Genomic DNA, 72,089 nt, shown 5'->3' with positions numbered 1-72,089 from the left:
GCCAGTCTGCCACTCTGTCACTGTCTGTCTGTCTGCCAGTCTGCCAGTCTGCCAGTCTGCCACTCTGTCACAGTCTGTCTGTTTGTCTGTCTGCCACTCTGTCACAGTCTGCCAGTCTGCCAGTCTGTCACAGTCTGCCAGTCTGCCACTCTGCCACTCTGTCACTGTCTGTCTGTCTGTCTGTCTGCCAGTCTGCCAGTCTGCCACAGTCTGTCTGTCTGCCAGTCTGCCAGTCTGCCACAGTCTGTCACAGTCTGCCAGTCTGCCAGTCTGCCACTCTGTCACAGTCTGCCAGTCTGCCACTCTGTCAAAGTCTGCCAGTCTGCCACTCTGTCACAGTCTGCCAGTCTGCCATTATTCTCGAAACCGCTCATTGCTGCTTGCAGCTATATTTAATACTTTGCATTTGTTCATTCTTTTTAAAACCCCCACACAGATGTAAAGGGTGTTCAAAAGCACTGATTTATTAAAACAAAGAGTTGAAAAATGGAGATACAGTAGCTGTTTTCTGCCCGACGGCGACGCTATGCAGTATGTGCAATGTGCAGTTGTTTTAGTACTGCAGTGTTTATTTATACGCTTCTCTGTCGCTCAATGTCTGTGTGTGTGTGTGTGTGTGTGTGTGTGTGTGTGTGTGTGTGTGTGTGTGTGTGTGTGTGTATGTGTGTGTGTGTGTGTGTGTGTGTGTGTGTGTGTGTGTGTGTGTGTGTGTGTGTGTGTGTGTGTGTGTGTGTGTGTGTGTGTGTGTGTGTGTGCATCTCAATGGCAGCAGGAATGTGCCACACGCACGCACGCACGCACGCACGCACGCACGCACGCACGCACGCACGCACGCACGCACGCACGCACGCACGCACGCACGCACGCACGCACGCACGCACGCTGTTTCTATATATGCCATCACTGTACATACTTCATCATTTCAGTGTAATTGTTACAAAAAATAAGTAGTGAAAGGGACCCAATAACACTATGCAACCAGACAAACATACAAAAGGCTTATGAATCTATCTCATATTGACACTACTTGCTTTTTTCGCTCTGTGATAGGAAACTGATAACAAAAAGATAAAAAGAGAGAAGTATGTTACAAAAGATACAGAAGCGGTCAGTTTGTACAGCAAGAGCGATGTCAATCACATGAACGTTCTGGAGATCTGTGAAAGACAGTTATGCATAAATACATTCCTAGAATTTGTACATAGCACTTTTTTTTTGCAAAAATCGGCCTCCTGGTGGTGAACCAAACATGATCAGTAAGCTGACCCAAAGAGATGATCAACTTTTGGGTGTCAAAGTTCAAAGTGATAAGGTCAAAGTCAAAACTAAGTTCAAGTGTGTATTTTCATGAAGCTTTGTGGGAATGACCAGTAATATGTCTGAATATATGATGATGCACTGTTGTTTTAAAATTACATTTACATTTAAAATGTTGTTTTATATGTAAATACATTATGTCATATCTAAGGACAAATGTTATTAGTTAGTTAGTTAGTTAGTTAGTTAGTTAGTTAGTTAGTTACCTAGTTACCTAGTTACTTAGTTACTTAGTTACTTAGTTATACGTTATACGACGAGCTCATCACAAAAGTGTAAAATGCGTCTTTCTCAACGGCTCTCTCTCTCTCTCTCTCTCTCTCTCTCTCTCTCTCTCTCTCTCTCTCTCTCTCTCTCAGCAGTATCTATAAGTTCAGTGTAAAGAGGAATTAGAAGGTTTATTCAGAGTAGTTCATCTCAGGACAGGATGAGTCTCACCCTGCCCTGCGTTCTCCTCTGTAAGTATAAAACTATTATTATAGCTCTGATATATCAGTATTATTATTATAGCTCTGATATATCAATATTATTACTACTAGCTCTGATATATCAATATTATTACTACTAGCTCTGATATATCAATATTATTATTATTATAGCTCTGATATATCAATATTATTACTACTAGCTCTGATATATCAATATTATTACTACTAACTCTGATATATCAATATTATTACTAATTTAGCTCTGATATATCAATATTATTACTACTAGCTCTGATATATCAATATTATTACTAATTTAGCTCTGATATATCAATATTATTATGACTAGCTCTGATATATCAATATTATTATGACTAGCTCTGATATATCAATATTATAATATTATCATATGTCTAACATTACTAATAGCTATATTGAAGCAGTTTTAATATTTGAACATTTAAATGTAGAAAGACCTGGGTTCTATGTTCCCTATGGGTTCTATGTTCCCCGCTTCCAACCCTAAACTTAACACTAACCCTAACCCCTTTGGTAAGCGGGGAACATAGAATCCGAGGAACATTGAACTCGGGGAACATAGGGATGATCTCCTTAAACAACAACATTTTGTTATTGTTATATCTTTCAGTGCTGAGTGTCATCTCCTGTGGACACTGTCAAGGTGAAGCTTTATTTAATATTTAATATGATGTATTCACCCAGTGAAGCTCATATCTACAACTGTGTCATACTTACATACAAAACATAAGTAGTTAAAGCGACCCAATAACAATATGCAACCAGACAAACATACAAAAGGCTTATGAATCTATCTCATATTGACACTACTTGCTTTTTTCGCTCTGTGATAGGAAACTGATAACAAAAAGATAAAAAGAGAGAAGTATGTTACAAAAGATACAGAAGCGGTCAGTTTGTACAGCAGGTGTGATGTCAATCACATGAACGTTTTGGAGATCTGTGAAAGACAGTTGCATAAATACATTCCTAGAATGTATACATAGCACTGTCATACATTATGACATTATTTACACCTGTCATATACATTGTATACTGTACTTCATCGTCTCAGTTATTACGTATTTCTTTATGTCAGTTTTTTTTAATGATATATTAAAGGAGCACTTCACCCATTTTCAACCTCATCTTCGTGTACTTTGGTACATCCCCCAGAAGGCGTTCAGAGAACTTTGGGGAGCACTGGAGGCAATATAGTCTTAAAGGGGAGCGCTGAGATTTTTTTTTGATTGATTGTTTGATTTTATTTGGTGATAAACATACTTTTGTGAAGGAGGCCGATGCACACCTCAAAGGTTGGCGACAGGTGCGTAAGTCAAAAAATGCACACTTCATACAATAATACATTAAAAAAATCACAGACACTTTCCAGACATACAGTCATAGCAACATCGAGGATAAAAACACATGAAGCCCAAGGGCTCATTTCCATAGTGGTCCTCTTCACATAAAAACACTTACGACATAATACACAATAACATAATTAACAGTACATGAAAATAATCTAAGAACATAGTCAATAAAATGTAAACAATATTAAATGAAGTGCAGTGTACTATGAGGTGCTCTTGGGATTCACCAGTATAATACATGTGATGTCAGAGGCACTTAGGGCCGGACTGGAAACAAAAATCTGCCTGGGGATTTAAATTACAGAGGCCCCCATTTGCGTTATTGTTATGTATATAAAACATGATAAAGTAGTGAAAACGCACCAATCAGCAGATCAGACAGTCTATCAAATAAATTCAAACTAAAGGGAACCAGCATTGATTGATTGATTCATTGATTGAATACTTTATTAACAGTTTGCAAAAACTACAGAGGTACGGTTATACAATAATGCTGAAAGGATAACACAAAAAGCCCTGACTTGTTCCCATTGTGGTCCTATGTATTCAATTCATCATCTCATATCATACAGTATTGTACTGCACAGGTTCATGATCTCATATTCTGGAAGTGATGACACAAAGAAATGAGCAGACAGAATTGGAACTGGAACACTATAAAAAGGAAGCTGATAAATTGGGAATTCTCTCCTGATTGGCTGAAATGTTGTCACCTGAACATGTATTTTCTGTTTGGTAAAGTGCTGGAGAGACAGGGAGGCCCCTGTTACTGAACAAACACTCTATAGCAATGATTACTATCACAATATATAGAGCTTTAACCTTTTATCAAAACATTTTTGGGTTTGACCGAAAAATATCACTTAAATAATACAGCGTGTGAAATCACATGGAATTTACACATAGCATTGCCGTACATTAAAGACACATTTAGACACAATGAAAAACATGTATTTAATCTTGAAACTCAGTGTAAAATGCTTCTGATGGTTTTATCTGATTTTACATTATCTGATTTCACAATGCGTCGCGATGCGACGCGTTGTGAGCTTGTAGATCTGCTATTTTCAAATAGCCTAGGTTTAAAATAGGTTTAAAGTGGTTAGTGTATGTTTCATTATATCGTAATTTATATCTGAAAAGTAACTAGTAACTAAAGTTTTCAAGGACATGTAGTGGAGTAGAAGTACAATATTTGCCTCTGAGATGTAGTGGAGTAGAACTGAAAGTATTGGGAATTGGAAATACTCAAGTAAAGTACAAATACCTCAAAATTGTACTTAAGTACAGTACTTAAGTAAATGTACAGTTACTTTCCACCATTGCGTATGTACAGGACAGGATGAGGAGGTTATCATATTTAGGCTCATGAAACTACCTCATATTGACAATAAGCTACTTGGATGTTATCACTCTATGGGAGGAAACTGATTACGAAATGATTAAAAAAAGAGAGAAGAATCAAGTTACAGAAGTGGTCAATTTGTCCACTTCTGTAAGTTTGAACACGTGACATGGGTGGTCCAGTAGATTATATCTGGCACACAAAACAAATGGTGCTAAATAGCACTAAAAGTTGTTGTTTGGTTGTAATCATAGGCGGACCTCTTTTGGTGCTATTATAGAGCAGTGGTTCTCAAACTTTTTAGCTCAAGAGCAAAAAGAAAAAAATTAAATGAATTAGACGTTTGCCCGGGAGTGACCCAAAACTAGCTCACAACCCGTCGCTTTGTCGAAAAGGTGCCCTTTTTCCATTGACATGGCACCACACCACACCACCCCACCAAGCCCCCAGAACCCAGTGCTTGCATTGAAGCGAAATGGACATGCTGGCCATTCGTAGGTACTGCAGCTTAAAACAGACGGGGCCACTGCAAATGTACGAGCGAAAACGGTTTCGACCAATGGGCTTGACTCACGAGCTTGCGCACACGCTTGCGCACAGGGACGAGCACCTCTGTGACGTAAAACGCGTCACTTCTGTGACGCAGAACGGATCACAGTGGCCCCAAATAGGCTACGCCCATCACACTTTACAACCCGGAAGAAGGGGTGAATTCGCTTCATGCGCTGGGTGAGCAACTCAATGCAAGTGGACGGGAGGCGATATCCGGTGCCCTCTCTATTATTTTTAACTCTATGCACCCCACCCACTTGTGCCTCCGTTTCCATTACAGGGACCTGGGCTTAGTGGTGTCAAAGGGGTCTGAAATGGGTGCCTATTTTGGCACCACTCCAGAGTAGGTCTGAGCTAGGCCAAACGAGGCCAAACACTTCATAATGACTGATCACTCACTGAGTTTGTATTTAGACCAGGATTATAGTTGTAATACATTATAATAGATCATATTGTCTTATAATCACTGCTATGATCTATTGTAGTGTATTATAATTATCATGGTCGTAATACATTATAATACTTTATATTGTATTATAAATCACGGTTATGGTCTATTGCAGGGGTCTTCAACGTTTCCAGGCCAAGGACCCCCTAGCTGAGAGAGAGATGAGCAGGGACCCCCTCTATATTGTATAAAATTGTGTTTCAGATTCAACTTTTTTTGTTTACTTGGACTGCTCTTTTTTCCCTCAACACCTATACCTCTTTGCCAAAAAATAGCCGATCTACAAGCTCACAACGCCTCGCAGCGCGTTGTGAGCTTGTAGATCGGCTATTTTTTGCCTTAAGTTCTCTTCAGAAAAAGGGATGCTAGGGTTCAAGTGGTTAAGGTAAAAAAAAACAATCATATCACACAAAGATTTGGCAGACCCCCTGTAGTAACTCTGAGGACCCCCTAGGGGTCCCGGACCCCCTGTTGAAGACCCCTGGTCTATTGTAATGTATTGTAATTATCATAGTTTCTTTTTTCATATCGCCAAAGCGCGGCTTACGGTAGAAGGCCAAAGTAAACATCACACCTCTCCAGAAAAAGAAAAAAGAAAAAGGTATTGAAATACGCGATTTAAAGCAAGGACCATAGGCGCGGGTTTTTAACTGTGGTGGATCCATTATGGAGTTATGGAATTTCTGTACTGTACCACTCGTCCTATAGGATATCATAACGTCATAATAAAGGTAAAAATAACGTCGGGCGAAATTCTCCTTTAACGGTCAGGAATAATGAGCGGACCCAGAAACATCAATATCAATATCTTCAACAGACAGATTTCATGTTCAATGATAAACAATGAGAAATGTGCTTTCCAAACAGGTCGACCCAAGGCTGTTCTGAATGTGTCTCCTACATGGTTGAGTCCTGGAGCTTCAGTGACTCTGAGATGTGAAGTTAAAGAAGCATCTGCAGACTGGAGGTTCTACTGGTACAGGGCTGATCTTGGACCAGAAGGCTTCATCAACAACACAGAGCTCTTACCTGGTAGCCAAGGGACTGCAGAAGGTTCCTACATCATTCCTGGTCCTACAGGCACAGGAGGATATGCGTGTAGAGCTGGGAGAGGAGACCCAGTTTATTACACTGACTTCAGTGACAATCAGTTTGTGTTTTCGGGTGGTGAGTGTGACTCATAATTCATCATTTATAATTCCATTGTATTTCTTTAACATTTTCGGATCTTTTTTTAAAATTTCTCGGGTAAGAAAGGCAAATGTATTGACTCATTTCTAGGAAAGGCCCTATTTCAAATATCATGAAACTACCAGATCAACATCTAAATAGAACATATTTTTTTTCTAAATTGCAATACAGCAATATATTGACATTAAAATGAAAATGTACTTTGTATTTTTTATTTTTGAATACTTAAGTAGTTTTAGTTTTTATATATGTACTTCTGAATACTTTTGAGCACTCCAGTACTTGCTTGAGTACAAAAATGACAGAACTCCTGTCATATTTGTACTCAAGTACAAATATATGACAACTTTTGCAGTTGAATAATATTTGACCAGGAGCATCTATGCTCTGACTCAAGTACTGGAGTTGAGTACTTTGTCCGCCACTCTGTCATTGTAAAAGTGCTCTTTGTTTGACCTCTGACCCTGTGTTCTCTTTTAGATCGTCATTCTTCAGCTTCTCTCACAGTGAGTCCAGACAGCACTCAACACTTCATCAATGAGTCTGTCTCACTGATCTGTGAGGGAAACTCTACCGGATGGACAGTGAATTATTTCACTGAGGAAGGAGGCTGGCCCATACAGTGTTCATATCCCACACCGTCAATGACCAGATGCAAAGTCAGCAGCACCTATACCATCAGCAGTGTGTTCTGGTGTCAGTCTAACTCTGGACTGAGAGAGTACAGCAATGCTGTCAACATCACAGTACGCAGTGAGTCCAGTTCCTTCATTCACTACCTTACAATACTGCAGAATTCCATCAACTCATTAAAAGACGCAGTTTTATGGTAGGGTAAGTGATTTTCTTTGGTTATAATAAGTGTTAAATACCTCTATATATTCTGATAGTACTCGTTGCTGTATGGTGTTTGTTCAGTAACAGGAGTCTCCATGTATATCCAGCTCTTTATTAAACAGAAAATGTATCGAATCAAGATAGGGAACTCAAACAGGACGCAGATTAAACAAGTGAAATTGGAAGTGATGATAAAAAGAAATGAGCAGACACAACTAGAAATGGAACACTATTAAAAAAAATAAGCTGATGCATTGGTACTCTTTACTGATTGTCTGACATTTTGCAACCCACCTGAAAATATATTTTCTCTTTATTGAAGAGCTGGAGAGATGGAGAGACTCCTGTTACTGAACAACCACTATATTAATGATTACTGACAGAATATAGAGCTTTAACCTTTAAACAAAAAACGCTTTGTTTTAACCGAAAAATATCACTTTATCTTACCTTTAATGTTATCCCTGTGACAGCTATAATATCAATATATGAGCTTTGATGTTATCCCTGTCACAGCTACTGTAGTATCAATATACTAGAGGTTCTGGCCACTACGAGGCCCTCGCACCTACGTTGCACTGCCAATCCGACCATTATGTCTGAGTCATAATGCACCGTCTACTCACTCTGTGTCTCAGAGGAGGGCTTTAGACAGTTCAGATACCAACCTACCAGTGACATCATCGATGGGGAAACCGAAGCTAATAGAAACAGCAGGCTTTCTATTCCTGGAAAGTTAGCATGCTATAATAGAAGCCATTGTTCTTGCATTAATACAAAATAAAATAAACAATTTGAAATCTTATTTGAAATGACCAAACCTGCCTACCAATGATGTTAGTGGTAGACGCTGACATCTGAGACACAGACCCAGTAGACAAAATGGTACCATATTATAATGATTAAATCATTAGTGAGGACCATTTATATGAAGATATGTTGAAAATGGGTGAAGTGGTCCTTTACATTGACTGTGTCACGTAAGTCAGAATACGGAATCACATTTAAATCAAAGAATATCAAGGATATACTGTAGTGTGAATTGGAGTCCCGTTGGTCCGACTGGCCCCTTTATAACTAACCCTAACCTCACACTAACTTAACGGTCGGAATAATGAGCGGACCCAGAAACATCGATATCAATATCTTCAACAGACAGATTTCATGTTCAACGATAAACGATGAGAAATGTGCTTTCCAAACAGGTCGACCCAAGGCTGTTCTGAGTGTGTCTCCTACATGGTTGAGTCCTGGAGCTTCAGTGACTCTGAGATGTGAAGTGAAAGAAGCATCTGCAGACTGGAGGTTCTACTGGTACAGGGCTGTTCTTGGACCAGAAGGCTTCATCAACAACACAGAGCTCTTACCTGGTAGCCAAGGGACAGTAGAAGGTTCCTACATCATTCCTGGTCCTACAGGCACAGGAGGATATGTGTGTAGAGCTGGGACCCCTCAGGACCCAGTTTATTACACTGACTTCAGTGACAATCAGTTTGTGTTTTCGGCTGGTGAGTGTGACTCATAATTCATCATTCATGACTCCATTGTATTTATTTAACATTTTCTGATCTTTTTTCCCCCATTTTTATCGGGTAAGAAAGGCAAATGTGCTGGAAGGGAAAAAGTACATTAACCACTTAAGCCCTTTTTCAAATATTGTGAAAATATCAGATCAACATCTCACTAGATTAAATACAATAGTTCTAGTTTTTATATATGTACTTTTGAATACGTTTGAGCACTCCAGTACTTGCTTGAGTAAAAACATGACAGTACTCCTGTCATAATATTGACAGGTACCCAAGTACAAATATATCACAACTTTCACTTGCAGTTGAATAATATTTGACCAGGAGCATCTATGCTCTGACTCAAGTACTGGAGTTGAGTACTTTGTCCGCCACTGTGTCATTGTAACAGTGCCCTTTGTTTGACCTCTGACCCTATGTTGTGTTTTAGATCGTCATTCTTCAGCTTCTCTCACAGTGAGTCCAGACAGAACTCAACACTTCATCAATGAGTCTGTCTCACTGATCTGTGAGGGAAACTCTACCGGATGGACAGTGAATTATTTCACTGAGACAGGAGGCTGGCCCATACAGTGTTCATATCCCACACCGTCAATGACCAGATGCAAAGTCAGCAGCACCTATACCATCAGCAGTGTGTTCTGGTGTCAGTCTAACTCTGGACTGAGAGAGTACAGCAATGCTGTCAACATCACAGTACGCAGTGAGTCCAGTTCCTTCATTCACTACCTTACAATACTGCAGCATTCCATCAACTCATTAAAAGACGCAGTTTTATGGTAGGGTAAGTGATTTTCTTTGGTTATAATAAGTGTTAAATACCTCTATATATTCTGATAGTACTCGTTGCTGTATGGTGTTTGTTCAGTAACAGGAGTCTCCATGTATATCCAGCTCTTTATTAAACAGAAAATGTATCGAATCAAGATAGGGAACTCAAACATGACGCAGATTAAACAAGTGAAATTGGAAGTGATGATAAAAAGAAATGAGCAGACACAACTAGAAATGGAACACTATAAAAAAAAATAAGCTGATACATTGGTACTCTCTACTGATTGTCTGACATTTTGCAACCCACCTGAAAATATATTTTCTCTTTATTGAAGAGCTGGAGAGATGGGGAGACTCCTGTTACTGAACAAACACTATATTAATGATTACTGACAGAATGTAGAGCTTTAACCTTTAAACAAAAAACGCTTTGTTTTAACCGAAAAATGTCACTTTATCTTACCTTTAATGTTATCCCTGTGACAGCTATAGTATCAATATATGAGCTTTGATGTTATCCCTGTCACAGCTACTGTAGTATCAATATACTAGAGGTTCTGGCCACTACGAGGCCCTCGCACCTACGTTGCACTGCCAATCCGACCATTATGTCTGAGTCATAATGCACCGTCTACTCACTCTGTGCCTCAGAGGAGGGCTGTGGACAGTTCAGATACCAACCTACCGCTGACATCATCAATGGGGAAACCGAAGCTAATAGAAACAGCAGGCTTTCTATTCCTGGAAAGTTAGCATGCTATAATAGAAGCCATTGTTCTTGCATTAATACAAAATAAAATAAACAATTTAAAATCTTATTTGAAATGACAAAACCTGCCTACCAATGATGTTAGTGGTAGACGCTGACATCTGAGACACAGACCCAGTAGACAAAATGGTACCATATTATAATGATTAAATCATTAGTGAGGACCATTTATATGAAGATATGTTGAAAATGGGTGAAGTGGTCCTTTACATTGACTGTGTCACGTAAGTCAGAATACGGAATCACATTTAAATCAAAGAATATCAAGGATATACTGTAGTGTGAATTGGAGTCCCGTTGGTCCGACTGGCCCCTTTATAACTAACCCTAACCTCACACTAACTTAACGGTCGGAATAATGAGCGGACCCAGAAACATCGATATCAATATCTTCAACAGACAGATTTCATGTTCAACGATAAATGATGAGAAATGTGCTTTCCAAACAGGTCGACCCAAGGCTGTTCTGAGTGTGTCTCCTACATGGTTGAGTCCTGGAGCTTCAGTGACTCTGAGATGTGAAGTGAAAGAAGCATCTGCAGACTGGAGGTTCTACTGGTACAGGGCTGATCTTGGACCAGAAGGCTTCATCAACAACACAGAGCTCTTACCTGGTAGCCAAGGGACTGTAGAAGGTTCCTACATCATTCCTGGTCATACAGGCACAGGAGGATATGCGTGTAGAGCTGGGAGAGGAAACCCAGTTTATTACACTGACTTCAGTGACAATCAGTTTGTGTTTTCGGGTGGTGAGTGTGACTCATAATTCATCATTTATAATTCCATTGTATTTATTTAAAAATGTCTGATCTTTTTTTTTTTTTTTCTCGGGTAAGAAAGGCAAATGTATTGACTCATTTCTAGGAAGGGCCCTATTTCAAATATCATGAAAATACCGGATCACTAGAACATCTTTTTTTTCTAAATTTCAATACAGCAATATATTGACATTAAAATGACAATGCACTTTGTAATTTGTAATTTTGAATACTTAAATAGTTTTAGTTTTTATATATGTACTTCTGAATACTTTTGAGCACTCCAGTACTTGCTTGAGTACAAAAATGACAGTACTCCTGTCATATTTGTACTCAAGTACAAATATATGACAACTTTCACTTGCAGTTGAATAATATTTGACCAGGAGCATCTATGCTCTGACTCAAGTACTGGAGTTGAGTACTTTGTCCGCCACTCTGTCATTGTAACAGTGCTCTTTGTTTGACCTCTGACCCTGTGTTCTGTTTTAGATCGTCATTCTTCAGCTTCTCTCACAGTGAGTCCAGACAGAACTCAACACTTCATCAATGAGTCTGTCTCACTGATCTGTGAGGGAAACTCTACCGGATGGACAGTGAATTATTTCACTGAGACAGGAGGCTGGCCCATACAGTGTTCATATCCCACACCGTCAATGACCAGATGCAAAGTCAGCAGCACCTATACCATCAGCAGTGTGTTCTGGTGTCAGTCTAACTCTGGACTGAGAGAGTACAGCAATGCTGTCAACATCACAGTACGCAGTGAGTCCAGTTCCTTCATTCACTACCTTACAATACTGCAGCATTCCATCAACTCATTAAAAGACGCAGTTTTATGGTAGGGTAAGTGATTTTCTTTGGTTATAATAAGTGTTAAATACCTCTATATATTCTGATAGTACTCGTTGCTGTATGGTGTTTGTTCAGTAACAGGAGTCTCCATGTCTATCCAGCTCTTTATTAAACAGAAAATGTATCGAATCCAGATAGGGAACTCAAACAGGACGCAGATTAAACAAGTGAAATTGGAAGTGATGATAAAAAGAAATGAGCAGACACAACTAGAAATGGAACACTATTAAAAAAATAAGCTGATACATTGGTACTCTTTACTGATTGTCTGACATTTTGCAACCCACCTGAAAATATATTTTCTCTTTATTGAAGAGCTGGAGAGATGGGGAGACTCCTGTTACTGAACAACCACTATATTAATGATTACTGACAGAATATAGAGCTTTAACCTTTAAACAAAAAACGCTTTGTTTTAACCGAAAAATATCACTTTATCTTACCTTTAATGTTATCCCTGTGACAGCTATAGTATCAATAATTGAGCTTTGATGTTATCCCTGTCACAGCTAGTATCAATATATGAGCTTTGATGTTATCCCTGTCACAGCTAGTATCAATATATGAGCTTTGATGTTATCCCTGTCACAGCTAGTATCAATATACTAGAGGTTCTGGCCACTACGAGGCCCTCGCACCTACGTTGCGCTGCCAATCCGACCATTATGTCTGAGTCATAATGCACCGTCTACTCACTCTGTGCCTCAGAGGAGGGCTTTAGACAGTTCAGATACCAACCTATCAGTGACATCGTCGATGGGGAAACCGAAGCTAATAGAAACAGCAGGCTTTCTATTCCTGGAAAGTTAGCATGCTATAATAGAAGCCATTGTTCTTGCATTAATACAAAATAAAATAAACAATTTAAAATCTTATTTGAAATGACCAAACCTGCCTACCAATGATGTTAGTGGTAGACGGTGACATCTGAGACACAGACCCAGTAGACAAAATGGTACCATATTATAATGATTAAATCATTAGTGAGGACCATTTATATGAAGAGATGTTGAAAATGGGTGAAGCGGTCCTTTACATTGACTGTGTCACATAAGTCAGAATACTGAATCACATTTAAATCAAAGAATATCAAGGATATACTGTAGTGTGAATTGGAGTCCCGTTGGTCCGACTGGCCCCTTTAAAACTAACCCTAACCTCACACTAACTGAACGGTCTGAATAATGAGCGGACCCGAAACATCGATATCAATATCTTCAACAGACAGATTTCATGTTCAATGATAAACAATGAGAAATGTGCTTTCCAAACAGGTCGACCCAAGGCTGTTCTGAGTGTGTCTCCTACATGGTTGAGTCCTGGAGCTTCAGTGACTCTGAGATGTGAAGTTAAAGAAGCATCTGCAGACTGGAGGTTCTACTGGTACAGGGCTGTTCTTGGACCAGAAGGCTTCATCAACAACACAGAGCTCTTACCTGGTAGCCAAGGGACTGTAGAAGGTTCCTACATCATTCCTGGTCCTACAGGCACAGGAGGATATGTGTGTAGAGCTGGGACCGCTCAGGACCCAGTTTATTACACTGACTTCAGTGACAATCAGTTTGTGTTTTCTGGTGGTGAGTGTGACTCATAATTCATCATTCATGATTCCATTGTATTTATTTAACATTTTCGGATCTTTTTTCCCCCACTTTTATCGGGTAAGAAAGGCAAATGTGCTGGAAGGGAAAAAGTACTTAAGCCCTATTTCAAATATTGTGAAAATATCAGATCAACATCTCTCTAGATTAAATACAGCAGTTCTAGTTTTTATATATGTTCTTTTGAATACGTTTGAGCACTCCAGTACTTGCTTGAGTAAAAAAATGACAGTACTCCTGTCATAATATTGACAGGTACCCAAGTACAAATATACGACAACTTTCACTTGCAGTTGAATAATATTTGACCAGGAGCATCTATGCTCTGACTCAAGTACTGGAGTTGAGTACTTTGTCCGCCACTGTGTCATTGTAACAGTGCCCTTTGTTTGACCTCTGACCCTATGTTGTGTTTTAGATCGTCATTCTTCAGCTTCTCTCACAGTGAGTCCAGACAGAACTCAACACTTCATCAATGAGTCTGTCTCACTGATCTGTGAGGGAAACTCTACTGGATGGACAGTGAATTATTTCACTGAGGAAGGAGGCTGGGAGATACAGTGTTCATCCACGCCGTCAATGACCAGATGCAATGTCAGCAGCACCTATAACATCAGCAGTGTGTTCTGGTGTCAGTCTAACTCTGGACTGAGAGAGTACAGCAATGCTGTCAACATCACAGTACGCAGTGAGTCCAGTTCCTTCATTCACTACCTTACAATACTGCAGCATTCCATCAACTCATTAAAAACACGTTGTTTAAAGGTAGGGTAGTGATTTGCTTTGGTTATAATAAGTGTTAAATAGCTTTATATATTCTGATAGTACTCATTGCTGAGTGTTTGTTCAGTAACAGGAGTCTCCATGTCTCTCCAGCTCTTTATTAAACAGAAAATGTATCGAATCAAGATAGAGAACTCAAACAGGACGCAGATTAAAAAAGTGAAAAGTGATGATACAAAGAAATGAGCAGACACAATTGGAAGTGGAACACTATAAAAAATGAATCTGATGAATGGGTACTCTCTCCTGATTGGCTGACATTTTGCAACCCACCTGAAAATATATTATTTGTTTAAGAGCTGGAGAGATGGGGAGACTCCTGTTACTGAACACACATTGTATCAATCATTACTGCCATAATATTGTGCCTTAACCTTTTAACAAAACATTTTTTTTGTTTACCTAAAACATATAATTTACCCTACCTTTAAATTAGGTCCGTGTGTGTGGGTCAAATCTATAGATCCTGAATCTACGGTTCCTGAAAACGGTTCTCCACGTAAAGTGGGTCTGATTGTAGGACTTCTGGCTGTGATACTACTGACCATTGTGCTGCTCCTGCTGTGTAGATACACATCTAAAGGTGAGTACTATCAAACTACATTAGATGGATTACATCTAGATTAAAGATGCAATAAGTGATATTTTATTTTATCTATGATCTATTTTAGATAGTGTTGATTTGTGTAATAATTTAATTAACTCTCTAACAATAAACTTTTAGTTTTAACCAACAAAAAAAAAATACTTACACTACATGTTAAAACCGAACAGCAACTCTCAATAAAATAATAATACATATTATAGTACTTTAAAGGTGCAAAGCTTTATGGTACTACTTTTTTTTCTTTCTTTTTTTTGCAGATCCATGTTGTGTCAGGTAAGTGTTACTAAATATTAGTCGTCACCATGACAGCAGTAGATCACATCTTGTTTATAATTTCTGATCAATGTTTAGCTTTTAATAATATTGTTTTTCTTTTTTAAAGATATTTTTGGGGGCTTTTTCTGCCTTTATTGATAGGAAGGTAGGCTGGCAGGAAATGGAGAGAGAGATGGGGGGAGATAACAAAGGTCATTGGGAACAAGAGTTGAACCTGCGACACACTGTCAAGCTAGATTACCAGCATATGGTATACGCCTGGACTGCTAGGCCAGCAGGCACCCCTCAATGTTTGTCTTTTAACTACAGACCCAGTGATTCTGAGGGAACCAATCAGGGCTCAGCTGCAGACCAGAGGACCAATCCAGGCTCAGCTGCAGACCAGAGGACCAATCCGGGATCAGCTGCAGACCAGAGGACCAATCTGGCATCAGCTGCAGACCAGAGGACCAATCAAAGTGGGGGTACTGATCATGTGTACTACCCACTGCAGCATGGTCAGTCTTTAAACCAATCACGTTGGTTAAGGACACTTCTGACAACTGGTTCTAATGTTAATATAAATTAATGTAATCAACTAAATTGAAAGCATTATTGAAATGACAATTACAATTATTTGCATTATTTACCTTTAGGTAACACAAGTGTCTATGAAGTAATTGACCCCCCTGACTATGTAAATGGTACAGTATATACTTTTTAAACATCCAATTAAATGATTTTAATCTGATTTCATGAACAAGGAAAACATACAATTTCTAAAATGTGTCTGTGAATATATCAAACTATTAATCGCCAGACTTACTCTCTCTTCCCTATCTCTATCCCTCACTGCTTAGTAATGTCATCTTCAGTAACATATATCACTAGAGTTACAGCATCCATTCAACAAAACAACAGACATGATGAAAATGTTTTAATTCGGTCATTTATTTCCAGAAGCAAATCGTTTATCTGAAACAGTTTAATTGTCTCCGCCAGGCCGAAAGGCACGGCCGAGACAATGTTTTGCACCTTGTCCGCGTGTCCATCCGTTTGTCTGCGAGCAGCTAATCTCTGGCACTGTTGGACCGGTCGCTGCAAAACTGTGCACACACACTCCCTGGATGCCAAAGCCGAACCTCTTTCCTGCATTTTTTTCACATCAGCCTTTTAGAGCACTACCAGGAGGCCAGATTTTTGCAAAACACATTTTTTTATATTACTCCTACAGATTTTGTCCAAACATTACGCAAATCGGTACACAGTATCTCTATAGCTATGTGATCAACCAGGAGGCCACAATAACCTACCTGACCTGGCGGAGACCTGTGCTCCAAGGAGCACTTTTTCTAGTTAAATGTTTGCAGACAAGAAAACACATATCTATAACGTGTCACATTCATGTAGAATGTAGATGGAACAGCATGGATTCCGATGCACTCATAGTGTAAAATGACTGAATTTGAGGTTAAATGTGAACACTACAAGTAGCAATTACCATCCCCTGAAACCCCAAATGTCCCCTGTTTACAACTACTGTAGGAGAGAAATTTGTCATATTTTCACAATAACCTTGTTGGAAAGCTTCACATTAACAAACTTGTGTAATTTAAAATTGTAAAAATTACAAAAAAATAGATTAGAAAACATTTTTCAGTATTCTCATTCCATACTGTTTGTACAAAATACACCACTGATTAGTAGCATCAGAGTGCACAATCAATTATGTTTTGAGTGTTTGTTGAGAGAATTACAACTGAACAGAGATATTTGTGATGTGTTAAGATGGAATGAAAATGTAACTTAATGAATGATACAAACTGAATGAGTGTTCACATTCCACACTTAGGAAATATACTACATTTTATATTGCATGTTTAATGACACAGTATGCTATCCGGTTTTGAATATTTACTGTAACTGTGTTTCACTTCTTTAGGTACGGGCGTGTAGGAATACCCAACACCATGTGGATAAAGACAGATGGAAATTTTATGAATGTAACCATACAAATGGATCATCACCAATGAATGTACACTTTACAGTTTACTGTTTAGGCATTTAGCAGACGCTCTTTATCCAGAGCGACTTACAGTAAGCAAGGACACAATGTAGGGTAACATATATGTGTGTAACCGTACAAGAACCATGTAACACACACACACGCACGCACGCACGCACGCACACACACACACACACACACACACACACACAGTTATTACTGCAGTTGGTGTCAAGTCAATAAAAGTCACTCAGTAAGAATATTGAGTGTGTGTTTGTTTTTGATTGATTGATTGATTGATTGATTGATTGATTGATTGATTGATTGATTGATTGATTGATTGATTGATTGATTGATTGATTGATTGATTGATTGATCGATTGAATACTGTATTAGTCAGAAATGTAAACAACACGTGGGTTCAGTGGTGGATGCAAGGGCTTTAAGTGCTGCAGCACTGGGCACCAACCTCAGGGGGGCGCCATCCTCCAGGCAGGTTTTTTTCCTTTCCGTTCCCCAGTTTGACTTGGTTGATTGTTACACCTGTGTGTGTGTGTGTGTGTGTGTGTGTGTGTGTGTGTGTGTGTGTGTGTGTGTGTGTGTGTGTGTGTGTGTGTGTGTGTGTGTGTGTGTGTGTGTGTGTGTGTGTGTGTGTGTGTGTGTGTGTGTGTGTGTGCCATTAGGCAGACTTGGCAACTGCCTGGGGCACCACTACTAGGGGCCTAACCTGTGAGCCGTCTATATTTTTGATGTATTGCCTGAACATGTCAGCTGACCCAAGAATCAACCTTTTGAAGGATTATTCTGAAGTGGCCAGTTTTTTGTGCTGCTACTTTTTCATTGTTTGTTATTCTGAAGAAAATGTGTTCTCATAAACTGATGATGCATCAGCATTATTGAGAAATCATTACGCACGCAGCACGCTCACAAAATGTGCAAATAGGCTCTATTCACAGCAGCCATATTGTGAAGACGTTCACAGGTGTTGCCAATGATACTAATGAAGGCTCTGTTCCATTCTGGTCAAACAGAGTCAGGGTGCTGATATTGTTGCATGTTGGCCCACTGGAAACACTCTGCTAGACCAGTGGGTCTACAGTTGGGGTCCAGGGACCCTCATGGGCTTCCAAATGGCCCCTTACGGGTGTGCAACTCTGAGAGTTATGGGGGTCGTGGAAACCACTGTGCTACACTAAATGGAACAGAGCCTTCATTAGTATCATTAGTAACACCTGTGAAGGAAGTGATAATATGGCTGCTGTGCATAGAGCCTATTGCAGCCTAACGTAGCAATAATCTATTTGTGCAAGAAGCTGTTTATATTCAATTTGTTCAAATAGTTTTCAATCCAAAATACAATCACTGTCCAGCTACATTTACACACCTAATGCATTAAACATGTATGACCGTTATTTCTTTTTATCAGATATCCGGGCAAACTGTAATAATTGCGGATATTGTGAGGCAGTTTAAAATCCTAGCATGACCTCTGCTTCATAGCTGCTCTGTCTATCCACTGTAGTGGTGGAGAAAGTACTCAAATGTTTTACTTAAGTAAAAGTATCAATACTGCAATGCAGAAATACTCTGTTACAAGTAAAAGTCCGATGTTCAAAATGTACTTGAGTAAAAGTACAAACGTATTGGCATCAAAATGTACTTAAAGTACCAAAAGTAAAAGTACTAATAATGCAGAATGTCCCATTTCACGGGTTTCAAATGTATAAAATATTTTGAAAATAGCAGATCTAGTCGCATCGCAACGCGCTGTGAGCTTGTAAAGTATAATATTTGACTGAGATATAGTGGAGTAAAAGTAAAAGTATAAAAAATTGGAAATACTCCAGTAAAGTCAAAGTACCTCAAAATTGTACTTAAGTACAGTACTAAGTAAATGTACTTAGTTACTTTACACCACTGATCCACTGCTGTCTGACTGTCAATCAATTGACCCAAAGAAGATGACAACAAGAAGATATTAAACCAAGTGTCAGTACTAGTCAGAGAGCACTGGTGTTAAACAAAGGTATCCTGTTGGCAACAAGTAGCCTATCCACCCTGACAAGCATTCCAAGTGCTTGTTCAGGGTGGGGGTCGCCAGTTAGAATGTGATTATTTTGGGGGGTCATGGCCTGAGGTTGAGAACCACCGGTCTAGAGGGAGGGTGAGTCGAGCGTGGACTGCGGACATCACAAACACAGGAACTTGCGAGGCGCACCGTTGCAATAAATATAGACACACACACACACACACACACACACACACACACACACACACACACACACACACACACACACACACACAAGCCTTTATCACACTTGCATTATCAATACTGTGGATCAAAGAGACATACGTTGGTGGCTCTGCCAAGTCAACTGTCATATAACCCATTAAGACTTCTACAAATGCCTTCTAAATCAGGAGTTTTCAAACTTTTTTCAAGAAAAGAGTTTTCAAAAATGTTCAAAATTAGCAGATGTACAAGCTCGCGGCACAGAGTGACGCGCTGTGAGCTTGTAGATCTGCTATTTTTGAATAGCCAACGCTAAAATCGAATATGACACAGATGACTTTCCCGGTTTTAATTGGATAACTTGGAATAAAAGATGTACCAGGTACTCTGACCTCTAATGACACTTTAGGGCAGTTTTCATGTCAAGGACCTCCAAATTAATGTGTATTCGGCTTCGGACCCCCATCTAAAAATGTTTTGTGCCAGGGACCCCCAGAATTATTTTCAAAATGATTCAAACTTGAACATCACCACATTCTGTCCACCAAACATTTCCGATATTAAAATAAATTTTAAAAAAAATAGCAGATGTACACGCTCACAGCACGGCAAGAAGTGATGTGCTGTGAGTTTTTTGAATAGCTAATAGATAAATGGATAAAGTGGTTAAAATGATTGTGATGCTATTTGTTAACTACTTTTGCTTGGGACCCCCTGGAACCCCCCCAAGGACCCTGGGGGTCCTCGGACCCCCACTGACAACCACTGCTTTAGGGTATGGTTATTGTGCTGACTGCACTGTGGACACTGTCTCTGTTCTTTGCATTGCACTGATTGTACTGATTGCATGGATTGACATCAAGTCTTTATTTGTTTTGGGGCAGGATACTGTGAGAACACTGTAACCTCTTGTTGTTTTTCTGCATAGTGCAGGATAGTTGTATAGGTGTATACTTTTGTATACTGTTGCTCTTTATTGATGGTGCTTCTCTTTGTTATTTCTTGTCTTAAGTATTGCTGTTTCTGTAACTTGGTAACTGTAACTGCTGTCTGTCTGACCCTCTCCATGTACTATACCTTGCCTGAGTAAGACTTACTGCCGCCAGGTAGGAGATGTAGGGTCCCTGCATGGAGCTATAATAGGTTCAAGTACTCCTTTGTCCCTCTGTCCATCTCACTCCTCAATGGACTCCTTGTGGAGGCAGACAGCAGGGTAGAAGGTTCTGAGGTGGTGCTATAGGTGTTGCTCTTGTTGCACTGGGTGATAAATTATGCTGGAGGGTGATGTATGACTGTTAGGGTTGTCTCTGTGTGACTTATTATTTTGTACTGATTTTTTTTTTCTTTCTTTTTTTTTACTTTCTCAGAATTTTTATCCCGCGATTTTGTAACCCTTATTTTTTTCCCGGTGCCAGTTGCCAGTTTTCTAAGTGATCCTGGGCGCTACACTCCCCTCACCAGCCTAGAGAGGCCAGGGCCGAGCTCATGCCTCCTTCAATGCATGAGAGCCAACTGACCTTCTTGTCACCTGACAGGGGGGAGTTTCCCTGGTTGGACATAGTGCGTGGAAGGAACACGTTATTCCAACCAGTTCCCTTCCCCTCCATCAGGCGCCCCGGCTGTCATGGGGGGGTATAGCGACCAGGATTACTACATGTTTTTGTGAGGGTTTTAACTACCCTGAGAGACATGGGGAGAACATGCAAACTCCACACAGAGTAGGCCCTTTCGCCAACCCCACCTAAGGTATGGGCGCTGATGACGATGAGGAGAAGACACGCCCCCAGCGCCCACAGCGTCCGCCAGCGGGAATTGAACCCAGGACCTTCTAGCTGTGAGGCGACAGGGCTACCGACTGCGCCAACGTGCCTCCTTGTACAGTATTGTATTGTATTGTAATGTATTGCATTGTGTATGTATGCTGCTGGTCCGTGTTTACAAAGGGAGACAAAATAAGTAACCTTGAACCTTGATTTCTCCGGGTCAACTGAGTCCATCCTGTCGTCTAGTCTTTTGACATTTCCTGTGATGTTGTAAGCACATGTAAGGCCAAAGGTACAGAATGCACGCCTGCACTGTACTTTCCCAAAGGCTTACACCATTACTTACAACCACTTCTGCTTTTTTTGACTTATTTGGTCAAACAGCTGTTTGATTCAGAAATCTCTTTCTCTTGCCTCACACCTTGGCATTTAAGCAATACATAGCATTCAGCGTTAAGCAGCAAAAAGGGGCTTTACAGGGAAAGATCAGGAAGGGTGAAGAGGTCAGAGGTCACATCTGTACATACTGATATTTATCTTTACCTTTTACTTACTGTTGTTGATATTCTTATTTATCAATGTCTGTGTTTTTTTCATGAATTAACGCCTATACTTGATCATACTACAGCGTCACACAAAAGCATCAAAAATAACAGATCCGCAAGCTCAAAACACGACGCAAAGCGACTCGTTGCAAGCTCGTCGTGCGGAGCAGCATCTCAATGGCAGCACTGCTCTGCTGTTCAAAGAATGTGACATTTCTTGAACAAGGAGCCGTGAGGTGAAACACCCCCCTGACACACACATACACACACACACACACACACACACACACACACACACACACACACACACACACACACACACACACACACACACACACACACACACACACACGGATTTCCCTGAAATAAAGGTTTCAATCAATCAATCACACACACACACACACACACACACACACACACACACACACACACACACACACACACACACACACACACACACACACACACACACACACACACACACACACACACACATATAATATATACCATCACTCCTGAAATACAGTATGACTGTGACGGCACCTCTTCCTCTCTGGTCACTCACATCCGCTCTCGGGGTCAAACAAGTGTTGATGGCTCGTTCGGTCACCTGTTGTCCCCGTCGTCAAGATACAGGGGCCGTCAATCGATGTGTGGTTGGCATCGTGATCCTCAGTCCATGGAGCGGTTTCAGTTCGCTCTGCTCCTCTCTCTCTCTGATTGCCTATTCGTTTGTCTCTCATTGACACCATGTCGCAGGTTAAGGAACCTGTGACCTGGCTGTGTTCCGGGCATGGACGAGGTCCCACAGCAGGTGGTCTACAGGTGGCTATAAACTGGCCCTTCACCGGCCGGATGTCCCTCTGCCCCCCCCCGGACCCTCGCCCGTGGTAGCTGCCCTGATTCTGGCTAGGCCGAAGTGCATGTTACCCTTCTCCTTTATTTTATTTATTTCACCTTTATTTTACCAGGAATAGTCCCATTGTGATTAAAAGTCCTGGCCACAACAGCAGCACACAAGGTTTCACATAAAAAATAGAAAACATGCTCATTGGAGCGCAGGTCTCCGCCAGGTCAGGTAGGTTATTGTGGGCCAGCAATGTTCGGAATTCGCCAATCAGGATGGAATATAAAAATCAAGAGATCAAGATCCGTCTTGATCACTTATAGAGACTATAGAGATAATGTGTACCGATTTGCGTGATGTTTGGACAAAAATAGTCCTCCTAGTGGTGAACCAAACATGATCAGTAAGCTGACCCAAAGAGATGATCAACTTCTAATAATAATAATAACTTGGATTTACATAGCGCCTTTCAGAAACCCAAGGACGCTTTACAGTACACACAATAAACACATTAATTGCCAAGAGCTTGAGTAAATAAGTGTCTCGTCAGTGCGGACTTGAGTCCAGTGTTTGCATCTGGCGAATCTCCATTGGGAGAGAGTTCCAGAGGTCAGGGGCTGCCACGCTGAAAGCTCTATCGCCAAGGGTCCGCTTGTTGCTACGAGGGGTGGTGAGAAGCCCCAAGTCGGAAGACCTCAGGTCCCGCTCTGGGATGTAATCGTCCAGGAGGTCCGAGAGGTACCCTTCTGGGTGTCCAAAGGTCAAAAGGTCAAAGTGACACGGTCACGGTCAAAACCAAGTACAAAAGTGTGGATTTTCATGAAGCTGACCAGTAATCTGTCCTGAATATGTGATGATGCACTGTTGTTTTAAAATTACATTTACATTTAAAATATTGTTTTATATGTAAATACATTACATAGTATGTCATATGTAAGGACAAAATCTATTTACGGTAGATCTGCACCAAATGTATGCAAATCTCTCTTCCAAAAAAAAGGGAAGTTCGAACAGATCTGAATGTAATGAAGAAGTTATATGACGAGCTCATCACAAGAACTGTAACATCTTTCTCAACCCCCCCCCCCACCTCTCTCTCTCTCTCTCTCTCTCTCTCTCTCTCTCTCTCTCTCTCTCTCTCTCTCTCTCTCTCTCTCAGCAGTATCTATAAGTTCAGTGTAAAGAGCTATTAGATTTGAAGGTTTATTCAGAGTAGTTCATCTCAGGACAGGATGAGTCTCACCCTGCCCTGCGTTCTCCTCTGTGAGTATAAAACTATTATTATAGCTCTGATATACAGTATCAATATTATTAGTATACTATTATATCTCTAATATTACTAATAGCTATATTGAAGTAATATTTGAACATTTAAATGTAGAAGCGTATCTATGTTACCTAGGGGTTCTATGTTCCCCGCTTACAACCCTAAACCTAACACTAACACAAACCCCTTTGGTAAGCGGGGAACATAATAATCCGGGGAACAAAAAACTCGGGGAACATTTAAACAACAACATTTTGTTATTGTTATATCTTTCAGTGCTGAGTGTCATCTCCTGTGGACACGGTCAAGGTGAAGATGTATTTAATATTTAATATGTTTTATTCACTCAGTAAAGATCATATTTACACCTGTCACACACTTCATAATTTCAGTTATTACATATGTTTATGTCAGTTTATTATTAAGTATTAAAGGAGCACTTCACCCATTTTCAACCTCATCTTTGTATAGTGTAGTGTTTCTCAACGGGGGTGGTACCGCCCCCCAGGGGGGGCTCAGAGAACTTTGGGAGCGCTGGAAGCAATAGGCTATAATAGGCTATAATATATTTATTAATGGGGGGTGCTGACGCGCTCTTGGGGGGCGCCAGTTTAACATATCCACATGCACATTTGCTTCATTTCATTCTAGGCTTCCTTCCTTTCATTAACATTGCAGTCACATGAGGCTTGGTTTGTGAATTGTGTATTAGTTGTACGTTTTCTATTGGGGATGATGATGATGGTAGATTGGCATATATAGCTGTATGGTACATTTCTAAGTGTTGAAGGGGGTTTGTACAGGTGGAAGGATGCATGGGAAGGATACTAAAGACTAAGGCTAAAGCCCAATTTATACTTGATGCCAAACTGTGACAAATGCACAACGATTGATCAAGTCCTGCTGTGTACTGGTTTTACTACCATTGCGTGCGTGCCTGTGTGCCTGCATGTCTGCGTGCGTGTGTGCATGTGCGCGTGCCGTGCGTGCGTGCGTGCGTGCGTGCGTGCGTGCGTGCGTGCGTGCGTGCGTGCGTGCGTGCGTGCGTGCGTGCGTGCGTGCGCGCGTGCGTGTGTGACCGAGAGAGAGGCAGCAACGTTCCTTGTCTACCATGATCATTGTTTATTGTGTTCATGTAACAGCCCCTCATATACGTTCTGTGTGTTGTGTATTATTTTTGTCAACTCAACTGGCAATGTAAGATACATTTTCTGTAGCTGCATGTCTGGGAGAGAGAGAGAGAGAGAGAGAGAGAGAGAGAGAGAGAGAGAGAGAGAGAGATGAGGTACATGGCTGTGGCTGTGACATGGATTCATCATCCAGAGATTGATTGATCAGATTGATAGGTATCCCCAAGGTAATAGAAACTACAGCCTTTCTCTTCCTGGGAAGTTAGCATGCTGAAAAAGAAGCCATTGTTCCTGCATTGATCAAAAAACACTTACGTTTGAAATATTTTTTGAAGTTACCAAACCTGCCTACCAATGATGTCACTGGTAGGCAGGTTTCTAACCTCTCCACAGCTCTTCTCTGAGACACAGAGCTGGATCCCTGTACAGGCATGCCGGGCCCAGGCCCGGGGGTCCAAAGGTACTCAGGGGCGGACTGGAAACAAAGATCAACCGGGGAATGAAAACGACGGTGGTCTTAATATGTGTAATTGTTACAAAAAATTAAGTAGTGAAAGGGACCCAATAACAATATGCAACCAGACAAACATACAAAAGGCTTATAAATCTATCTCATATTGACACTACTTGCTTTTTTCGCTCTGTAATAGGAAACTGATAACAAAAAGATAAAAAGAGAGAAGTATGTTACAAAAGATACAGAAGCGGCCAGTTTGTACAGCAGGTGTGATGTCAATCACATGAACGTTTTGGAACGTCTTGCATATGACATTCCTGGAATTTTTACATTGCACATTAAGACATATTTACACCTCAAACCGTCATATAATTCATCGTCTCAGTTATTACGTATTTATTTATGTGAGTTTGTTTTATTATATATTAAAGGAGCACTTCACCCATTTTCAACCTCATCTTCGTATACTTTGGTACATCCCCAAGAGGGCGTTCAGAGAACTTTGGGGAGCACTGGAAGCAATATTTTCTTGAGTTTTTTTTGATTGATTGATTGATTGACTTTATATGGTGATAATACATACAAAAAAGTAGCAGTTTCCAGACATACAGTCATAACATCATCGAGGATAAAAACACAATGGGCGCATTTATTGTGGTCCTCTTCACATAAAAACCACTTACGACATAATACACTTAGGGCTGGACTGGAAACAAAAAAATCCCTGTAAAATATATATATATATATATATATATATATATATATATATATATATATATATATATATATATATATATATATATACATATTTAAAATTATGAAGTAGTGAAAACGCACCAATCAGCAGATCAGTCAATCTATCAAATAAATACAAACTAAAGGGACCAGCATTGATTGATTGATTGATTGATTGATTGATTGATTGATTGATTGATTGAATACTTTATTAACAGTTTGCATACAATAATGCTAAAAGGACACGAAAAGCCCTGAGGGCCTGTTTCCATTGTGGTCCTATGTATTCAATTCATCAAGACATACAACATACAATACTATACATGCAGGTGCTCTTTTATGGCGGTTTTGAACGAGCGTAGGGAGTCACACTTAATGATGGCTGGTGGCATTCCACATTTTGGTGTCATAATAGTAGAATGAATTCATCCCCATGTTTGTGCCGAATCTGGGGGGAATGAGATCAGTGGTGTTGTGCCCGTGGATGTTTTTCACTCTTTTGAAGTAGTTTGGTACATGGACACTGGTCCCTTGAGTGTCTTGAAAACCAGGCCCATTGCAAGTAGCTGTACTCTGTCCTCTACCCCAGTGGTTTTCAACCAGTGGTCCGGGGACCACCAGTGGTCCTTGAGGGAGTACAAGGGGGTCCCCAGCAAAATGAGTTAATAGCGTCACAATCATGTTTAACCACTTAGCTTTGGCTATTCAAAAATAGCAGATAAACAAGCTCATAGCGCGGCACCGAGTGCCGCGCTATGAGCTTGTAGATCTGCTATTTTTGAAAAACCTTGAAAAAGTGTGCATATCTTTGAATATTTATATTTTTTAAAGCGAAAATGAACTGATATCTTTGATTATGGGGGTCCCTGGCACAAAACATTTTCAATTGGGGGTCCGCGGCCAAATGTATATCAATTTAGGGGTCCTTGGCAGGAAAAAGGTTGAAAACCACTGCTCTACCCTGATCCATCCCACTCTAGCATAACTAGCAGGGGTTAGGTGAGTCCTAATGTAGGTGTGAGGTCTAGTAGTGTACATCATCATCTATGCCAGTGGTTCTCCCCCTGTGGGTCGGGACCCCCAGGGGGGTCTCCACATGATTTTGGGGGGTCCCCAGATGATAGTGAAGTGACAATTAAGACCTTTTTATACCTCAAGAAAAGGGAAAAAAGAAAAAGACCAAATACAAAATTAATCAACAAACTGTAGGCTACTATAAAACATTGGCCAAACTGTTCAAATGTATCTGTGGAACGAAGTCAAACAAAATGGGGGTCCCCAGTTCAAATAGGATTATTTTGGGGGGTCACAGCCTGAAAAGGTTGAGAACCACTGATGCAATCAGACCCCCACAGTCTGTTTTATAAACCATACAGTATTGTACTATACAGGCTTATGAAACGATCTCATATTTATAAACCATACATCATTGTACTGTACAGGTTTATGATCATATCTCATATTTATAAACCATACAGTATTGTACAGCAGGTTTATTATACTATCTCATATTTTGACACTATGACTAAGTTACAGAAGCGATCAGTTTGACCAGAATAGAGATGCTATGGTTCATGTGGTTAAAGTTAGGGTAAGGAATTTTCTTTGGTTGAAATAAGTGTTAAATACCTATATATTCTGATAGTAATCATTGCTAGAGTGTTCGTTCAGTAGCAGTCTTAAATAGCTCTATATTCTGATAGTAAATGGTAAATGGTGCATTTAGCACTTTTATCCAAAGCGCTTTACATAGATTTTGCATTACATTCACCCATAACCTGCGCGAGCGAGAGAGAGAATAAGCCTACGCTTGCGCTCACAATTGTTTGTCTGAAGATCCATATGTCATGTTACGGTTTAAACTTTTAAGGACAGCTCAGTTCAGACGGCTCTGACTTGCGCTGCAGCTGGTGACAGCTGATTTATTTGACCTACTTTTGCGCTGTGTACTGTAATAATTCATTATTTGGGAGCAGGTGTGTAAGATTCCAATAGTATAAACATGTTAAATGGCTTTCATATGCTCTAACATATTTTTTCAAATGAGATTTGGCCTTATAGATCGAAATGTGCTCAGTTTGGGCTATTTACTGGGTGTTAATTTCAGTAAAATAATGTATTTCTTTATTTTTCGATTATTCAAATAACCGTTTTAAAAGATGACGTGTACACCAGTGGTGGGAAATTTAGGCAACTCAAAATTTATTTGAGTAAAAGTACTAACTTATTGGTATCAAAATGTACTTAAAGTACCAAAAGTAAAAGTACTAAAATGTTTGAAAATAGCAGATCTACAAGCTCACAACGTGTTGTCTATTTTATAAAATAGGGCTAAAGTGGTTAATGTATGTTTTATAATGTAATGATTTATATCTGCAAAGTAACTAGTAACTAAAGTGTTAAAATAATTGTAGTGGAGTAAAAGTACAAGTGAGATGTAGTGGAGTAGCGAAGTAAAAGTATAGACAATTGGAAATACTCCTCAAAAGTACCTAAAAATTGTACAGTACCTGAGTAAATGTACTTAGTTACTTTACACCACTGCACGTCAGTGAAGAAAGAACTCTCTCCTGATTGGCTGAACTGTTGTCACCTACCTGAAAATGTATTTTCTGTTTATTAAAGAGCTGGAGAGACAGGGGGACCCTTGTTACTGAAGAAACACTCTATAGCAATGATTACTGTCACAATGAATATACTGTAGAGCTTTAACCTTTTATTTAAAAAAAAATGTTTCTGACCAAAAAATAACACTTAAATAATACAGTGTCAATCACATGTTCTGGAGATCTCTGAAAGACAGTCATCCATAAAGACATTCCTGGAATTTACACATAACATTGCCGTACAAGACACATTTAGACACAATTACAAAAAGATGTATTTAATCTTGAAACTCAGTGTAAAATGCTTCTGATGGTTTTATCTGATTTGTTTTTCTTTCTCTTGTTTGTTACGATGTGTGGAAATGACCCTCGTATGTACAGGAGAGGATGAGGAGGTTATCATAATTTTAGGCTTATGAAACTATCTCATATTGACCATAGTCTACTAGGGTGTTGTCACTCTATGGGAGGAAACTGATTACAAAACGATTAAAAAAAAAGAGAGAAGTACTGTATGACGAAACAGAAGTGGTCAATTTGTACACTTCTGTAAGTTTGAACACGTGACATGTGTGGTTCAGTATAGATTATATCTGACACACAAAACAAATGGTGCTAAATAGCACTAAAAGTGGTTGCTTGGTTGTAAATCATCTAGGCAAACCTCTTTTGGTGCTAGCTGTGGTTCTCAAACCTTTTAGCTCAAGAGCCAAAAGAGAAATTAGACGTTTGCCGGGGACCGATAGTGAAAATAGCAGATCTACAAGCTCACAACGCATCGCTTCGCGCCGTGTTGTGAGCTTGTAGATCTGCTATTTTATTTATTTATGGAAATGATTAGATTTTTTTCTTTTTATTCATGAAATACTTCTACGCCTCTGTGCGTAGTTGTTGCTACATACAGCTGTAGTTATTTTTCAAGTCAAGGACCCCCAAATTGACATTGAGGGACCACCCAGGAGAGAAGATTTGTGTTAAAACACATTCAAAATCCTATACTTTCAAGATTTGTTTTTAAAATGTTTGTGAGCTTGTAGATCTGCTACATTTGAATAGCCAACGCTATACTAAAATGACACAGATGCTTTCCCGTTTTAATGGTTAAAGGTGCTCTATAGCTCTTATCTCAAAGGTCCCACACACACGCACGCACGCACGCACACACACACACACACACACACACACACACACACACACACACACACACACACACACACACACACACACACACACACAGCAGCACTAGAAGCTGTTTCTAAATAGGGAACTGAGTAGGTAGGTAGTAGGGATTGTGGTTCCTGAGATGTTTGTGTGAAATATGGTATGTTTTGAAGATGACTCGATATTGTAGATGGCATATTGTAAACATGTATTTGATGTATCCTATATGTACACATTTTTGTTGTGTAGTAAAATGCATTAATCTGTGAGACTATTTGCCCTTGTTTAAGGAGAATGAAGGAGTCCAAGGCATGGCTTCTAATTGGTTACTTTATTCAAGGAGAGTAAAGAGTTAACATCACATCGCAGCTTCAGCAGGAAAGAGACAGACTTCACTTTAGAGAACCTTTTTTATACTCGGTGTGTATGCACATGCACACTCTTCCTATAGGTTTGTGCACGTGGCGTGTGTGCTCTGAACCAGATACCAAAACGGTGTGTGTCCTGTGTGTGTGTATAGGCATGTATGGATGTACTTCAGTGTGCACGTAGGTGTGTGTGTTAGACTATGTGTGTAAATGTATGTGCGCTAGATTAAGGAGTTGGGTGTGTGTGGGAGTCTATTGTGAGATTTTGGTTAAGACAATACAGTGGTCACTAAGGTCAGATGACCCCAGGAGATACTGGCCATCTGGACCTCCTAAAAGAATGGACCTTTATCTTAAGGATTGGGTCTTTCTCCCCCATGAAAGGGTGTAGAATTTCTGTGGCTAATCAGGAATGCCTTGCTAGGCAATCTAGTAATCAATGGACTGTGTCTATTTAAACCTTCAGTAGTAGTATGAAAGTTATATTGCAATGTATGTGTATTACAATATAAGTACTAGTGCATTAGTGTATATTGATATATGATATTATGTATGGATGTATGTATGTAAGTAAGTACAAGGACCATGTGCTGTTTAAATGCCTGTTCCTCATCAACAAGTGATCAGTGATTTTCAGTGTGCAGCATCCTGCGGGGGAGGACAGGTTTCTAGGCCTATTCTTGGTGTGATTCAACTCAGACCATGTGCTCCTCATGTGTGTGTTCATTACAAGACTGTTCATTACAAGACTATATGCTTAGTCTAATATACTACATAGTCCCCCCTTGGAGGACTCTACAAGTCCTACATAAACGTGGGGACATAAAACAGTAACCATACAAACCTAAATAACACTAACAAATAAAAACATATAAAAAGCTAACTAAACATTAGTATCAAAACACAAACAGTAAAAAAACCTGCTACTCCTCATGTAGAAAAAGAACAACGTGTTGAAATCATCCAGGCCCCCCTTGGCAAAACAAGAACTGTAACCCAAATAGGCTAAACAAACCCTTGAACTAGTCTCCTTCTCAAACAATATAATATGGCAGGTAACAGTAAAAAATACGACATGAATGACGTTACTACAATTAAACTTACGTATAAAACTACTAAAATTTGCAAATATAAAGCAAACATGTCCAAAATAGACAGCAAACTATTAAACGTCATCAATCAATACATGTTTCAAAGATAACTAAAATGACAAAATATAAAACCAGAAAAACATCATCAAACAATTAAAGGCATGCAAATCGGCGTTTACTACGCGCATCAAAACACTAAAAAACTAAAAAATCGCCTACATTAAAACGCACTATCAAACGATCTTTGTCTTCATCAGGGTCTCTGACGGACATCTGTCTTCATGAACGGAAAACCCGTCTCACGAGAAAAGATAGAGTAAAGTTGAGATAAAGCTGTAAAAGAGAAAAAAAGGGAGAGGACAGAAAAGGTATGTCTCCGGGGATGAAGGGAGAGGGGGCATGTATCTGTGGGCATGTATCCGTGGGCATGGGGTAAAGGGGCTGTGGATTCAGGGACTGGGGAGAGAAAGGAGCGGGGATTCGTCCTTTTCTGCGTCCCATTCATAAGTTTTCTCCTCAGTGTCAGTGTAGCAAAAGTCTGCATACTCGCACAGATCCAAATCGGAATGTACTTCCTTGATCTCCTCGATTTCTTCTGCCGGATTAGTGATAGGTATATTTGTTGCGACAACCTCTGTCATTTGGATAGCTTGAGTGTTCATGGCCCTGTCAATTCCTTTTGATATCAGGCTGCGAGTCAAAGGGATGCAGCAGCAAAGGATAAAGGCCAATACAAGCACACAGACAAGTATGGTTATTCCAATTTGGGCCAAATACGATCCCCAGTTCCCCATACGGAAACTGGAAAACAAGTTAGGCCATCCCCAACCTTCCGCAACTCCCGAGTGGGTTTGGACCTCCCCTTTGAGGTTTCTCAGTTTGTTCATTGCAAGCGTGAAACTACCGTTAGGGCCTGTATTGTCCGGTATGTATGAACAGCAGTGGCTGCTTCCCAACATCACACAAACTCCTCCTTTATCGGCCAACAGGAAGTCCAATGCCTGTCTATTCTGTAAGGCCATATCACTGGTGGCTCTGAGCTGTTGTCCCAGAGCATCCAAAGCGTCGTACGTGAAATTAATGAAGCGCTGCTGATTATAGTATATATAATTGACCCAGCTAATTGTGGTTCCTATACCCACTGTGGGGAAGAAGAGTGACGTCCACAGAATGGAGTCATCATCAATAGCCATTGCATGACGAGGTATATTGTATGGATCCCCAGCTTTATCAAACAGTACCGGGGAATCAGAAAATATGCTCTTCTTTTTAGACGACCCCTTTTTAGCCGCCCTCCGGGACCGGGGAGGTGGGGCGGTATGTTTCTCGTCAAGGTCACTAGCAGGGATGACAAGAATTGATTGTATAGCTTCCACACGGGCGCAGCGACCCGACCAATTGAAGGGCAATGCGTTACGCAAAACCATGTCTCCGCAGATCCAAAACTGGTCTGCCACAGACTGGGTAGAAAAATGGAGTGGGCATATGTTGGGCGGATACTGGGGCGGTTTTCCCTTAAGCATCCTTACCGCCGGCATCCTACTAATAGAACCATTACGGAGAACACACGTTTCAATCTCACGACTAAAATCAAAATTGAGATGGAATATCTCAGAACACAATTCCTCCTCAAGATAGCCAACCACAATGATAGGCACCTTGGTGGCACTTTCTAGTAATACATTTCCTATCCTTTGGAAACATTCAAATGAGCCTGTCAATTTCAAATGAGTGCTGGTAGGCACAGTTATCAGAGACGTAGTCATTCGCACATTAAGTGATGCACAGGGCTCTCTTACTAGGGCCTCCCACAAATCCCTCACCTGATATCCCTTTTTCATCACTTCACGGTAGTATTCTTTAGACTGCAGATATTGTAGGCACTGTGCAGGGCAAAAGGAAAGTGTAGATGGGATATTTTTGTTATCCCGTCCACAGTTCTTCCAGCTATATTGAGTGTTTGTCACTATGAGTGTATTGACTTTGGACCTAGTACACATATAACAGTCTTTTTTGTCAAGTGACCTTGCAGTGAAATCTAGATACTGGTACCAAGGATTTCTTTTTGCTATTTCATACAAGGGTTCAGCTACGGTTGATCTATTCTTAAATAGACGGTATTCAGCTTCTTCGAAACGTCGGGCCCACTGTTGCTCCCGCATTTCTGCTCCTGTAAGCACTGTCCTAGTTAATCTAAGTCTGGCTTCGTCAGATTCCTGTGATACAGGTGTGGCAGTTGGAGTGAAATTAGGGTGAATAGTTAAAATGGAGTTTGGAACTATAACTTGGTTTGGGATTGTAGTTGGGACAGGAGTGACAGTTGGAGTAACAGTTGGAGTGGGAGTAACAGTTGGAGTGGGAGTTGACGTGGGAGTTGAAGTGGAAATGGCAGTAGGAGTGGGAGTGGGAAGGGCAGTGGGAGTGGGAGTGGGAGTGGAACTGGCAGTGGGAGTGGGAGTGGGAAGGGCAGTGGGAGTGGGAGTGGGAGTGGAACTGGCAGTGGGAGTGGGAGTGGGAAGGGCAGTGGGAGTGGGAGTGGGAGTGGAACTGGCAGTGGGAGTGGGAGTGGGAGTTGTAACGATGAGAGTCACTTGATCCGGGGAACATACTCCATCCTCCAGTTCCTGTCGCAGTGCCTGTCGTTGATATGGGCAACTGGGACTGTCAACAATACAAGTGTATACTCCTGCATCTGTTATTCTAATATCATTTATGAGGAGGGAGCAATCCTCATAACTATGATCACTGTAGCGGAATCGTCTCCTACTTCCTGTGTTTTTGCTCATTAGGGATACGGTGACATCTTCATTATCTTTCCAAGAACTTGGATGGGCATAAAAGTCTGGTATTACTTGGCAAAAGCATGGGAGGAATATATATCCTCCTAATCGTCCTTTAACTGTAGTCTTTAAGCCACTGTGGCTTACGCTTCTCACGTACCGGCCTTTCTTCTCTTTGGGGGGCAGATTGTGATTCTTCCACTTGATCACATTCTCCAGACTGTTGCTGGTCTGGGGGAGTCGCTGAACCGGGTTGGGGTTTTTCTGCAGAGTGTATCTTGTCTTGTTCGGGGGGGTACTGAAAGTCAATGACGTCGAATCTCTGGCTTTGCTCGTGGTCTGGGACTTCGTCCCCGGTATCAGTTGCAGTAGGCAGCTGATCATCACCAACTTCATCGTCATAGTCATTAGCGTTACTTGTGGTTTGTTCCTGTGGATTGAGGCTTGTCTCAATTTCTGTTGCTGTAGGCCTGTTTGCTGGCCCTCTTTCATGGTCATTTTGTTGATCTGGTGAGACGACTTCTGTCTCTATCCCTCCGATATCCGGCTCCTCTTCTGCTTCGACTGGAGCTTTGACACAGTGGTTTAAGTGGTACCACGTGGGGGACCCTTTCACTTGTACAGCTGTGCCGGTACTTCGCACAACTTCGTACGGGCCTTCCCTACGTTCGTTGAACCACTTCCTTCTGAACACTTTCACAAACACTTTGTCCCCTGGTAGTATGGTGTTGGCGTCTGTCCGCGTCAGCTCTTCCTTCTCCTCCTGTTCCTGTTTGGAAGAAACATAAACAGCGATCCTCCTGTGGAGGTTGGACATGTAACGCACATAAGCCTTCATTTCATCATCTAACAGTGAGAGGCTAGGACCCTTACCACTAGTGTGTAGACCAGGGGTTAGCATGCGTCGGCCCATAGCAAGTTCATGCGGTGTCATGCGTAAGTGTCGGATTTCACTAGAACGGCAAGCCATTAGTGCAAGAGGTAGCGCCGCCACCCAATTAAGCCCTGTATGCTCAGTGATTTTAATGAGTCGGTTCTTCAAAACGCCGTTCATCCTCTCACAAATACCTTGACTCTGGGGATGGTAAACAGCTCCTAAACGTTGTTTAATACCTAACTTTTGCAAGATAAGTTTCACTGTTTTATCTATGAATTCTTTACCATTATCCGACGAAATCCGAACCGGAAGTCCAAAGCGTGAGAATACTTCACGACAAAGGAAGTTAGCAACAGACTGAGCGTCTTTTCTCTTAGTTGGAATCGCTTCAACCCACCGACTAAATCGGTCAACAACAACGAGCATGTATCTTTTCCCCCCTACGGGCTGAATCATGTCAACATAGTCTATAACTAGTTCTTGCATGGGACCTTTAGGGGTTGGAATGTGTCCTGGGGGAGTTAACACTCCTCGTCTTATATTGTTTTTTAAACAAATGGTGCATCGACTTATAATTTGATCAATTTGTTCTAACAAATATGGTGCCCAAAATCCATATTCTTTTGTTATCTTTCTATTCACTTCCCCCCTTGATACATGAGCAACACCATGGGCATCATGTATCAATAGACCTAATAGATCAGGGGGAGCAATCACTAAACCTTCGTGGTTGCGCCACAGGCCAGTGCTGTCTTTAACAGCACCTCTATCACGCCACAAGTTTTGATCAATTACACTGGTCTCTTCCTGCATCAAAATCAAATCTTTCAATGTAATTTTTTCTTCTATCTCCATTTCGTGCGTTACCAAAAGAACATTTCTCATTCTGTTAGTACTTGCAGCTGCCTTAGCAGCCTCATCGGCCGCATTATTACCTCTAGTAATACGTGATGCGTCAGATTTATGAGCTGCACACTTCGCAATCGCAATCTTCTTGGGTTTCATCATTGCTGACAACAACTTTAGTATCTGTGCATGGTGCTTTATGGTAGAGCCGTCTGAGCACTTAAAGCCTCGGCTCTTCCACACTGCTCCAAACAAATGGCAAACTGACATAGCGTAAGAGGAATCCGTATAGATCGTTACGCATTTGTCCTCTGCTAATAAGCAGGCTTCTGTGAGAGCGACCAATTCTGCTAATTGGGCGGAACATGGCTGTGGAATCGGCTCCGCCTTAATTGTTACAAAGTCAGCTCCCTGGGCCTGTACCACCGCATAGCCTGCGCTTAACACATCGCCAGTACGATAGCAAGACCCATCAGTCCAGTACTCTGCATCCACTTCTTGGAGCGGGAGAGCCTGTAGGTCAGATCTCAATTTAGAGTATCTCTCTGCCTCTTCCACACAGTCGTGTGGTTCTCCATCTTCCGACGTAGTCAAAGAATCAGCAGGGTTAATGGTGTTACACCTAATTACCGTAACATCCTCTTGTTCCAACATTCTATGGTAGTCCCTAATTCTTGACATGGTTAAAGTATACTTGCCATGATTCAAAAGATTTTTGAGACTATGCTGAGTGAGGATAGTCACTGGATAACCCATAGTCACTGCCGAAGCCTTCTCATACATTGAATAAACCCCTGCTAGTGCTCTGTAGCACGGCGGGAGGCCCATTTCCACATCAGTGAAAGCCACTGAATAATACGCAACGGGCTGAGGGTTGATGGACGTGCCAGTAGGCTGCGTAAGGACAGCGCATGCATGCTTCCCACCTGTGGACATTGATACGTACAACAGAAAGTTTTTCGTATAATCTACCAGTGCGAGGGCAGGCGCCTCCATTAATTTTCTTTTCAAGGTCTCAAATGCCGCAAGTGAATCTTCATTCCAGGTAACATTACGATGTAACAGATCACTTCCGGTGTCTTTAATCATCTTTCTAAGAGGACCTGTAAGTGTAGTGTAATCTTCTAACCAAGCAGCAGAATACTGGGTCGTGCCCAAGAATTTCATAAGCTCTCGCACTGTTCTAGGTTTAGGTGCATGGCGGATAGCCTCCAAGTGAACCTCTGATATGCTATGATGGCCATGACTAATTCTCTGGCCAAGATAGACCACCGAATCCTGACAATATTGGAGTTTCTTCTTAGAAACTTTGTGGCCTTTTTCTGCTAATTTTTGTAGCAACATCATTGAGTCTTTGTGACATGTCTCTCTGTCTTTGGCACAGACCATTAAATCATCTACGTAGTGCAACACGACACTATTCAAAAGAGGACCCACATCAGTTAAATCGTCTTTCAAAATTTTATTAAACAAGTGTGGGGAATGTCGGAAACCCATAGGTAACCTCCGATAATTATAGCACTCAGCTTTATACGTGAAACCAAAATAACCTTGGCTTTCTTCACTCAATGGAATACTAAAAAACGCTCCACACAGGTCCAGAACAGTAAAACAGGTAGCACTGGGGGGTATATCACATAGTAACAGGTGCGGGTCTGGGACCTCCGCGGGAAAGTCCTGCACAACTTCATTGATAGCTCTAAGGTCATGAACTAAACGAAAAGTATTGTCAGGCTTCAAAATGGGGAGGAGGGGCATGTTACTAAGTGGGTCTTTTGTTTTCTGTAGAACTCCGGCCTCTAATAACCCTTTTATCTGTGATTCGATGCCTTGAACTGCTGCATCTTTGAGGGGATATTGAGGTCGCCATGGGGGTGTGGCGCCTGGGCTTAATAACACTCTCACCGGTTGGGCGGACTTAACAAGGCCAATGTCTGTGCTGTGTTGTGACCACAGGCTCTCTGGAACTTGCAGGAACATCTCTTCCTTGAGGACTTGGTCCAGTTCCACAGTGAACATAGAGTCATTCGTCAGTTTCACTGTCTGAGGTTGACTCATGCCTTGTGCAGATATCATGAGTTTGAGGAATTTGCGATCTTCACTTATCCAGATAGCAGGGTTTTCTTTTGTTGTTGCAAAGATGGCCTCCTCTGCTTCCGCCATCATTGCCCCTATGTGCTTCTGTGAGTGATCTTCAGCAACCCTCAAAGTCACATGTGGAATGCTGTTTTCCACTTTAAATGTCTCATCCATGTATTCTTGTCTGTTTATCTTCATAGCTGCACCCTGTGGTCCAAGAATGATACAGCTGGAGCTGAGCTGAATCTGTTGTGGTTGTCGTGACATCCATTCTGTAGCATCAGCTGTGCTGGCATCCTTGAAGTATTGGAGTGTACAATGTGGGGGGTACCGTGGCGTTCTTGCATTTGGCATATTAGCCACAATAAACTTTTCCCACAATCTGGCAGGTTCCATCAAATCGTGACTTAGATTTCCCAACCAGTACACAAGGGAGCCTTCTGGTTGTGAATAAACAGGCAGTTGAGAATATCGTTTCCTGGGTACTTCCACTTCACTGGGCACTTGCACCACACATCCATCAGGAGTGCATTTAATCGTACAGTTCATTTGGCATAGAGCATCACGTCCCAGTAGGCCAATGGGGGTACTGGTAGACACAAGTATCGGGATCTTGGCTACTTGAGACTTGTATTGAATCTTCACTGGTTTTGTGATTGGTATCAGCTGTCCTTTTCCCTCAAATCCGATTGTTCTGACATAGTGTCCAGACATAGGAAGGTGTATAGCGTCACAAGGTCGTACACAAGTAAAAACTGCACCACTATCAGCCATGAGTTTTACTGTGCGATTGTTAATCTTCACCGAGACAGTGGGCTCTGTCTCAGGCCCTGACACTACCAGCTGTTCGCACCTTCCTTCCGAATCTTCTGGGCAACCCTATAGTCCCCCCACTGGTGGACCCCTATAAGGGTTCACCAGACGCGGTAGCTGCTGCTCCTGAGGAGGACGGGGTGCCTCAACTTGCCGTCGTTGATCTTGAGAGTGCTGTTGACCTTGTTGAGGCGACGACCCTTGCGTCCATTGTGAAGGAGTCTGATGTTGTGTTGAAGGTTGTAAATGTGATGGTGGCCATTTGCAGTGACGCCAAAGGTGGCCATATTCCCCACAAGTATTGCAAGGCCCCACAGACCAACTGAAGTCAGGTCTGAACCCAGATCGAGAGTCGGCCCGGGGAAATCGTGAGGTGTTTTGGTCAAAGCGTGGCCGCTGGAGAACTCCTTGCTTGTATTCTCCTTGCTTGTATTCTTCGCTCAGATGTAACTGGTTAAGCTTCCTTACTGTGGCCACGTCACTGTCCTTCTGATCAGTTAGTTTCTTGCGATGCTGGGTGACTTGATGTGCAACATTATCTGTATAAGTTGGTTTATCCATGCTAGCAAGGCCCACAGTCTCAGAAAGTTTCTTCTGCACAGGCTCAGGCAAGCCTTGTTGAATCTTGCTTCTGACGAGCGCCTGTTCCATCTGGTTAAGATCAGGGTCATTGCCAGTGACGTCTCGCCATTTCTGATGAGCTCTGGCTACAAACGCACGTGGGTTCTCTGCCTCCCCAAGGGCGTCAATAAGAATGACGTCCGGGTGAACATTAGTTATATAAATGTCTCTTAACGCACGCCAAAACACACCCCGAAGCGCTGCAAAGAGGTCTGCATCGTCAATCGCCGTACGGGTGTACCTCTGGAGTCCCGCACGGGCAAAAACTTCTTCCATCGCGGGCACCCCTATAATGGCGGCAAGCAACTTTTTAATATCTCCGACAGCCAGCTGCTCACCCACCACAGATTCTTCAAGCTTAGAGATCCATGGATGGGCCCCATCTTGAAGAAGTGGCAGTTTCTTCACAAAATCAGTCATGTCTACGTTCGACCATGGCTTGTAATCCAAGTTTTGTCCCCTGACGACCACCGGCAACAGCGTCTCCTGGTATCCATCATCCTGGTCTCCAGACCCGCCAGAGCGTTTGTCTGATGACTTGTCTGACGAACGCAGTTTATAAAACGGTCTCTTCTTGTCTTTAGCAGCCTTCTTATCTTTAGTCGCTTTCCTTCCTTTAACTGCTTTCTTTTCTTTAGCTGCTTTCTTTTCCTCTTCAGCTCTCTTCAATCCCCTCTTGACACTTGTTTTCTTAATGCTGCGTGAGGCGTCATCCAATTGCATGGTAAGATCTGCTTCTTCAACGGAGAGATCAGCCAAAGCAGCCTCAAGGTCTTCCGCTTCCTCTTTGTCAAGGGAAGGGCCAGTCCCCAGGCCCCGGGTCAGACGATACCTAGAATCACGGACACTTTCCAGCCTGACCCCAACATTTGAAAGTGTTTGAGAAGGGTCTGGCACTGGTGACCCTTGTAGGCTCCTTCCACTGTCAGAGTCTGTGCCAGACAGCGCAGACGTGCTACTGTCGTCGGAGCTGATATAAGTGACACGTTTACGGTACTTGTCACGGTCTTTAGCTTTGCGATCAGCAGCCTTGCCTCGGCGCTCCGCATCTTCCAATACTTTTCTAACACGCGGATCGAATCCCCCCAAAGTCAGTGTTTTGGTGCTGGAATGTCCCTGTCCCCCTCCAGAGGACCCTGTTGCTCCACCGCTAGTGTACGGCTGAATTTTACTCTTGGTGTCTGGCTCCAGCCTTATCTTTGCATCCACTGCTCCAGTTTCAACCAGTGCACCGCGGTCATCAGTAATATTGTAGCGGCCCTGTGTTTCCAAAAGCGGTAGCAGGGGGTAGGGGTTTGGGCATGGTGCAGGGGAAATCTGTAGGGGGTAGGGGTTTGGGCATGGTGCAGGGGAAATCTGTGGGGGGTAGGGGTTTGGGCATGGTGCAGGGGAAAAATCTATCAGGCATGGTGCAGGGGAAATCTGTGCAACCCCATAAGGTGGTGGGTTCACATGAGAGAACGGGGCTGCAACTGCCTGAGTTAACATGTCAGTGGACAGGGTTGTGGCCATAATTTTATCATTATGCTCTTTTCGGGCTTTGGTCAACTTTTGACCTTCTTGAAAAAATAATTCCAAAATTGCTTCTTCTAAAAGCCGTTTTTCCTTACGAATACGGCCACGTCTACCTGTTTTCTGGTCTGCCCTGTGTGTGTGGACAAGAACTTGCATCGTTTTAATAACCTCTGGGTCAAAAGTACCATCCTGAGGCCATGGCTGATCAATTTCCAACCAGCGTGAATTCCATTTTCTGGACATTTTAGAAATACCTTTAAAAAAAGGATTTTTCTGTTGTACTATCAACACAGGTGTCGAAGCGCGGGAAGCAGCTCGCGTCGCCTTAGCCCCCATCACAAATATCGATCAACTACGTTAATATTATTGAAGAATATGTATGATAGTTTTAGTGGGTGCACTGTAAGTGGCCAAAACCCAATAATAATAGTGTTTTTTGATTATATAGCCTTTGAAATAATGTTGAAAGCACTAAAGAAAAACTATACGTTCACCATTAAAGGTTCATAGACAGACCACGAACAATTGCCAGTCCACAAAGGACCCGTCAGTCAACCCTCAAGAAAAGCTGTGCAGGAACAATACGATTGTTATGTATATTCCTATAAAACATGTAACCACACCGAATACACCTATATACGTGAATGCAACTTGAGTATGAATGCACAAAGATGCGAATGTATATATATCAACGTACACAAATAAGCTGATGTATACGTATAACAATGTGTATGTGTGCGTGTGCGCAGTTAGGTTTGTATTGTGGTTGAATAAAAGGCTGCAGCAAGAACAAACACAAGCTTCAATATAGGAGATAGAAGTAGCTAACCAGCTCCCTCAAATTAATTGACGCTATATTGAACTGAAAACAACCTTAATTTCGTTACTCAAATCGCCGAACCACCGAAACCGCTTAAATGTCTAAAATAAAACAAGGGAAATGATCAGTAAATTGAGCCAAAATAAATGTTGTACCCCCCTTGACAATGTCTTAGGTAGGTGCTAATAAAATATTTGTAAGTTATTTATTTATTTAATTTAATTTTATTTATTTTTTAAAACTATAAAAATTAAAAATGTAAACTATTGAATATTAATTTTATTTTTAAAACTGTAAAAATTAAAAATGTAAACTATTGAATATTAATTTTATTTCTAAAAACTGTAAAAATTAAAAAAGTAAACTATTGAATATGCAAGATCGCTAATCTGAAATAAACCGATTAAATAGAATACTCTAAGGCGTTATAAAGAACAGTAGGCCTACAGTATAACAAACAAGCATGTCAGTATAATGAACAAACTATAAAGAGGAAACGAAAAGAAAATACCACATGGAAGTGGCTGTGAAGTAGGTAATAAAACACATGCGTGTTAAAATGGTACTAAAATGTAATAAGTAATATGAAACATAAAGAAAAACAAGAGTTGGATTAAAGCAATGTAAAACAATTAAACCAACAATATAACAGTAAGCTATAAGAAATAAGTGAGTTTAGAATAGTCCAAACTCAACTCAGAAACAGAAACGATCTTGCATTAATGTATGGGGAAAAGTAATACTTGGTTAAACCGCTTAAATGGAGACAACATGTGCTGAGACAGGAGCAGTCATTAAACCATATACTTCACAACGTGGGCGAAGTGTAAAATACGATGCGGCAAAACCCGCCCTCGAAAGGAGGATCTCAGTGACGCAGGACAAAGAAGGGATACCCCCAACAGAAAGAGGGGAGGGAATCCCCACGTTGAACGTAGTGACGTACTGAATAGTATTAGCAGCGTACCACGTGACCTGACACAAAAGCTACCAGAGTCGAATTGTCCGTCGAAAAAATTAAAAAAATAGCTTAAAAAGTTACCAGAAACGAGTTTAAGTAAAAACGACTACTATTAACACGACAAGTAATTTAAAGTTTAAAAGTAATAAATGAGAATACGTACCAAAAGTACATATTATTTAAGAATTTAACCAAAAGAATAGAGATCAGCAGTGTCTGATGCAGTGGTCACATGAACGTTACCATAGCAACCAGAGAAAGATCACAACGGTTTACGGCAGCGACGTAAAAACGCGGAAACAACAATGTCAACAAAACCAACCCGTTTTACAAATGTGTGAAAGTGACAATAAAGGCCATAAAAGCTCCGATAAAAGACATGGTTCAGGTGTTATGAAGAAAAGACTTATAGTCGCTGCTTTGAAATTACGTGACACCACTCAGTTAAGCCTATGAATGGACATTCAGTTCACTCGCATGAGCTAGCCACATAAGTTAGCAACCAGACAGGCTAGCTTGTCCCAGCACAATAAGTCAGTACTCACAGCGGAGTATAGTTTTAGTTTAGTGAAGTGTTAGTGTAGAACAAACAAAGCAGTGTACGGCGACACTTAGAAATAAGGGTCCACAAAGCCAAACTATAAAATATAAGTATTAATCATAAGCTCAATTAGCATTGTATGACATACAGAAAAAACATCAACAAGGAATTACATATAGCACACGTCTGCAGTAAATGCAATAAACTTAGCAAGGCAATTTCAATATATCAATCACTGCAACTTATCCAATATAGCATTTGCCAGCCAAACAAGCAACATCAGCAGCAAATATATGAAGTATCATCAACACACAGCACATAACATTGCAAAACAGTAAGCCAGCATGAAGTGTGTATTATAAAATCCAGAGAAATAAATGTGATGCATTCATGAGGTAACCACACGCACGCTTGTGCAAAATCCTTCCTTTCAACTATATTGTCATACTTATGGAAAAATACTTGTCACGTAATATACTACAATTCATTCACACTTATCTCTTAGCATCCAAAATATAATGTCAGAGGCAAATGTACTACACAAATGTTGTATGAAAAGGTGCGATATCGAACCTTTACTCTCCAAGCCACGGTCCAGTCCGTAGGCAGTCAAACGTCACCTCAGCGGGCAACGTCCCATAGGCTCACGGGCGCACTTTAATTGAACACACAAAAGCATCCACCATAAATACAAAACAACACCCAATCAAGCTCAGGGCAATAACCCTGTATTTATAATAAATCTAAGAAAAATAACCAACACCTGCGCACAAACATGAAGACAAACACACGCATACTCACAAAACAGAGAGACAACAAACAAAACATTTTCATCTCACAACTTGAACACATGTATGGCTTTACATGTATGCAACAGGGAGATGAACGTACATACAACATATAAACAAAAACCCTCCAAAAAGACGTCAACATCGCAGTCTCACGGAAAAACACAGTTTTCAGTGAATATAAGTAACAGCTCTCGGCTGTAACTCAACATTTTCCAGTCTCACGGAAAACTACAGTTTCCAGTGAATATAAGTAACAGCTCTCGGCTGTAACTCAACAGGTTCCAGTAGCGGCACACCAGCCGCATCAGAGGGTACCCCCGCAACACCCGGCGGATTCTTTTACAAACGCTAACCAATCAAGTAAGAATCCGGTAGCCATACGCTACAATTGGACTATGAATGAACAGATGACCAGTTTACGCAGACCTTATGATGGTCATTGGACCGAATATGTCCTAACGCATGGTGGCAAACATGGCTTACAATCGTGGGAGAATTTGGCCTCGTAACATTAGGTGTGGCTTATAAATTCACGCATCTGTCATCATCAATCCACGAAAACTAAACCCAAAACGCTTTAGCGCTGGCCTCCCCAACCAAAGCTGATCAGGCATATCATGGTATTTTAGAAGGATCCCTTGCCGTAACACATAACTACTATCCAATCGAATAGTCATAGATTTTATTTGGTTTTTTGAATATTACATTTTTTATAGTCGAACTATGAATGGAAAGACGACTAATCATTTTGCAGATCTCACGAAGGTCTTGGACTAATTCCTATGCATGGGAGCCATCCACGGCTTATAATCCTCGGAGGATAGCCTCGCAACATAGAGAGTGGCTTATAAAATCATACGTCTTCCATTCATCAATCCTCTTATTAGTTTACTTTTATTTTTTTATTTTTTTTTAGCTTCATGATCAGTCAGGCAAACTTATTAGGAGACAGAGCGAGACGACTTAATCTGATGCGTAATCGCCTGACACAGAGGCATATCTGCAATGTGAGCCATATACTTTTGACCAAACTTTCAATAAAAATAAATTTAACATGAATCCAAAACACTCCTTCAACAAAGGCAAAAATAATGCCCCACAGATGGCAAGTATAAAAATTAAAAAACAGGTTCTTGTTTTCGAAAACATTTTAGGGACAACCATTGAGTCAAAATAAATTAACTCACCGTGCTGTAGTTTGTTCCCAAAATGAATCAATGAAATCGGGACTGGTTCGCCATTTTTGTAGTAAAATGCATTAATCTGTGAGACTATTTGCCCTTGTTTAAGGAGAATGAAGGAGTCCAAGGCATGGCTTCTAATTGGTTACTTTATTCAAGGAGAGTAAAGAGTTAACATCACATCGCAGCTTCAGCAGGAAAGAGACAGACTTCACTTTAGAGAACCTTTTTTATACTCGGTGTGTATGCACATGCACACTCTTCCTATAGGTTTGTGCACGTGGCGTGTGTGCTCTGAACCAGATACCAAAACGGTGTGTGTCCTGTGTGTGTGTATAGGCATGTATGGATGTACTTCAGTGTGCACGTAGGTGTGTGTGTTAGACTATGTGTGTAAATGTATGTGCGCTAGATTAAGGAGTTGGGTGTGTGTGGGAGTCTATTGTGAGATTTTGGTTAAGACAATACAGTGGTCACTAAGGTCAGATGACCCCAGGAGATACTGGCCATCTGGACCTCCTAAAAGAATGGACCTTTATCTTAAGGATTGGGTCTTTCTCCCCCATGAAAGGGTGTAGAATTTCTGTGGCTAATCAGGAATGCCTTGCTAGGCAATCTAGTAATCAATGGACTGTGTCTATTTAAACCTTCAGTAGTAGTATGAAAGTTATATTGCAATGTATGTGTATTACAATATAAGTACTAGTGCATTAGTGTATATTGATATATGATATTATGTATGGATGTATGTATGTAAGTAAGTACAAGGACCATGTGCTGTTTAAATGCCTGTTCCTCATCAACAAGTGATCAGTGATTTTCAGTGTGCAGCATCCTGCGGGGGAGGACAGGTTTCTAGGCCTATTCTTGGTGTGATTCAACTCAGACCATGTGCTCCTCATGTGTGTGTTCATTACAAGACTGTTCATTACAAGACTATATGCTTAGTCTAATATACTACAGTTGTTACTTTGGTAAAATTATCAATACTGCAATGCAGAAATACTCTTACTCAAGTAAATTTTGATTACCGGACTTTTACTTGTATTGGCATCCAAAATATACTTACATTACCAAAAGTAAAAGTAGTCGATACACAGAATGTTCCGTTTCAGAAGTTATCTTTCTTTTATCTTTTGAAAATAGAAGTTCTAAGTTGTGAGCTTGTAGATCGTCTATTTTCAAATAGCCAAAGTTGAAATAGAGCTGAAGTGGTTAATGTATGTTTTGTAATAATAATCAAAATCTACAAAGTAGGCCTATAACTAGTGACTAATGATTAGCTTAATGTGCAACATGGTTTTCTCACTCAACAGTAAACAAACCAACATACAGTATAGTGTATACAGGGTATCTGCACATTTATAAAGTTACAATTTAATGACTTTTAAGACCTTTTTATACCAGTTTGGCCAAATTGTCAAATGTTACGCTAGAAAGAGGCAAACATTGTGGAAATAGCTGATCTACAAGATCACAAGGCCTTGCAGTGCTTGTCAGGGTGGGTGGTCCCCAGTTCAAATATGATAATTATGGGAGTTTGCGGCCTGAAAAATGTGGGAACCCTTGCTCTAAAGCAGTGGTTCTCAATGTGGGGTCCGGGGACCTGCAGGGGTCCTTGAGGGGGTTCCAGGCGGACCCCAGAAAAAACATTAGTAGTTATAGCATAAAAATCTGTTTCACCACTTTAACCCTATTTATACCTCAGCTATTCAAAAGTAGCCAATCTAATAAGCCGATCTAATAGAGCATCGAAGTCTGACATCACTGCTGCTAGAGGGCGCTATCCCCCTGGGTCACGGCGTTTTGTATTGGATTTAGGGAAATCTTAGATTGCGTCATATAAGAACACACACACACACACACACACACACACACACACACACACACACACACACACACACACACACACACACACACACACACACACACACACACACACACACACACACACACACTGGGGACCCCCTGGAACCTTGTCAAGGACCCCACTCTGAGAACTACCACTGAGTTAGAGGGAGTCCATTCTGTCAGTCGAGATGATTAACCTGTAGAAATAGAAAACGCAGGTAAATAGAAAAAGCAGTTACTTGGTATTGTGTTAAGGCTGATGTTTATCCGGTTGCATATCGTGTCGCACAGCAAAAATAGCCGATCTACAAGCTCACAACAAAGCTCGACTTTTTCCGTCGTGAGACACCGGCGTGCCACTTATCCCTATATACTGAAACTAATGTAAATTATACTTAAATGTTGATGGAGAAAAAATATTATTTGCTAGACGTATGTAAGTCTTCAGAGTGTGTCTGGCCCTCCTGCTCAGCGGCTGGCTGTTCAGAAGGTTCCCTGGCTCAGAACTCTCACACACTTAAAGTAATGAGAGTTTTAAGAAGCCTTCAGAGTGCAGTGTGAGTAAGGGCAGGTACACACTGTAGGACTTTAAAGTGGTCTGATCGTTAAGCATTACACACTGCAGGAGTTTATTTCTTGAAATCGGCTGTCATATATCGTTGTGGTTTTCACCCTATAGATTGATCCCCGACCAGGGATTACACACTGTAGGATAGTTCACTAGGAATCTATCTCCAGAGTCAGACCAATACATACATTTGTGTTTATTCCAATTCATTTTAATCGACGTATCCCGTGATATACCTCTCTCCCTCTCCCTCTCCCTCTCCCTCTCTCTCTCTCTCTCTCGCATGTCAAGTGCGCTGAGGCAGTTGCCATGTCCGCTTATTATAAGCGACTTTGGGATTGTTTTTCTGTAAAGTTGCTTGAAACTGTAGTTGCTTTTTTGGCCTTGTTTCCTAATGTTGTTTGAACCAGTTGTTGTCAAACATTTTCATGGCAAGGACCCCCAAATTAATAATAATAATGAATTGTCCGCAGAGGCGCAGACCTCCCCCTTCTGAAAATATGTTGTGCCATAGACCCCCGTACAAGATCTGTGTGGATTTGGAAAATATTCCACCCCCCCCCCCCCCCCCCACACACAATTTCTTCTTTAAAAATAGCCTATCTACAACGTGAGCTTGTAGATCGTCTATTTTCAAGTATCCAATGTATTTGTATATAGGCTTAAGGTGCTCATAGTCGCTTTTGTTGGGCTTGTTTTCACAAACCTGGTTGCTTATTTCTCTCGCAAAATCTGGCAACACTCTCACACACACGCACGCACGCACGCACGCACACACACACACACACACACACACACACACACACACACACACACACACACTTAATACAGGACTGGACGGTAACTATGCGGGGGGGTCTGTTTGTTGACCCCGTCCAGAGGTCCACCGACCTTCCATAGCCACGGTGGCTGTAATGTGCTCTCGTTGGCTGTAGCGTACATCTCCTCGCAAGGTGATCGCAGCTCCTTTCATATTGTATGATATTGTCTGCGACACAGTTGAATATCTAACAGGGTAGTTATCTGAAAACGGTCGGAAAGCCGTCGCAGAGCGGATAATCGCGGCCATATCGCCTCGCGGAGCCTTTCACACACAGCGAGCATAAGCTCACCGATCAAAGACCGATCAGTGTCAGATCGGGAGGTTTTGTCGGCGAGCGCCAAAAAAGGTCGGCGAAAGCAACATCGGACCAAATGTCCTGCAATGTGTACCTGCCTTTAGTGCTCCTCAGCCACCCGCCGGACATCAATCGTCCTTTAGCCTGATGCTTTTACTTAGTTCCACTGCTGACCTCTAGACCGCACTGAACTTCCTTGTTGAAGAAGCAGAAAACTAATAGGAATGACATGATGATAGCAAATGTAAGCCAATATGCAGCGCTACTATAATAGGCTATATGCACAGCAGCCATATTGGAAGGAAATTGGGCCTTCACAGGTGTTACCAATGATACTAATGAAGGCTCTGTTCCATTTAGTGTAGCACAGTGGTTCTCAAACTTTCTAATTTCAAGGACTCCCATAACTCTCAGAGTTACACACCCGTAAGGGGCCATTTGGAACCCCCTCAAGGAACCTGGACCATACTTTGAGACCAGAATGGAACAGAGCCTTAATTAGCATTATTGGTAACACCTGTTAAGGAAGTAAGAAGAGGCCCAATTTCTTTCCAATATGGCTGCTGTGCATAGAGCCTATTGTCACACAGAAAAAGGTAATTTTGTACACTCTCAAAATTAACCACATGAACCCTAGAATCCCTATTCTGGGCATTGCATAATAGGTAAACATTAGCCAAAAATGTGCGAATCTACAAGCTCTTGCCATAGGGTGAACAATTGAGCTCACACACACTTAAAACTTAATGATATGCCCAAAATATGGACACCAGGGTGAAGGAAGTTAATGTTATGTACTTTATTCTTATAACAGATAACAGAAAGAAAAAGTATTTTGTATTCCTGCCCTTCGGTGTGCTTCTGTATTATTTTGTCCATGATGTCATCTTCCATAGGCTCTATGCACAGCAGCCATATTGGGAATGAATTGGGCCCCTTCCTTACTTCCTTCACAGGTGTTACCAATGATACTAATTAAGGCTCTGTTCCATTTTGTGTGGCATAGTGGTTGTCTTATTTTCAAGGACCCCCGTAACTCTGAGAGTGTACAAATGGAACCAAATGGACCCTACGGGTCCATTTGGTTCCACTTGTACACTCTCAGAGTTACACACCCACCATAAGGGGCCATTTGGGAACCAAAATGGAGTGTTTCTAGTGAGACAACATGCACTATATCAGCACCCTGACCAGAATGGAACAGAGCCTTCATTAGTATCATTGGTAACACCTGTGAAGGAAGTAAGAAGAGGCCCAATTTCTCTCCAAAATGGCTGCTGTGCATAGAGCCTATTGCAATTGCTTATTTTCATTTTGGACAAAGAATCATTTCATTTTCAGTTTAACAATTGCTCATAGTATTACTACAGTAGCTCAGATGACCATGATCGTATGTACTGCATTCATGCATACGATAAGTTTGCACGTTTGGGCAACGTGTCGGTATATTGTATAGTGTCTGTGTCTGTGTCAGAGTATAATGTCTGCAAGCCTTTGTCTGGTATGATTACATTTCATGCAAGGTTAGGTTACCCCCTCCCCTCCCCTCCCCTCCCCACCCCACCCCTTCCCCACCTATTGGTTGGCTCAAACATCCACAAACATTTTTCATTTTTGAGCGGTGTAGCCGCTCCTATAAGAGGGTTTGGGACCCATCCGTGGTGAAAGTTTTTCTTTCCGTCGTGAAAATTTGTCTTTCGCTGTACTGTGATTGGCTGATTGGCTGTGACGTACTGTGATTGGCTAGCGAGACGCATGATGAAATTAATAACTCCTAAATAGCACCATTTTACTTTTCACTATGATGACCACTGTTGTTTTTAAATAGCACCGCTCACTTCACACTGTGACGCGCTGTGATTGGCTAGCAGATTTATTAAAAAAGAAAACTGAAATATCGTTTTTTGTGCACAGATCACGTGCATGTAAATGCGCACAAATGTAACACGATGACGTAATGAATAGGCTACCTGTTTCTGTAGCTGTAGCCTTGGCATTGCGGGGCCCAGAACATTATATTCGTGTTTGTTTTGTTCGTGGCATGATGATTAGTAATAGGGCCACTCCTGTCCAATAGGGCTTTTCCTGTCCACTTGTTGCTGGTGGCATGACTTGTTTGTACACAGCGGTGAAATGCTTATGCGCGCGTCCTGCACGTGTGCATCTGTGGCGGCTGTGCAGAATGCTGTGGCTGTAGGGCTTTGACACATGCGCAGTAGGGCCGCACTCTACTGGGCAAAATCAGGGGCAACATCTCAGTTTTACTGTAAGTTTAAAGGAAAGTTGAAAGCATTAAAGGTAGTTTATTGAATGGCATGCAATGCATTATTGTGCTATTAGGAGGTGAACGGATAAACACTGGACACCTTGCAGAAGAGGCTCTATTCACAGCAGCCATATTATCACTTCCTTCACAGGTGTTACCAATGATACTAATGAAGGCTCTGTTCCATTTAGTGTAGCACAGTGGTTTCCACGGGAGGCATGCGTTAATCCGACAGACCTTTTCTCCGACTATGTGGCATCCGCGTGCGGTTAGGGTTAGGGTGCGGGTTTGGTTCGGGTTTACTGTTTAATGTCGGAGCACTGCGCTGTCGGAGGAATGCGCTGTCGGACTAACGTATTGAGAGGCATGCGTTAATCCGACAGACCTTTTCTCCGACTATGTGGCATCCGCGTGCGGTTAGGGTTAGGGTGCGGGTTTGGTTCGGGTTTACTGTTTAATGTCGGAGCACTGCGCTGTCGGAGGAATGCGCTGTCGGACTAACGTACTGTGTACACTCTCAGAGTTACACACCTGTAAGGGGCCATTTGGAAGCCCATGAGGGTCCCTGGACCCCAACTTTAGACCCACTGGTGTAACAGAGTGTTTCCAGTGAGCCAACATGCACAACATCAGCACCCTGACTCTGTTTGACCAGAATGGAACAGAGCCTTCATTAGTATCATTGGTAACACCTGTGAATGTCTTCATGATATGGCTGCTGTGAATAGAGCCTAGTGTAGGATAGGATCTTTGTGTTGCAATCAGCTGCAGGCTGCAGCTGTTCATGGCGCGCTCAGACAAACCCACAAAGACACACGGCCACGGGTAGAAGCAGCTGGCACTGCATACAAATCTAACAAATAGTGAAATTAGCTAATCTACAAGCTCACAACATGTCACATTGTGATGTGCTGATTGCTGTTTTCACTACGTGTCTTTAATGTGTCTTTTCTTAAGCTGAAAGGTTTGGGAATCTCTGCCTGACTTAGATCACGTGACTTGCTCATTCTGATATTTGGGGAAACTGTAACAGAACCTCCTGGCCCTCTCTATATAGTGCATACAATACTTTGTTCTGAGTTGGATAGTGCATGCAATACTTTATTTACTGAGTTATAATGCATACAATACTGTATTTACTGAGTTATATAATGCATACAATACTTTATTTACTGAGTTATAATGCATACAATACTTTATTTACTGAGTTATATAGTGCATACATACAATACTTTATGTTCTGAGTTGCATAGTGCGTATGAAACTCGATGCAACTCAGACTCAGATTCAGATTCAGATTCCTTTATTAGCCATTGTGTAATACACATAGGAATTTGTTTTGGCAATTACATTGTTGTGTTTTTTCTTTTTTCACATATAACATAAAAATACCAACAAACACAAAACAACACCGTGCAAGAAAATAGATAAATATAAAGTGCCATAGTGGTCAGTAGTGCAATGTCATTGCCAGTGTCAAGTTTCAGTGACCCTTGGGGGCGGGGGAGGAGGGAAGCCAGACTCATTGAGCAGCCTGGCAGCTGAGGGAAAGAAGCTGAGACTGTGGCGTGCTGTGGTGGCCTTCAGCAGCCGCAACTCAGTAAATACAGTATTGTATGCACTGCATACAATACTGTATATACTGAATTCCGGCCACATCACTCTCTGTTTGGAGGAGGAGATTATTATTTTTAAACTGGTCAATTTTAGTATTATGGTTATTGAATATATTGGTCCGAATACACACCACACACAAAGCCAGTTTGTGTTATTAGTGCATAATAGGCTACATATCATTTAGAATAGACAATAGACAGATGTTGTAATTTTCTCCTGGCCTCTATTCTCATTACTATAAAAAAAATAAAAAAAAGCCAAACTATATGTGTGACTTGTTGAGATTTACTGGCTATTGTTATGTTTTGATTCTTGTGTCTGGTTCTTTCTGATGGTCTCCACTGTATTCTAGGGAGTTTTAAAATGTTTATGCAATGTGTGAATTGTGTATTTGTTTACACATGTGCTACATTTCTTACATGTGACTGTAGTTGACGCCATCATTTACAGGCTTAATAGGATAACGTCAGTAGCCTAGTTACAGTATGCCCCCACCACACTCACAAAGACTTTCAAAGTCGCCAGATAGTCCTCAGATCGCTGTACAGTTTACGAGGCGAAACGTCTCCTTGGAATCTAGACAAGCGTATGCATGCAGTAGAAGTAGAAATGTGTAAAAAACAGTCATTGGGATGGTTTGTTTGTAAGTGTCCGTGTGTGTGCAGTCGCTCCGTGGTGTGCTCTGTAGGATCAGTTGTGCAAGATAAGATGACATTAGAGAACAGTATGTTGATAAGTGCTGACATGTTTTTGGCAAGTGGTGAAAAACATTCCTCAGGCAACATCCATGGTATGGTTGGCATGGCATGGTTGCATAATGAATTGAATACTATATTCTAATCACTTGAAACTACAATATGTAACTTATTTTCGGAATAAAATGTTAGTACGCTAATTTGGTCTCCCTGATATTGAAATATTTATATCCTGGGTCTGGTGGGACCACTACTAGTTGAGCAGACAGACAGACAGACAGACAGACAGACAGACAGACAGACAGACAGACAGACAGACAGACAGTATCTGAATTTTAAGAATGCAACGATGCCAACTTCTCTCCTTGCGCATGCAAATCGCCATGGCAATCGCCACACTTTTTATAGTAAAAATAGCCACAGGATTCTAGAGGGGCCCCTGAGTGCCACAGGTGCACCGTTCCTCCGATCCGCACCAAATTTGGCTCAAACACTGTTCAGGGGTCGGCCATGATTATAGTCAAACCAAGTGGCCACATCAGGGGCCCCCAGCAGCCACAGCAGGCACACCGTTGCTCCAATCCTCAGAAATGTGGCAGAAACGCTGTTCATGGACCTGCCGTGAGAATAGTCACACCAAAACAAAACACATAATGGGCACTACAGCGGTGTTTAACATTACAACAACTTTTCAAGTTTCAATTAGATCATGCTACTTTTGTACCAGACACAATACTGAAGGAAAATACTTTCATGTTCCATTTGGCTGTGTACTGACATGAATATGATGTATGGTTGGCACATTGTAATCTTTTCTGTTACTGTAGAGATTGTTGAGTTTTGGTGTATTTGTTTATTTATGTTTTTAATCTTATTAACCCGGCAGCTTTAACTGTTCAACTTGACTGAAATTATTATTATTTTCATTTTTTTCCACACAGACCAACAAGATGTGACATTCATTCCACGGGAAGGAACCCTTGAATTGCTTCCAGATGCCAACTCTGTTACTGAACCCATCACTGGCATCCTGTGGAAACGTGGCCCCAATAAGGTAGCAGAATGGGATCAGGGCTTTGGTCCTGATGTAGATTACAATGGGACATATAAAGACCGCACAAATTTGAATAAAGAAACTGGAAAGTTGGTCGTCAACAACATGACCATAGAAGACAGTGGAGAATATTCTGTGGAGGTAAACGGCCGACTGCAGAACAAGACTTACAAGGTTCAAGTGATCAGTAAGTATGGATTGTTTTCTGTGAAGGATAAATGTCATGGTTATGTATTGTACTTTATCTGTTACTTACTGTGATGCTGAACATAATCAATGCTGTGTAGTTCAGCTACTGTATTTGACCTGAAATAGTAATGTAAGTAAGTAATCGGTCGGAGAGGCTTATTGTCGGTATCAGCCAGAGCGGGGGAGTCTTAGCCTGGTAAAGCCCTCCCTCCGGAAAATCTCATTTCCATTTCATTTCAGGAAGGAGTCTGTCATGAGGGCTTGTTTGGCTTTTTTTCGTCGTCCACCAAGTGGACGAGCCTATCAGCGTCCTTAGCCTGGTAAAGCCCCTCCTCGCTCATCGTTCTGTGATTGACAGCAAAAGTTGGCCAATCAGGTGGCGAGTTCGCAGCCGACCAAAATGGAACGGCAGGCATTGTTTTCTGTGCGCTGTTTTTGGTTTTGGTTTTAAAACTTGAAAACGTATAAAACGTATTTTTTGATGCACGGAATTTACTTTTAAGATATCGTTCGGATAGAATTTAGTTGTTTAACTTCATATATGTGGTCAATTAATCATGACAGAGCCTATTTAAAAATAAAAAATCAGATAACCGTCAGGGGCGGGCAGTGACACGCATGTATCCAAATAAGGCAACCTATTTTGGGCATGGCGATCTCAAAAGTCCCGTTGCGTCACATTGGTCTGGAGGTGGTAAAAATGAACTGCTGATTGGCTGAAGGGGAACAACTGCTGATTGGCTGAAGGGGTTGTCAGTTAACGGTATTACTCCCGCCCAACTCCAGCCCACAGTCAAAAACACACACAGGTTCTCATGCCAGACTCCTTGCTGAAATGAAATGGAAATTAGATTTTCCGGAGGGTGGGGTTTACCAGGCTAGGGGAGTCTATCCCCGCTTCACAATGCACTAGACCTCTGGGAGATGGATTACTGAAGTGGAGCGCAACACCTACCATCACTTATCACATGACTTGTCGCACAGAAGCCGTGCTACCCATACGCTGAGTTGGCGGCGCCTGGAATTGAACCCATAACCTTGTGGTCGAAGGGCGAGTAGTGCTCTACCGACTGAGCCAATGGGTTTAACCATAATAGCACAGATACATGTGAGCGGGGTAAATTAGGTTGGGCCCCGTCAATCAAAGGCAAGCTGTGTTTAAATGTTTAATCCTATAGAAGCACCAATGATCTCCAACACCTTTCATCATGCTTTATTTAGTTTGTCTCTGTACCGAGAGATTGTTAGTGCTCCTTGTGTGTTCGAACTCTAAAAATGCTATGTTGTAATTACCCAGACTATTTCACAGAAATCATTACAAAACAACAAGGAAAATAATGTGAAATTAGATTTCATTTTCAAAAATGTTTGGTCATTTTAACGTCTACTCAGGCTTTTGTGTTTCACCTCAGACAGTTTTTATGTTGCTTGATTCAGTATTTAGATATTTGATATTCATTTTATCAGACACGCCCCCTTCCTATACAAACCCATTGTAACTTCAAACTCCACGAGTGTTTTCGATGAATCTATCGTGGTTCAAATGGAGTTTGAAATTACAATGGGTTTGTATGGAAGGGGGCGTGTCTGTTAAAATGAATATCAAATATCTAAATACTGAATCAAGCAACTTAAAAACTGTCTGTGGTGAAACACAAAAGCCTGAGTAGACTTTAAAATGACCCCAAAAATGTTAAATGATATATATTTTTAAGGCATTATTTTCATGGAACCAAATGGAACCAAATATTTGGTTACATTTGTACACTCTCAGAGTTAAATTAACATTGCTTTTACAATGTGAATTGAGGTCCCTCCCAGAGGTATAAATGCCATTAAATGGGGGTCCGTAGCCTAATGCATGTCAAACTGGGGGTCCTTGAAAATGGTTGAGAATCACTGCTAGAGAGCCGTAAAAACCTTCTCTTATGGGGGTCCCTGGCTTATCTTTTCAAATGGGGGTCCGCGGGGTAATAGGTGTCAATTAGGGGGTCCTTGACATGAAAAAGTTTGAGAACCACTGCTGTAGGGGATGGTGCTGGTATAGTGTGTTTGGGTGGGGTACCAGCCACCTCCACTAAACATGCATGATTTGCGCATGCATGCACAAGCCCACACATGCACATGCACGCACGCACGCACGCACGCATACACATGAAAGAGTGAAACGTTGGATCAGTTTTTCTCAAACATTTTCATGTCAAGGACTTTCGAATTGAATTGGCCGTGCAATGTGCATTGGCCATGTATTTGGCCGTGGACCACCATCTGAAAGGATCTTGTGCCAAGGACCCCGTCAAAGACGATGTGTTTTTTGCACAATTATTCAAAGTCTGTCAAGGTTTTTAACCACCCAACCCCCCACCCCCTCATTTGTCAATATGATGTTGATGCTAAATTGACTAACTCTGCTGGGGACCCCCTGGAACCTTGTCAAGGACCCCACTTTGAGAACTACCGCTGTGTTAGAGGGAGTCCATTCTGTCAGTCGAGATGATTAACCTGTAGAAATAGAAAACGCAGGTAAATAGAAAAAGCAGTTACTTGGTATTGTGTCAAGGCTGATGTTTACCCAGTTGCATATCGTGTCGCACGGCAAAAATAGCCGATCTACAAGCTCACAACAAAGCTCGACTTTTTCCGTCGTGAGACACCGGCGTGCCACTTATCCCTATATACTGAAACTAATGTAAATTATACTTATGTTGATGGAGAAAAAAGACTATTTGCTAGACGTACTTATGTAAGTGTGTGTGTGTGTGTGTGTGTGTGTGTGTGTGTGTGTGTGTGTGTGTGTGTGTGTGTGTGTGTGTGTGTGTGTGTGTGTGTGTGTGTGTGTGTGTGTGTGTGTGTGTGTGTGTGTGTGCGCGCATGTGTTGAACTGTCTCCTGTTTGTGTTTAATTAGTGTAACTGGTTGCATCTTTTGTGTTGCAATCAGCTGCAGCTGTTGTTGGCGTGCTCGGACATACGGGCAAACACACTCGGTCAGTTGAAGGAGTGGTTGGCACCACTCAAAAATAACACCGCCAGGGGTAGTGGGAGTGACGTCAGGACTTTGATACTCAGTGGCCGATCTCACAACACATCACGATGCGACATGGTTCTATGAACAGACGTGGCGCTTATACTAGCACCTCAACCACCGCAAAGAACCACTGAAGAACCAATATTTTAGTGTGTGAATGGACCATAAAAGAATCCACCAAAGTAAATGCAAGGAACTAACTTAAGCCTAAAGTCATGCAATAATTCTCAAAATGATTGAATGAATTGAAGCTGATAAATGGGTACTCTCTCCTGATTGGCTGAAATTTTATTTTCTGTTTATGAAACGGGTGGAGAGACAGGGAGACCCCTGTTACTGAACAAACACTCTATAGCAATGATTACTATCAGAATATAGAGCTTTAACCTTTTAACATAAACTGTTCTGTTTTAACCACAAAATATCTCTTATCTTACCTTTAATAGTGACAGCTAGTATCAATATACTGTATGAGCTTTGATGTTATCCCTGTGACAGCTAGTATCAATATATGGGTTTTGATGTTATCTCTAGCTGTGACAGCTAGTATCAATGTATGAGCTTTGATGTTATCCCAGTGACAGCTAGTATCAATTCTGGCCACTACGAGGCCCTCACACCTACTTTCCAATCCGACCATTATGTCATAACGACATACAACATAACGCACCGTCTACTCACTCTGTGTCTCAGAGGAGGGCTGTGGACAGTTCAGATACCAACCTACCAGTGACAGCATCGATGGGGAAACCGAAGCTAATAGAAATGGCAGGCTACATATTCCTGGAAAGTTAGCATGCTATAATAGAAGCCATTGTTCTTGCATTAATACAAAATAAAATAAACAATCTGAAATCTTATTTGAAATGACCAAACCTGCCTACCAATGATGTTAGCTGATAGACGGTGACATCTGAGACCAGACCGAGTAGACAAAATGGTACCATATTATAATGTTTAAATCATTAGTGAGGACCAATTATATGAAGATATGTTGAAAATGGGTGAAGTGGTCCTTTACATTGACTGTGTCACATAAGTCAGAATACTGAATCACATTTAAATCAAAGAATATCAAGGATATACTGTAGTGTGAATTGGAGTCCCGTTGGTCCGACTGGCCCCTTTATAACTAATCCTAACCTCACACTAACTTAACGGTCGGAATAATGAGCGGACCCAGAAACATCGATATCAATATCTTCAACAGACAGATTTCATGTTCAATGAGAAACAATGAGAAATGTGCTTTCCAAACAGGTCGACCCAAGGCTGTTCTGAGTGTGTCTCCTACATGGTTGAGTCCTGGAGCTTCAGTGACTCTGAGATGTGAAGTGAAAGAAGCATCTGCAGACTGGAGGTTCTACTGGTACAGGGCTGTTCTTGGACCAGAAGGCTTCATCAACAACACAGAGCTCTTACCTGGTAGCCAAGGGACAGTAGAAGGTTCCTACATCATTCCTGGTCCTACAGGCACAGGAGGATATGCGTGTAGAGCTGGGAGAGGAGACCCAGTTTCTTACACTGACTTCAGTGACAATCAGTTTGTGTTTTCGGGTGGTGAGTGTGACTCATAATTCATCATTCATAATTCCATTGTATTTATTTAACATTTTATGATCTTTTTATCACTTTTCTCGGGTAAGAAAGGCAAATGTACTGACTCATTTCTAGGAAGGGAAAAATGACATGAACCACTTAAGCCCTATTCCAAATATCGTGAAAATACCAGTTCAACATCTCATTAGATTTTGAAAGTTTCTAGAACATTTTCTACATTGCAATACAGCAATATTTTGACATTAAAATGAAAATGTACTTTTTAATTTGTATTTTTGAATACTTAAGTAGTTTTGTTTAGTACTTTTGAATACTTTTGAGCACAAAAATGACAGTACTCCTGTCATATTTGTACTCAAGTACAAATATATGACAACTTTCACTTGCAGTTGAATAATATTTGACCAGGAGCATCTATGCTCTGACTCAAGTACTGGAGTTGTTCTCTTTGTTTGACCTCTGATCCTGTGTTCTGTTTTAGATCGTCATCCTTCAGCTTCTCTCACAGTGAGTCCAGACAGAACTCAACACTTCATCAATGAGTCTGTCTCACTGATCTGTGAGGGAAACTCTACTGGATGGACGATTCAGTATTTCACTGAGACAGGAGACTGGCCCATACAGTGTTCATATCCCCCGCCGTCAATAACCAGATGCAGTGTCAGCAGTGCCTCTAACATCAGCAGTGTGTTCTGGTGTCAGTCTAACTCTGGACTGAGAGAGTACAGCAATGCTGTCAACATCACAGTACGCAGTGAGTCCAGTTCCTTCATTCACTACCTTACAATACTGAAGCATTCCATCAACTCATTAAAAACATGCTGTTAATCTGAAATCTGAATCTGATGATGGGTACTCTCTCCTGATTGGCTGACATTTTGCAACCCACTTGAAGAGCTGGAGAGATGGGGAGACTCCTGTTACTGAACAAACACTATATCAATGATTACTGCCAGAATATTGTGCCTTAAGCTTTTAACAAAATAATTGTTTGAAAAAATATCATTACCCTACCTTTAAATTAGTCCAGTGTGAATGCTAGCATGTGTGGACTGTTCTTTTTTTCCCTTCTTTTTATTCTTGTTTTACAGTTGGTTCTGTAATCCTGGTGAGTCCTGTTCACCCTGTGACTGAGGGACGTTCTGTCACTCTTGAGTGCAAACACAGAACAGAGCCGTCACTGTCCAACGTGGACTTTTATAGAAATGAAGAACTGGTCCAAACTAAAACCAATGGACAGATGATCATTCCTGCTGTATCTAAGTCTGATGAGGGGTTTTACAAGTGTTCACATTCTGGGGAAGAATCACCACAGAGCTGGATGGCAGTGACATGTTAGTACACTGACAACTGTGACATTGTTTAGGATTTCATATTTTTCAAATATTTGCACAATATGCACATTTTACGCAACACTTTTACTTATTATTTTCTGTCATAGTTATATCTTCTATAGCTGACATTTCAGATACCCACCTACCAGTGACATCATCGATGGGGAAACCTAAGCTAATAGAAACAGTAGGCTTTCTATTCCTGGAAAGTTAGCATGCTATAATAGAAGCCATTGTTCTTGCATTAATACAAAATAAAATAAACAATTTGAAATCTTATTTGAAATGACAAAACCTGCCTACCGATGATGTTAGTGGTAGACGCTGACATCTGAGACACAGACCGAGTAGACAAAATGGTACCATATTATAATGATTAAATCATTACTGAGGACCAATTATATGAAGATATGTTGAAAATGGGTGAAGTGGTCCTTTACATTGACTGTGTCACATAAGTCAGAATACTGAATCACATTTAAATCAAAGAATATCAAGGATATACTGTAGTGTGAATTGGAGTCCCGTTGGTCCGACTGGCCCCTTTATAACTTTTACCCTACCTTTAAATGATTTCAGTGTGAATGCTAATATGTGGACTGTTCTTTTTTTTTAAACATACTCATAAATGTTTTTCACTGAATTACTAATCATATACTATTAAACTCTATTTGTAAACTATTACACATAACAGGCTTATACCAGTAGCTGAATCATCTTTTCTTTAGGCATACACAACAGCCTGTCATATTACATGTTAAAACGAGTTGTTCTAATACTAATCTATGTAAATCTATACAGTCTCTCAATCTATAGATCCTCCGGTTCCTGAAAACAGTTCTCCACTTAAAGTGGGTCTGATTGTAGGACTTCTGGCTGTGATTCTATTGACAATTGTGCTGCTCCTGCTTTGTAGATACACATCTAAAGGTGAGTATTCTAACAATAAACGTTTAGTTTTAACCAAAAAAGATATCACTTACACTACATATTAAAACCGAACAGCAACTTCTCAATAAAATAATAATACATATTATAGCAATTTAAAGGTGCAACTTTTTTTCTTTTATTTGCAGATCAGTATTGTGTCAGGTAAGTGTTACTAAATATTAGTCATCACCATGACAGCAGTAGATCACATCTTGTTTATACTTCAGTCAATCAATATTTGTCTTGTGACTACAGACCCATTCAGTCTGAGGGAACCAAGCAGGGCTCAGCTGCAGACCAGACGACCAATCCAAGTGGAGCTCCTGGTGATGTGTACAGTTCACTGCAGCACGGTTAGTCTTTGAACCAATCATGAAGTTCTTCTGACAATGAAAACTGATACTTATTTGAATCTAAATCATCGAAATAATCTAATTTAACCACTTAAACCCCATATGGTTGAGCGAAGTACCTCAGGGCTCTAACATTCGCAGAAAATAGCAGATCGAAAATAGTCAATGTGCTATTTTCTGCGAAAGCCTTCCCCCGAGATAGATATGGTTTTAAGGGGTTGATAAATCTAATCTAGAACATAGAATAAAACGTGAATCTCTTTCATTGATTTAACATTCATTAAGGACACTTCTGGTGTTATAATTTCAATATAAATTAATGTAACTAATCTAACTTGTTAACTATACTTAATAAATTAACTATTGATTCTTTAGACATTTAATGTACTTTCTGGAAGTTCAGTTGTGTTCGCTCTTCCTCATTAGCAGAATAATCAACTACATTGAAATAACAATAATAAACTCCATATTAATGCTCATTTGTTTACCTTTAGGCGACAGAAGTGTCTATGAGGAAATCCACCGCCCTGATGAAAATGGTACCCTATTTACTTTTTTAAACATCCAATCAAATGATTTTAATCTAGTTTCATTTGGTGATATTTTGGAATAATAAATGGTAGGAGAGTCATTTAGTTGCAGGTTCAGATGAATTGAATTTGTTAGAAATGTTTTAGTGCCCCCTGCTGGGCACAGTAACCTTTCATTGGGTTGAGGGGGCGTGGCTCTCTGTTCATAGGACAGTTTTGTTTATTGTGTGACAGTGACATCACCTCGGTTACATGCTTTAAAGCACATGCACACTTTGGTAGAGGTCGGGGGTTGTTTACTTACGTTCTCCTGATGTAACTAGTGCAAATAGTGAGATACAGTATATTGCTCAGTTGCACAGATGATTAGAAATTAATAATCCAGAAAATAGCATTACGTAGACTTCCATTGTATGATGAAACAGCCCTCAAAGTCACTCTTTTGGCACATAAATGAACACAAACAAAGCTGATTCTGACAGCATCACATAACCTAGTAACGTTTGTTTGTTAAGTTTGTTTTAAAGAAATATGTACAAGTTCTGTTGATTTCACTTTTTGAAAATCCGGATCCACAGATCCAGTCCCGGTTTTCTTCCATTCTTCTTCCACCGAAAATGGCTCAATTAACAAGAAGCTGCATTGTTATTCAAAACAAACGCCACACTGGGTTTTGTGATGTTACATATTGTCAGAATCAGCTTTGTTTGTGTTCAGTTATGTGCGAAAATGTAATCATACAGGGGCTCTCATTTTGGATTATCTAAAGATAAGATAAGACAAAATGTCTCTGTACTTATGTGTGTCTGTAATCCACGTATCTCAAGAACCGTTCCACCAACTGACTTCAAATTCGGTACACGCGGCACAGACGACCCGAGGGGGTGCAGTGTCCGGCCTCGAGTTGGTTGGATAGGCGGTTGTCCAGAACTGCCAGAAAAAGGCTCTGGCCGTGGCTCAAATGAGCCAATTTTGGTTTGCCAAATTCCCCACACCTGTCGAATTCCCCACACCTGTCATTTGATTACTTAGTCAGTACACTTTCCACAGTCAGTTTGCAGTCTTCAGACATTCTCCACAGACGTTTACCACAGCACAAAGACTTTCCAGAACCGCCAACCCGCCCCCCTTTCCCACCCGATGCACATAAAAGGGACACAGGCAGACAGACGGTTACAACGGGCATAACAGGTATTGCATAACACGGTGGGGCATGCATTCCTTATTTGCATCGCTCCCTACTTGCATCATTCCCAAGTAGGCTAGTTAATTTATAATCAACTGTGTGACACAGCGATCTATCTCACTTAATTGGACTAGTTTCATCACGACAAGGTAACTAAACTAAACAAACCTCTACTAAAGTGTCCTATTGCTTTAACATGAAGAAAACAGGTTTATTTTGGGCTTTTATGGCAGGCTGGCAGGAAATGGAGAGAGAGAGATAGGGAGTGACATACAGCAAAGGACGTCGGGATCGGTACTCGAACCCGCGACATGCTGTCAGGCTACACTGAGCCTGGGTGCCTGGACCGCTACGCCAGCGGTGCAGACCCTGTATGTTTTTATTTGATTCAAATATTTATAATACTATAATACTTTTTGTTTTTCATTTACAGATCCAGATTATGTCACGTAAGTACAGTATTGAGCTCTGTCTATTAATCAACATGACAGCAGTAGATTATGTATTGTTTATGTCATTTCTGATAAATATTTATTATATTTTAATTACAGGCCCAATGAGTATGAGGGAACCATCAATCAGGAATATGTAAATGGTACAGTATATACTTTTTAAACATCCAATCAAATGATTTGTATCTGTTTCCATGAACAAGGAAAACATACAAAACGTTAATGCTAAAATATGTCTGTGAATGTATCAAACTATTAATCGCCAGATTTAGAATGTAAAACATAGTTTTAAAAATGTTTAAATGTTCTCTCTCTTGCCTATCTCTATCTATGTTCCCCACTGCTTAGTACTTTTTTAGTTAGAGTTACAGCATCCATTCAACAAAACAACAGACATGATGAACATTCTTTTATTTGGTTGAGATTTAAATTGTCATTTATTTCCAGAAGCAAATTGTTTATCTGAAACAGTTTCATTATACTTACAACCAGAGGCGTCATTTCAGAAGATAATTGTGAATGGCAAAAATAAGTAGCTATTGGTCATGGCCCAAATGAGCCAGACGGTTACAACGGGCATAACGGGTATAGGCTCTATGCACAGCAGCCATATTATCACTTCCTTCCTTCACAGGTGTTACCAATGATACTAATGAAGGCTCTGTTCCATTTAGTCTAGCACAGTGGTTTCCACGACCCCCATAACTCTGAGAGTGTACAAATGGAACCAAATGGACCCTTACGGGGTCCATTTGGTTCCATTTGTACACTCTCAGAGTTACACACCTGTAAGGGGCCATTTGGAAGCCCATGAGGGTCCCTGGACCCCAACTGTAGACATGCACAATATCAGCACCCTGACTCTGTTTGACCAGAATGGAACAGAGCCTTCATTAGTATCATTGGTAACACCTGTGAATGTCTTCATAATATGGCTGCTGTGAATAGAGCCTATTGCATAACACGGTGGGGCATGCATTCCTTATTTGCATCGCTCCCAACTTGCATCGTTCCCAAGTAGGCTAGTTCATTTCTAATCAACTGTGTGACACAGCGATCTATCTCACTTAATTGGACTAGTTTCGTCATGACAAGGTAACTAAACGACCCAAACAAACCTCTACTAAAGTGTCCTATTGCTTTAACATGAAGAAAACAATACAAATAGATTATTCGCCTACTGTCTGTTTTTTTTTGTGCGTTTATGCCTTTATTGACAGGACAGTCTGGCAGGAAATAGAGAGAGAGATAGGGAGTGACATGCAACGGACGCCGGGATCGGTACTCGAACCGGCGACATGCTGTCAGTCTACACTGAGCCTGGGTGCTTGGACCGCTACGCCAGCGGTGCAGACCCTGTATGTTCATATTTGATTTAAATATTTATAACTTTTTGTTTTTAATTTACAGATCCAGATTATATCACGTAAGTACAGTATTGAGCTCTGTCTATTAATCAACATGACAGCAGTAGATTATGTATTGTTTATGTCATTTCTGATCAATATTTATTATATTTTAATTACAGGCCCATTGAGTATGAGGGAACCAATCAGGCATATGTAAATGGTACAGTATATACTTTTTAAACATCCAATCAAATGATATGTTTCCATTAACAAGGAAAACATACAAAACGTTAAATGTGTCTGTGAATATATGAAACTATTAATCGCCAGACTTAGAATTTAAAACATAATTCAAAAAATGTTTTAATGTTTTCTCTCTCTATCTATGTTCCCCACTGGACACATGTTTGCTTTGAACTTTCATCTTTTCATTATAATTTCATCTTCGGTGACAGATAACATTAGAATTACAGCATCCATTCAACAAAACAACATGAACATTTGTTAATTCGGTCGAGATCATTTATTTCCAGAAGCAAATTGTTTATCTGAAACAGTTTAATTATACTTACAACCAGAGGCGTCATTTCAGGAAAAAAATGGTGAATGGCAAAAATAAGGCCATTAAAGCCCCATTTTGAAAATAGCGAAAATAGTTGATCTACAAGCAATGTGTTGTGAGCTTGTAGATCGCTATTTTTAGGAGAAAAGAGAAAATGCTCGCCTATAATTACATGCTATAGGGATAGGGTCAGGGATACCACGTTGAAAGTGGTTATTAAAAGCATGTTTGCAGACAAGAAAACACATACAGTATCTGTAACGTGTCACATGTAGATGGAAGGGCATGGATTGAGATGCACTCAGAGTTGATCTGAAATCAGATTAATCTGTAAAAAAAAAAATCAGTTTTGGAGAAAATATGCATAAAATGACTGAATTTGAGGTTAAATGTGAACACAACAGGGTGGCAATTACCATCCCTGAAACTCCAAATGACACCTCTGTTTACAACTAGGAGGGCCATTTGTCATATTTTCACAATAACCTTGTTGGAAAGCTTCACATTAACAAACTTGTGTAATGTAAGATTGAAAAACATTGTTTGAGTATTCTCATTCCATACTGTTTGTACAAAATACACCACTGATTAGTAGCATCAGAGTCCACAATCAATTATGTTTTGAGTGTTTGTTGAGAGAATTACAACTGAACAGAGATATTTGTGATGTGTTGAGATCGAATGAAAATGGAACTTAATGAATGATACAAACTGAATGAGATGTGAATACACTTCACATTCCACACTTAAGGACATATACTACATTTCATATTGCATGTTTAATGACACAGTAGGCTATCCTGTTTTAACTGAAACTCCGTTTCACTTCTTTAGATACGGCCGTGTAGGAATACCCAACGCCACACATGTGGATGAAGACAGATGGATCTATACCATACATGGGCAACTGGCGGCCCGGGGGCCACATGCGGCCCCCACCTTCACTTAATGCGGCCCACAGGTTAATATCAGAATACTGATATATTATTGATTTCAGCTGTTACAATTGCACACATGACCCGCTTTAATTACTTCGGTCTATATTAGTAGCTTAATGACTAGTCTTAAAATTCTATTGTCTTTTTTATGTCCAATGTATTTGTATTTAAGTTCATAAATTTAACATAAGTATAACTAAATGCATTTGAAATTAAATAAAAATGTTAGTTTTCAGGATTCCAATTAAAAAATGCAGAAAAAAAATAAGAATTCCAATTCAAAAGCTCAAAACGTGTATTTTTGCTACTTTTGTGTGACATTGAATGGCACAGTAGGGCATTAATTTACGAAAAAAGTTAAAATACGGAGAGAAGGAGTGTCTGCAATGTGGCCCTCTGGAGTGAGTGTGGAAATATAGTGGCCCTCTCCATCATCAAAGTTGCCCACCCCTGATCTATACCAACAAATGTAGAGTAACATTTATGAATGTAACCATACAAATGGATCATCAATGAATGTACGGTAACATTTATGTGGGTAACAATACAAGAACCATGTAACACACACTCATTATATATATACTCTGAAGATTCTTGCAGGGGCCCTCATACAAGGTTATTACGATTGTGCATGCTCCTCATGGTATCACAACACCACCAAGGCCTTAAAAACAAGGCTCCAAACATCCCAAAACAAACTAGTAAGGCTACTTCTTGGTCTCAATCACAAAACCCATCTAACCCCTGCTCATTTTGCTAGGATTGGATGGCTCAGGGTTGAGGACAGAGTACAGCAACTTGCAATGGGCCTGGTCTTTAAGATACACCACAACATTGGGATCCCCCTGTATTTGTCAAAATACTTCCAAAACATTAACGAAGTCCATGATCATAACACCAGAGGCAGCTCCACGAATCATGTTCAACCCAGATTTGGCTCAACAAAGGGAATGAACTCGTTCTCATACTATTCAACAAAAATGTGGAATGTCCGACCAAAAGGAGTAAAGGAGTGTAGAACCCTACTCACTTTCAAAAGGGAGGCTGCAATTCGAAAATGGCCCCTGTCTAAGTCTTAACCTACCCCCCCCCCCCACCCCACACAACGCCCCCGTCCCCATTTTTTTTTCTTCTCTTGTACATATTTTTCACTCTTCATACCAGTAACCTGTAAGCTGATTGTATGACGTTCTGTATAGTAGTGTGTATATCTGTCTGTCTCTTCTATGTCATCATGATTTGTGTGCATGGGGATCTCATCTTAACCCTTTAAGGCCGGGAAGGGAACGCATGTGTGTCATTTTAAGATATATTTGGCTATTCAAAAATAGCAGATACACAAGCTCATAGCGCGGCACCGAATGCCGCGCTATGAGCTTGTAGATCTGCTATTTTTAGAAAAATCTTGAAAATTTGTGCAAATCATTTTTAACTCAAATCTTTGCTTCTGGGGGTCCCTGGAACAAAATATTTTTAGATGGGAGGGGGTCCGCGGACAAATACATATTATTTTGGGGGTCCTTGACATGAAAAAAGTTTGAAAACCATTGAAAATATAGCAACATAAGTAAAAAATAAAATAAAAAAAACTTTAGGATTCAGAAGACATTTGTAAAATCCCCAGAAGCAAAGATTTGGTTTAAAAACTTTCGCTTTAAAAAAGTATATATATATCCAAACTAAAGACTTGCACACATTTTCACGATTTTTCTAATCGTGAAAATGCTCGTAGCGCGTAGCGCGGCACTCAGTGCCCGCTATGAGCTTGTATATCTGCTATTTTTGAATAGCCAAAGATATCTTAAAATGACACAGATGCGTTCCCGGTCTTAAAGGGTTAAACAAGCTCAGTGCTTATGAGTCTTCCAGTTTAGTAGATCTTGTATTGTGAATTTGTACTTCCATGTACTGATGTTCTCATGTCTTACTAAATAAAGTACATCAATCAATCAATCAATCAATACAGTAAGACGTTCAGTTCAGTTCTCCTTCTACAGCACAGCCACCAAGGTATGGAATAGTCTAACCCCATCCCTTAAAAAAATGCAGTTCGCTGGGCCCATTCAAAACAGCCCTAAAAACACATCTTTCTGGAGGCCAAAAGAGGAGCAAGTACCAGTTTCCCTGTAGACAGACGACCCCCCCCCCTCCCCTTTTTTTTGTATATATTTTTTATTTTTCATGCTTTTTTTTTTGGTACATAGTGGTATTTTTTCTCTGTATTTTTTATGTTGATTTGAACTGTTTGGTTGCTACTATATATGTCTATGAAATTTCAAGGACCCCAACGGAAACAAGTCCGCAAGGACTTTTTTGGTTGGACCTTTTAGACAAAAGTATTATAAATGTAACTGTGTTGTTTTACATTCTTTTGCCTAATAAAAATGCCAATCAATCAATCAATCAATCAATCAGTGGTGGATTAATGCAAGGGCTTTAAGTGCTGCAGCACTGGGCACCAACCTCTGGGGGGCACCATACTCCAGGCAGCTTTGTTTCCTTTCCGTTCCCCAGTTGGACTTGGTTGATTGTTACGCCTGTAGTGTGTGTGTGTGTGTGTGTGTGTGTGTGTGTGTGTGTGTGTGTGTGTGTGTGTGTGTGTGTGTGTGTGTGTGTGTGTGTGTGTGTGTGTGTGTGTGTGTGTGTGTGTGTGTGTGTGTGTGTGTGTGTGTGTGTGTGTGTGTGTGTGTGTGTGCCTTCGAGGCGCTCATTGCCATTAGGCAGCCTAGGCAACTGGCTGGGGCCCCACTCCTAGGGGCCTAACCTGTGAGTAGTCTATATTTTGAGCCAAGAAAAAAAGGGGGGAAAAGATTGTTGGTGCCCGGGTCCCAGCACCCACCGGGCACCATAAAGGGTTAATTCAGCCCTGAAGACATTAAGGCTAAAAGGATAAAACAAACGAAAAAGTCCTGGGGAATGTCGAATACATCGACCTTGTGGTGTAGGTCCACACAACCATGCTGCACAAAGTAAGATCAGTGTTGATCAATACAAAACCAATGTAATAGGCTCTATTCACAGCAGCCATATTGTGAAGACATTCACAGGTGTTGCCAATGATACTAATGAAGGCTCTGTTCCATTCTGGTCAAACAGAGTCAGGGTGCTGATATTGTTGCATTATTAGTAGCACTCAGAGTTATGAGGGTCGTGGAAACCACTGTGCTACACTAAATGGAACAGAGCCTTCATTAGTATCATTAGTAACACCTGTGAAGGAAGTGATAATATCTATGGCTGCTGTGCATAGAGCCTATTATCATTTCATTAACAGATCCATGATGGCAGACATTCTCTGTCATAATGGAGAACTGACACTCTAGCTGTTAATCTACTCTAGCTGTTAATCTAAAGTAATGCACATTTCAGTTTGGTGACAGTTTTCGGGACAGTTTAATTCATTCATTCATTCAAAGAAAAGCAAATACAGGCAGGAAGGTCAAGCAATAATTGCACAGCAAAATCCTCACTGCTAATTTAACCATTACTAACTGAGAGGGTACAAATGGAACCCGATGGACCCTTATGGGTCCATCGGGTTCCATCTGTACCGTAGCTGTAGCGTGGAGTTTGTGATTATAGCGACAGGTGTGTTGTGTGCCCAAGGGTGTGTCATCTGCCATTCCAACTGAGTGTACCGCGTCACCCAGGTATGGCAGTCATCTAGGCGTGCATGCGTGACCAAAATCCACAAGGATAGAATGTCCAGAAAAAAAAACAATATTAGCTCACTACCTTATTTCCCGGGCTAAGAAGCATTTTGGAGTTTTACAATTAGTACTCAGATTCAGGTTGTGGTCAGTGGTCAGGATTCGGCATTTAGGCATTAGGTTTAGGATAGGCTCTATGCACAGCAGCCATATTATCACTTCCTTCACAGGTGTTACTAATGAAGGCTCTGTTCCATTTAGTGTAGCACAGTTTCCACGACCCCCATAACTCTGAGAGTTACACACCCGTAAGGGGCCATTTGGAAGCCCATGAGGGTCCCCAACTGTAGACCCACTGGTCTAGCAGAGTGTTTCCAGTGAGCCAACATGCAACAATACCAGCACCCTGACTCTGTTTGACCAGAATGGAACAGAGCCTTCATTAGTATCATTGGCAACACCTGTGAATGTCTTCACAATATGGCTGCTGTGAATAGAGCCTATTAGGGTATGTCTCTTTCAAGTAGACGTATCTTAAAGGTGATCACAGTGCGGTATGTGGCACCTACCCTGGCAACAATGACAGAGATTTACACTGCCTTTCATTCTTGTCATGTTTGAAATGACTCACTTTACTACTACTACTACAGTACATCTCAGACACACCTTAACCGGGTGTGTCCCGCCTCTGTGGAGAATGCATGTGGACATAACAAAAGGTGTGAAGGCATTCTCATTTCACGTCTGTCTAACCTCCCATCCCCTACTTAGAGATATACAGTAATAAACTAGTCGCCATGGTTAATCATTCAGGGCATGCTCCAAGCTGTTGTGCAAACTCTTTTTTTACTTAGTAGTTCACCACAAAAAAATACTTATTTTCTATCAATTACACACCCCATAAAGCCTTGAATTCATGGAGACTTTTTTTTCATTCCTAAGTCAATAATTTGATGACCGGCGGAGTCTCCAGTAGGAGACTCAATGGAGACTTACTTAGTCCTTACTGCCATGAAAGTCAGAGACAAAAAGTGTTCTGAGCTTCATAAAAGTAGGATCAAACTAGCCAAATGTTTTAACAAAGGTCTCGAATTCCACGTAGCTAAACTTGAAAAGGAAAAAAACAAGCTAAGAAACAAGGTAAATAGCATGCTCCTGTTAGCAGAAAAAAGCTACCTCGATGACAAGATTGAGGAAAATCAAAAAAAAACACGAGAGCTTTGGAGGCTACTCAAGAACCTCCTAGGCTGCAGCAAAAAATTGAAAACCAGGCTTTCAAACTTAAGCCTCAAGGTGAATGACACTCTCATTTCATCCAAACACGAAGTGAGTAGAATCCTCAACATATTCTTCACGACCGTAGCCTCAGATTTGGTTGAAAAACTTCC

At 41.0% G+C, this 72,089-nt stretch overlaps 2 protein-coding genes across 2 annotated transcripts; both read left to right on the top strand.

Annotated features, from left to right (window-relative positions):
- Positions 1-10,939: 10,939 nt before the first annotated feature.
- LOC311055773 (uncharacterized protein) lies at positions 10,940-16,227 on the top strand (the record flags this gene model as incomplete). Its single annotated transcript, XM_084072039.1, has 8 exons — positions 10,940-11,330; positions 11,832-12,104; positions 13,469-13,771; positions 14,214-14,483; positions 15,042-15,161; positions 15,443-15,458; positions 15,771-15,958; positions 16,097-16,227. 8 exons carry the CDS (start codon positions 10,940-10,942, stop codon positions 16,162-16,164), a joined length of 1,629 nt encoding a protein of 542 aa, XP_083928165.1. The 3' UTR covers positions 16,165-16,227.
- A 7,815-nt stretch (positions 16,228-24,042) lies between these two features.
- Positions 24,043-67,331, top strand: LOC311055772 (sialoadhesin-like). The gene is made up of 14 exons (XM_084072038.1): positions 24,043-24,096; positions 24,377-24,409; positions 59,118-59,417; positions 59,899-60,171; positions 60,509-60,751; positions 61,553-61,681; positions 61,828-61,843; positions 61,937-62,034; positions 62,529-62,573; positions 64,184-64,199; positions 64,302-64,345; positions 65,613-65,628; positions 65,731-65,771; positions 66,948-67,331. The coding sequence occupies exons 1-14, from the start codon at positions 24,066-24,068 to the stop codon at positions 66,959-66,961; spliced, it is 1,299 nt and encodes a 432-aa protein (XP_083928164.1). The 5' UTR covers positions 24,043-24,065; the 3' UTR covers positions 66,962-67,331.
- Positions 67,332-72,089: the final 4,758 nt, after the last annotated feature.

This window comes from Gymnoscopelus microlampas (assembly GCF_963454915.1).
Source record: "Gymnoscopelus microlampas genome assembly, chromosome: 11".
Classification (NCBI taxonomy): Eukaryota; Metazoa; Chordata; class Actinopteri; order Myctophiformes; family Myctophidae; genus Gymnoscopelus; species Gymnoscopelus microlampas.
Note: the sequence above shows the minus strand (reverse complement) of the source record. Positions and strands in the feature narration are given on the sequence as shown.

Coding starts and splice junctions, on each gene's coding strand:
- LOC311055772 (XM_084072038.1), top strand. CDS start 24,066: ATGAGTCTCACCCTGCCCTGCGTTCTCCTCT. Junction 60,752..61,552: donor GAGCTGGATGGCAGTGACAT/GTTAGTACACTG, acceptor AAATCTATACAG/TCTCTCAATCTATAGATCCT. Junction 62,035..62,528: donor GTACAGTTCACTGCAGCACG/GTTAGTCTTTGA, acceptor GTTTACCTTTAG/GCGACAGAAGTGTCTATGAG.